The sequence below is a fragment of the Diadema antillarum genome, unplaced genomic scaffold, assembly GCF_040938485.1.
Source record: "Diadema antillarum isolate AM-2024a unplaced genomic scaffold, OU_Dant_1.0 scf00000018, whole genome shotgun sequence".
Lineage (NCBI taxonomy): Eukaryota > Metazoa > Echinodermata > Echinoidea > Diadematoida > Diadematidae > Diadema > Diadema antillarum.
The window spans coordinates 1,762,832-1,823,779 of record NW_027270907.1 but is presented as its reverse complement, the minus strand read 5'-3'; the positions used below and the strand labels follow the sequence as shown (position 1 = coordinate 1,823,779).

At 37.6% G+C, this 60,948-nt stretch overlaps 3 protein-coding genes across 3 annotated transcripts; 1 reads left to right on the top strand and 2 right to left on the bottom strand.

Moving 5' to 3' along the window:
• Window positions 1–878: 878 nt before the first annotated feature.
• On the bottom strand, window positions 879–16,177 carry LOC139727612 (mesencephalic astrocyte-derived neurotrophic factor homolog). The gene is made up of 4 exons (XM_071638596.1): window positions 16,046–16,177; window positions 3,862–3,986; window positions 3,262–3,403; window positions 879–1,341 (listed from the first exon to the last, which is right to left on the bottom strand). The coding sequence occupies exons 1-4, from the start codon at window positions 16,155–16,157 to the stop codon at window positions 1,163–1,165; spliced, it is 558 nt and encodes a 185-aa protein (XP_071494697.1). The 5' UTR covers window positions 16,158–16,177; the 3' UTR covers window positions 879–1,162.
• A 369-nt stretch (window positions 16,178–16,546) lies between these two features.
• Window positions 16,547–34,668, top strand: LOC139727601 (heat shock 70 kDa protein 14-like). The gene is made up of 13 exons (XM_071638586.1): window positions 16,547–16,606; window positions 20,629–20,709; window positions 21,410–21,647; window positions 22,268–22,358; window positions 23,915–24,019; window positions 24,751–24,912; window positions 27,365–27,520; window positions 28,519–28,621; window positions 29,398–29,526; window positions 30,865–30,954; window positions 32,581–32,754; window positions 32,922–32,992; window positions 33,842–34,668. Exons 1-13 carry the CDS (start codon window positions 16,547–16,549, stop codon window positions 33,948–33,950), a joined length of 1,569 nt encoding a protein of 522 aa, XP_071494687.1. The 3' UTR covers window positions 33,951–34,668.
• Window positions 34,669–40,582: 5,914 nt separating this feature from the next.
• On the bottom strand, window positions 40,583–55,516 carry LOC139727980 (amidase-like). Its single transcript, XM_071638954.1, has 12 exons — window positions 55,400–55,516; window positions 52,660–52,757; window positions 50,925–51,061; window positions 50,249–50,421; window positions 47,625–47,764; window positions 46,700–46,900; window positions 46,118–46,192; window positions 45,001–45,166; window positions 44,340–44,399; window positions 41,760–41,860; window positions 41,307–41,493; window positions 40,583–40,785 (listed from the first exon to the last, which is right to left on the bottom strand). Exons 1-12 carry the CDS (start codon window positions 55,443–55,445, stop codon window positions 40,583–40,585), a joined length of 1,587 nt encoding a protein of 528 aa, XP_071495055.1. The 5' UTR covers window positions 55,446–55,516.
• Window positions 55,517–60,948: the final 5,432 nt, after the last annotated feature.

Sequence of the window (60,948 nt, the reverse complement as noted above, 5' to 3'; positions counted from 1 at the left end):
ACATGTATTGTAAAATACAGTTGGACCACGTTATGAGGTCAGATATAGCAATACCTGTTGATAATGAGGTATTTGTGCAGTTCCCATTCCTTTTATGCTCCTGTTTTTATCCCACATATAAGCAAGATAAACCCAATGCCGATATATCAAGGAAATTTCAGTGGTTCGAAGCAGCTCATAATTATGAGGTTCCACTGTAATTTTTTCTTCAGTAACTGGAAGGTACAGCGGCTCTAAAGCAATTGGATAAATTTGCACAAGTGCCTATTAAAAAAAACCAGAATTTCTCCAATAAAGCACTTAACAACCCCTCCAACCTCTCCCACAAAAAAAAAAAAAAAACCTGGATTGAAATATATACATCTGAGTTCATTAAATGATCAGAATTCAGCACATTCAGTGTCACAGAAACAGACTGTCCACTGTACATTAAAGAAAGTATAACTGAAGAGTTCATATTTTCTCCCCTTGTGAGCATTCTTTCATTTCTGTGTCCAAACTATTTGATGGGTAGGTTCATCCACATCAAGATGCACTGTTCTTCCTGTCTACAGAGAGCATGCAGGCAAATGTAATTCATGTTTCAATTCAATGTACTTTCTTGTCAATTTGATGTGTATTACACAAACCCTTGAGCATGCATCTTCAACACTACTACACAGAGTACGTAAGAGAATTTTCCAAAAATTTGACATAAAATTGAATTTTGAAAATTTAAATGGATACAAAATATACAGATTTTCTAGGGTTTTTTGTACATTTTGAATGCCCTAATTTTTTTGTTCCACTACGCAAGTTTTTTAACAACAAAAAATGCTTGTTTGTCACTAAACACTTGTTACATTCAATTGCAAGTAACGTACAATTTGTGTATGTACTTACTGTATAGTACATGTATTTACACACATTCACATTTACAATGTACTGTAAGTATACATGTTGTAATAAATCAAGTATCAGAATCTTCTCCAACTATATTTCCAATGTAATAGCATCCCTCATTTATCAACTATCCAATTCTTTTCTTGCTGTTTGGGATTTGTGCATGTGTCTGCAATTATATCTTGAAAAACAAGGCTTGTCTTTCAACACACTGAATAATTAAATCAATATAAAAGTAAAAGTCTATCAATAAATAGCCTTCTCTACTTTTACTCAAAAGTTATAATTCCTGCTTTTGCTGCTTTTTGAAGTACTTTGGCTTCAGTTCTTCTATCTTTTCGATGAAATCGTTCTTCTCTAAGCAGGATTTGCAACTCTCTCCCCAGTCAGTCAAAATCTTCTTCAAGTCCTTTACTTTCAGTTTCTTCAGATCTACTGCATCCAAATCAATTTGTTTTTCTGTGACAGAGAGAGAGAGAGAGAGAAGACGAACAGAAGAAAACATGTTAGTATTGCTTTAAGTTATAGAACAAGTCAGAATGTATCAGCTATTCCAACCATTCAATGATGAATAGCAAATATAGCAAAAACACTGCACTACAGTAGTACAATCACCGGCTTGGAATATTTTGTTTGATAACACATTTTGCAGTGGCAGAAGCAATGTCAACAACAACAAATAAAGGAATAAATAAAATAACATTTTATTCAAATAAATAGATAATTACATATAGGAAGAAGAAATGTAAGAATGACATTGGAAAATCAGCTTTCTTGTACATGCATGAATGATTGTATAATTACTTGAATAGACATTGTCATATCATTTTGTCCTCAACTTCAAACTAAGCTTTCTTCCATTTTCTTTCATGGGTTGAATAAAAATGCAGCACACTCCTGTTTTAAAGGACAATTTCACCTTCATGTACATTTGGATTGAGTGAATGCAACAATATTAGCAGAACACATCACTGAAAGTTTGAGGAAAATCCGATAATCTGTTAAAAAGTTATTAGTTTTTTAAGTATCTGCGCAATTACTGCTGGATGAGAAGACTACTACAGTGTGTGATGTCACATGCGTACAACAATATAATGAAAACAAAAAGAGAATTTCACAAAATGTTACTTTTTGAATAAAGTGCACATTTCTTGGACTTGTTACTGATGTATGTTATGGATAATATTATTCCCCTTGTCTTCTGAAAGAGAGAAGTCAAGTGTTCTTTTGTTATGCGAGAAAAGTGAAAATAAGGTGAATTTTCATTATACTTTCTTTATACCGTTGTACTCATGTGACATCACAAGCTATAGTAGTCTTCTCATCCAGCCATGACTGAACAGAAACTTTAAAAATTCATAACTTTTGAACGGATTGTCGGATTTTCCTCAAACTCTCACTGATGTATTCTACTAATATTGCTGCATTCACTCGACCCACATGTCTATGAAGGTGAACTTGTCCTTTAACAAACATGGTTATAACAAAATTCTCAATGTCAGTCAGTTGCAACAAAATTCTCATGAAATGAAGTAACGTCTAAAAGAGCAGGTCCCACATTTATCATCTATATATTTATACAGTGTATACTTCACTGCCACTCCCAAGGACTTTGTTTTAATGGGAGTCACCTGCAGACATACAATGCACGAGGCACTGTCGTTGAAAACATCCATGAGGCACACTTTTAGTATCCATGTTGGTATATTCAATTTATATGGGTCTTCAGAATATTATCAAAATGCCATTTCAGTTTGCCACTCCATCATATCAATAATATGTCAAAAGATGCACATTCCATCATTCAGAACAAATCTCTTCACATCAATACATTTTGTGTGTTTTTGCACAAATACTTCATTGTAGCTTTTAAACCTGTGATATAGTGTTGTAAAACCACACAAGTAGTTTGATATTCTTTTACAATGATATTCATACTGATATGTAAAACAGCAGCAAAGTTATATGTCTGGATCTTTATATCTCAAGTGCTTAATCAATAATGTTCATATAATTTGGACGAGTGTTCTTATGTTTTTTTTTTCTTTGCTTTAGATTTACTTTGCTTTAAAATCTAAAATATCCTTGCAATTATTCTATTACAGCTGTTAACAAATACCATACTAAATAGCAAGGACAAAAGTAAGACCCTATGCATGTGTTTGTTTCTTTGTTTTGGATTTACTTTGCTTTAAGAATAACCTTTTAATTATTCTATTTCAGCTGTACATGTTAACAACTACCATACTAAATTGCAAGGACAAGAGTAAGGCCCTTTGAATTTTCCTCAAAGGGAAATACATCTGTAGCCTTACCTTATCATCATTGATACTAGGAATTACTACATTGATCTATTCCCATTTGGGAAGCAAAACTCACCATATTTCAGCTCACATATCTGGCTGTCTTTAGCATTGAGCTTCTTACATATCCTATCGGCAGGCAGAGGGACAGACAGAGGTTTTATCAGATCATTGAGCATCCCAGTTGCAGCATCTTCCGTGCCTCCCATGTAGTAACACTACAGAAATACAAAATGTACATGGAACAGGACATACAATTTTAGTCAAGTGAAAAATGACAACATTAAAACATATTCTCTGGTCATCTCAACTTACGATCATCAGTGCAGCAGGTAAATAATCTACATTGTATTCTTGTTGAGAAAAGAACAGAAAGAGAGGGAAAAAAGAGATCAATAAACACTTTTACAAGCCTGTTGTTTTTTCTGTTATGCCATCAAATTGTGAAGAGATAAAACTCAAATATTGAATGATTACATACATTGTACACATTTCCCCCTCAACAACTGCCTTTAACAATTTAGTAAGGGGTGATGTGCATGATGTTGTTATGCATACACCTGATGATCTGCATTTCTATACATTACCACTTATTTCATCACTTCAAGGCAATTTGAATGTGACAAAATGTACAGTATCTCAAACAATACTGAAGTCAAACCTGAGTGATACTTACAAATCTGTTCTCTTTCCCTTTGGCTCCCTTGCAGAATTTTCTGATCTTCTTTTCGATGACAGCTGTATCTTTTCTGTCCTCATCTGTGATCATGTTTTCCAACTGCTGCACTACACTCAGGCACACTAGAGACAAAACGAAAATACATGCAAGTATGAGGCATGCTTAGTTGTTATAATTTGAGGATTGAAATAAAACACACTAAAATAATCTATACTTTTTTGTTCTGATGGAGATAAAAAAAAAACGACAATATGAAAGTACACCTGAAGTCCTGTCTTGAAGATACAGTGTACTGGATGTCACATACTGGGGTATCTGTACTGCTTTTGCACAGATCTGTTGATACTTTTCTTGTTTTAGTTCAACATTATTTTACAAGACAAACAATTATCTTTAATGAATCAGTGATGACTAACAAAAAGTGAATTAAAAAAAATGGAAGCACAGTATTTGAAATGAAGATAAAATGTATATCAGTTGGCTTTGACACGGAAAAAAGAAATACCGGTACACGGGTTGACATGCTTGTGTCTCTTGAACAATCAAGAAACCTGAACATGAAACATTTAATGTCAGCCAATAAATGCTGTGTCAGTCAAAGGCCTGCCCCCCCCCCCCCCCCCCCCCCACTGTGACAAGTGCCAAACCATATTACAAATGCTTGAAACACTCCCTTTCAGAATGATAATTGGCTAGGATTTCAGATTTTTCTTTATATTTCTTTGTCATCTATAATTTAAAATTAAAAAAAAAAGTTTTTTACATGTGAGGTTGTTGCCAATCGAAATTTTGGATGGCGTTTAATATGGTTGCATTATAATTATGGGCGGACAACATTATATCCTCAGATTTTGCTGTAGACTTTATAGTCTTGTATTCTCAATTTAACAATTGTTTTAGGCTATACTCTTGTCTACTAACGCTGACTAATGTACAGTATCTGTCACAATAAAGTTTCACCTAACGTTTCACCTAACGTTGGTGTCGTGAAAATTGTCCTGGCTAACGTTAGCTAACGAAAGCTAACGTTAGCGATCGATACCTAACGTTAGCTATCGATACTGTAGCTAACGTTAGCTGCCAAGCTGGCAGCTAACGTTAGATGCCAGCTAACGTTAGCTAGCTGGCAGCTAACTCGTTTGTGTGTTGGCTCGATGGAAACTCGTGCACCGGACTCGAGTACTAACGTCAGAGTTTTCTCGGTTCCGAAAAGCGAATTCGCGATCGTGATTTTTTCTTCTTTGCTTTCGGAACGGAAAACTCGGAAGCGCGGCGGCGGTGCCGCACGCTTCCACCACCTGCAGGTCGCGTCACAGAGGTAACTTCTTCCAGATACTGCACTAGATCTAGGTCTCGTAAAATCTCAGACCTACGTTGCATCATGCATAACTATAAGAAATACAATTAATCTTCGATAAGCTCACTCGATATCTCGGTCCTGAAGGCATCGGGAATTCGTAGTGCTCGCTCGATTGAGCGTAACTTTGCTAGTGGACAGTTTATCATGTAAATTAACGCTCCTGTGGTGCATGGATCGAGCTGCGAGCATGATCGTGCCTCGTATCATTCCTAACGTTACAGGCAATACAGCGTACACTGTTACAGGCAGTCTGATTGATGCCTTCTCATTCACGTTCTTACTGTTACTATGTCACTGCATTCGACTGTGTAGCTGTAACTGTTAGTACATTCGGCCTTCCTAACATTAACGTTAGACTTCTTCGTTGGATAGCTGTGTACCGTGCGTTTTATATAGCGAGCTCGCGAGTTGAGTATGGACACAATACCACGCCACACAGCACATTAATGTCTCTGCATACAATAACTGGTAGCGAACACGTGTTGATGTCGATCATACAGTCCGTGAGCTGAGATTTCATTGCGCAATTGAGTAGCACGCGGCGCATGGCACTGCTGGGCCCGCGTAGCAACCTGTAGTGCAGGTGTGTGTACCTTGACCCAGGGAGGTGAGAGCAATAGAGTAAAAAGATAAATAAAATAATAATTATAATAAATGAAAAAAATAGAAAGAATTAATGGATAAATAAAGAAAAGAATACTCCGGACAGACGGATCTTTTTATTCCTATGATGCAATTACTTGGGCTGACGTTAGCTTTAGTCCTATTCAACTACAGCTTTACAAACGTTATTTGGTTTTTTTTTTATATACATTACATATTTTAACCACGCTCAAACACACACACACACACACACATACACACACACATCCATCCACAAATCTCATTTGGTGTGCATTGCAGAGAAATATCTTTCCTTTCTCCCGTCCCTACCTTTTGTCAGATAACAATATTAAATTACTAGCTAACGGCAGAATTGAGGAGACAGCATTGAACAGGACAGACCAACCCTCTCTTTTCAGTCCAATAATTAGTGTCAGTAAACGCATAAGTGATGAAAGCTAGGTCTATATTCAGTCAAAAATATTTTTTTTTTTTAATGAATTCGCAAAGAATTGTGTCTTGTGTAACTACAATGGAGCGTGAGTCGTATAACGTTAGCTAACGTTAGCTATCGTTAGTCTGTATAATTCTTTACAGACACGCTCTCTCTCTCTCTCTCTCACATTATGTACAGCCACCTAAAGCTCATTAGATGTACACTCTGAGAAATTTCTATCCCTCTCCTGCATCTAACGTTAGCTAACGGAAGTTTGTTGGTTACCCTGTGTCAGATATCAGCGAGCTCGCAGAAACGTGTTTTTTTTTTTTAATGAGTATATTGGACAAAGCACTTCTTTTTATCATTGTTCATTAAGTATTGTCAATAAAACGCTTTAGCGATGAAGACTAGGCCTATATTTAGTCAAAAAGGGGAACTTCTAATATGCATTCGCAAAGAAAAAAATAAGTAAAAAAAAAGGATTTTCCGATTTCACGTTTAATATTCAAGATCATGAATAATCGGAAAGAAAAAAAAATCGGCAATATCTCGCTAAATCAGTTCACAATCCTCGGTGTTACACTATCATAAATACTGTAATTATAAATTCACAAACCTATAAATATAACCCTATTATTATGTAACGTAATAATAGTAGCGTAGTACAATCACTCGGGTTAACGTTAGCTCAGACTAGTCCTCAGAATACGTTTGTGTATACAGTGGATCGTTAGCCCTAACAAAATACTTTGAACGAAGTTTTAGCCAGCTTGATCTTTGTAGCGTTTGTGTTGTTGTCGTGAAGGTTCTTGGTACTTTGTTACGTGATTTGTTTGCTTCGGTGTGTTTCTCGAGTGATGATGGTGGTCGTGTTTCTGAATGAAAAAAGGCTAAGGATCGAAGTGATGGTGATGATTGTGATGCTGGTGTACAACATACGTGGCATACTTATTTCATTTCTCCCTCTTTTACTCTTCTTTCCCCTCCCATGAATGATTAAAAGAAAATACAAACAACCCAACAAAAAGAAGCACACAAACACAACACAAAGAACCAAAGAATAAGGGGAAAACGCAAAGAGATTGTATGCGGTCTCTTCAGATAGAAGAAACTTGACACCCCTCCCCCAACCCTTGTGAAATTTTTTTTTTTCACAAAAGCAGGTGCCGGACCATCAGGTGCCAGACGAAAGAATGCACGCACTGGAGTTCTGGTAATATACAGCGTGTAATTAGCCTGGAAATGTCGATCCAAGAATTAGCTAAGTGAGTTGAGTTAAAAGAATCATTGCAAAAATCACAATTTTAAGCAACATAATGATTTTACTTTTAGAGCCTTTCTTTTGGCTCATAGTCGAAATATCAGTCGATTATTATAGTGTACTTAATCGAGTATGCCATAACCGTGATCTGCCATAACCATGATCGCTAAATGCCACGTTGTATTTATCGATCAGATTTATGGTAGACTTTCTGATTTCAGTGAGGTGGAGGGCGGGGGAGAGAACTGGAATACTTAAAGAAAACGATGTTTAAAATCCATGAAATTGAAAAATGAAACAGCCTGAAAATAACGCATGACTATAGCAAACAATTGAAAACAACCCCGCCCCAAAAAGTTTTGCATTCGCTTACACAAAAGCTCTCGTGAAAGATGAAAGCGTACTTTGGCATAAATTATGTCGTAATGTGTTTAGAGCATCTACGCCTTATACGTGGGTGAGTTTACTTTAAGTTTTGAAATGGTAAATATAAAGAAGATTGAAAGTAAGACAGTTGAAAGTAAGTTTCCGCGTCGACAGTAAACCTTTCTAACTTATACAGAATATACCTCAATGTACATGTTGTATACTTTTTTTAAGTGGAGACGTAGCAAATAATCAGATGGTGAATGGATATTTCGTATCTGTTAAATCACGCGAGCGTTGGTAAACGAATTGCAGTTACTTGAGCTAGTATAATTTCTGTCTCTTCATAATCCAGAAATGAGCTATCAAGTCATGTAACTCATGCCTTACTTTCGAAGCAAAATCTAGTTGTCAACGACCTGTGTGAGGATGTCTCTTTCAGTCCGACTTCTGCTGTTTTTTGTCTATGCTGGACCATTGTCCGATGTTGAAGCGATGCGTGAAAATTCTCCTTTGAAATCGGCAGACCTTTTTTGTGCAAGGGCTTTTGTTTTGTTTCTTTTAACGTCCGAACGTAATTAGCTGGCCCAGTTAATGCAGGTAGTTATGACTCTTTCGACTCTGAAATGTCTTTTTGGAGCGCAGAAAATTCTTTTTGTTCAGACAATAACTACTTTTGCGGATGTGCATCATCCGTCGTTCGTACGATGATTATTTTTTTTCCACACGTTGCGCCTGTGTAATACTAGTAAACTCAACGAGAAGTTGCCTATAGGCGGAGGATGCAGCTATTATTTGCTGCTACGCTATGTACATCTAATACGGCGAGACTTATCTTTGCTGAGCCACACGTCTGATGCGGCGAGACTACGAAGTACGAACAGTGAAAGTGGATCAGGATGCTTCGCTCGCGTCTACTGTTCGTAGTCTCGCCGCATCAGAATTATTGCTCTGCAAAGACAGTCTCGCCACATCAGCTGGTCAGAGTTATAAACAGCATAGACAATATAGCAGAGGTGGCCATGTCTTTAAAATGTAAAACGTTATATTTTGGGGTAACGTGTAAACAATGTGGACGTGTGAGTGTGTGTGTGTGTGGGGGGGGGGGTGGGTCAATAAATAACAGTGCAATCTTCTTTCTTCATCATGATAGGTATAACAAAAATATGCAGTGTAATGTACATTATGACTGTGATAACGCATTTCTTCGCTTCATCTCCGCAACGCTTGCAACAACACGAGATTGAACCATCAATGCTGTGCGTGTGATAAACGATGAAACTCTAAATCTTTTCGTGATATTCAAGGGGGGAGGGGGGGAACGACGCTTTTAGACATGTTCATCAGCGAGAATATAAGGCGCGCGGAATGTCAAAACAGGGAGGTAGTTTCAATATTAGTTTGGCAAAGTTGTATTGTCTTCATGTCTTTTCTTAAATTCATAAACATTTACATGTAGTTTGTCGTGATGTTCAATTACTTTTTAAATGAACAAGCACAGCAGAAATCAAACTTAAATGTACAATGTATTTCCGTATTGCCTTTCTTGTAATTCATTTAATTACTGCATGTAATGGCATGATTTGGCGAGATTCAAAGGTGTCTTTCCTTGTCAATCAACGCTGATATCGCGTACCAAGATCATCCAAAGTCAAAAATCTTAGTTGCGAGCCGTGATAAAGGCCTACCTCCTTGGATTTCCATTAAAAGAAGACGCTAAATCTTGCACATTGATTAAAGGTCTGCCGATTTCAAAAGAGTCACATATAGCTGGTAACTCCCTGCATCAACTGGGCCAGCTAATTACGTTCGGACTTTAACAGAAACAAAACCAAAGTCCTTGTATACAAGCAGTGATAAACAACAACAAAAGCCTGCCGGTTTCAAAGGAGAATTTTCTCGCATCGCCCGATCAACGATAATGGTTTAGCATTTTCGACAAAAACACACGACAAAAGACGGATTGAAAGCACATTCCTCACACAGGACCTTGACAACTATACGAACTAGATTTTGCTTCGAAAGTACAATTGTATAGGTATGGGTTACAGGACTTGATACCTCATTTCTGGAAATGAACTATGGACAGACAGAAATTATACTCGTTGTAAATTGTAATCTGTTCGCTCACGCTCGCGTTATTCAACAGATAAAGATGAAAATCCATCTCAGTATATTTTATTAGGCCTACTGTTATCATTAATTCCCATGAAATATCTTAGACTAATCCAATCAAAATTCTACCTACAAACATTATATAACCCTAACCCAAGTCCAAATCATCATATCAAAATTAAATCTAAAGCCCTACAGTCTTAACATAATCCGGCGCAACTGTTGCAGGAGCAAATGTTGTGTCACCAACATCTAGAATAAGCTGAAAAGGTTTACGTGTCGATGCGCCAACTTACTTATGACTGTCTTAATACATTGTAACTTTCTCTTGGTTTTCTAAACTGAAGAGTATTCATATTAGACCACGCAAGATTAATTATGAATATATATATATATAAAACATCCGAGTGAAAATATTTGCTCATTATATATATATATATATATATATATATATATACTGTTATATATCAACATGACTGTAGTCTCACTGATGTCTATCATTACCGATTACCGATAAAAACGGTAACGTTTCATTCTCTCTATAATGTGTATCTCACTTTGCTATATACTATAAGCATATATACGTTCTAAAAACTTACATCCCATGTTCATCATCCCTGGATCGTAACAGGTGGCATCCATTGTCACACTCTCTTCCTGCCATTGAGAAGCTCTATAGCAAGTCATTAAGACAATCCTTTGTTCGTTGCCCCTCCCGCTTGCCGAGGTTTTTATTGTTCGTCAACAAACGATCGCCGCGATTCAAATTGTCTTCATCGTGCATCTCGAAGTGGCATCATCATTGCGTGATCGGAGACAATGAGGTCTTAATCTTTTACAGGCGGATGGTTTCAAGGGACGCCTTGAATTCTTTCGTGGATAGGAGATTGGTCCTGAATAGAACCTTCTCTATCTCAACGTTTCGGTAAGCATGTCCTTATTAACCTTCTTTTAAATTTGCCGAAACAACCTGTAACCGGGACAGACACTCAGTTCTGTCTCTCTACTTTAACTTTAGCTACAAACGTTATCTATTGTGGTTTTTGTTTTCCATACATGTCATTATGCTTAAGAAAAAAAAAAGGCGTAATGAAATGAAAGTGATGCTAATATTATATAATTCTGTTAGTGTGAATGAACTTTTGAACGTGTCTAAGTTGTTGTTTTTTTTTTAATATGGTATACTCCAGACCAAAAAACCACAATGTTTACTCTTCATTTTCGTAACCAGCATGATACAGCGTATTCACGAGACCTCGCAAAAATTATAACGGCAACAGACCCCGTATATTCTCTCATGTCATATCCGTATAACATTGAAGCGTGTCAACTTCTTCTGAGCATGCACAGTAACAAAATGATTTTTACAAGTATCATCGTTGGCATTTTGCGATTTTGTCTACTTTTATGCCTTAAACCAAAACCTCGTAAAGCGAATGTAATTGCAGAATAAAACCAATATAACAACAAGACTCGCTGTATACCCGGTACAGACAATGCAGTTCTGTCTCTTTAACGTTAGCTAACGTTAGCTAATGTTGTTGTTTTTTTTTATACATGCCATTAACTATAAAAGGCCAAAGGAAATTAAAGTGATGCTAAACGTGTGTTGGTTACATGTGCATACAAAATCAGACCAAAGTTCACAATCTTTACGCTTCGTCTCGTATTCAACACGATATTCACGAAATCTTGTTTTGTCTACTTTTATGCATGATACCAAAATCTTGTGAAGCGAATGTAGTTACAGAATACAGACCATTGATAACACAGAGAAAATTCGCTGGGTACCCGGTAGACGTGCATGCAGTTCTGTCTCACTAATCTAACGTTTATAGCTATAACGTTAGCTATTGTGGTTTTTGTTTATCATACGTTTTTCTATGTTTAGGAGAAAAGGCAATATGAAATTAAAAGGGATGCTGATTATGTGTGTACAAATATAAGACCAAAGTTCACAATCTTTACGCTTCATTTTCGTGTCCAACACGATATTCATGGAACCTCGCAAAAATAATGGCAACTCACCTCGTATACTCTCTACTCTCAAGCACTAACGTTAGCTAATGTTAAACGCTATACTGATGCGTGTCAACTTGTTCTATAACAGCATGCATAAAAGTAAACAAAAATCGCAAAATGCCAATTTTGGTACTTGTAAAAATATTTCATTTTGCGTGCTCTCATAGAACAAGTTGGCACGCTTCAGTATAACGTTAACATTAGCTAACGTTAGTGCTTGAGAGTAGAGAATACGGATTGAGTTGCCATAATTTTTGCGAGGTTCCGTGAAAATCGTGTTGGACACGAAGATGAAGCGTAAAGATTGTGAACTTTGGTCTTATATTAATTTTGTACACAAATATAAATTACGCACGTTCAAACGTTCATTAAGAGAATATTACGATCCCTTTAATTTCATTTTGCCTTTTCTCTTAAACATAGTTAATTGCATGTATGAAAAACAAAAACCACAATGGCTAACGTTAGTTAGCTAACGTTAGATTAGTGGGACCAGAACTGCACGTCTCTACCGGATACCCAGCGAATTTTCTCTTTGGTATCAATGGTCTGTATTCTGCAATTACATTTGCTTCAAAATGTTTTGGTATCATGCATAGAAGTAGACAAAATCGCAAAATGCGAATGTTGATACTTGTAAGAATATTTCATTATGTATATGCTCTAGAACGAATTGACATGCTTCAGTATCAAAATTAACGTTTGCTAACGTTAGTGCAGAACTGCCTGAGAGTAGAGAATAACGTTAGCTAACGTTAGCTAACGTTAGTTTTTGCTTTTCTTACATGGCATTGCCATTAACTGAGTTTAAGAGAAGAAGACAAAATGAAATTAAAGTGATGCTATAATGAATCATTATGTCGATGAAGGTGTGAACGTGTGGAGTTATAAGTAAGTACAAATATCAATCTAAGACCAATGTTCACAATCTTTGCACTTCATCCGCGTATCGAACGCGATGTGCACGGAACTTATAGAATCGAAAATAATGGCAACACAACCGTACTCCAGTCTCAAGCACGATGAAGCGTGTCAATTGCATGTAGCATGCATAATGAAATATTTTACAACTATCAACATTTGAATTTTGTTATTTTTCTACTTTAATGTATGATACCAAAACCTCGTAGCGAATGCAATTGCAGAATAAAACCCACTGAATTCGGCCTACACAGAGAAAAACTCGCTGGCTACCTGGTAGACATGTAGTTTTGTCTCTCTAACGTTAGCTGATTTGGTTTTTGTATTTCATACATGCCGTTTACTGTTTAATAGAAAAAGGAAAATGAAATTTTTTTTTTCTCGGTATAGGTATAAACATAACTATTTGCAATTAAAAGTGAGTCTTTATAATATTCAGTCATTCTACCGTAGCATATAAATAAACTGCAAGATTAACAGCGTATTGAACATGCTAGGCACGTTTACTGTCAAGTTACACCCGGTACCCGCGCGCATAAATAAATGTCATACTGTTATAATTATATTTCTTCGGAAAACGTGCAAATAATGTCCTGTAAATACTCAGTATAAACACTTTTAATAGCTTGGCGATCGTAAAGAGAGAAAAAAATAAAGTGTTGGTGCACATTGAGAGGTATAGAATTCATTTCAAAATTACGGGACCGACGCTCATCCACGCTTCGATATCTTCTCAGCAGAGAGAGAGAGAGAAAAAATGCCTTGCCGATCTCACAATGAAGATCGGAAACGACATCGAAATAAAAAAAAGACAGGGAAATGTCCAAAAAAAAAATTTGAATACTCGGATCACCTAATAAAATGGCGATACACTCGATCGGTCTGCCCGGCGAACCGCCGCTTTTCACCCCAAGTATCGGTTAGGCCTCACATTAGTTCTAACATTAGGCCTAACATTGTACTGTCATGCTGAAAGTACAGTTCGATTTGATTTTAACGAAAGTAAGTAAGCAGTGTATGATGTTTTCTTTCTCTGGTGCATTGTACATTCTTTACGAATGTACTGTTTCTGCTGAAAGTACAGCTTGGTTTGATTTCATTATAATTATGTCATGCTAAATCGTGGATTTTGTAATACATGTGATTTGATTTGTTGTGAAATTGTTTTGAATATGGAATCAATAACAGATTATGGGGAAAAAAATAGTCCTATACAAACGTTGATAATGTTTTTCAGTACACGGAACGCTACTTTATATCACGGAGGTCGCTGGGCTACCGAAATACATTGACATTGTATCAGTATTATTATCGTTGGGGATATTTTCCGTGGCGTGGGCATCACTGGTACGTCTGGCTTCACGGAACCCCCTCCAAATTACATAATGATACAAACTGAAGGCTAAGTACATTGTACAACAGGTGGGATGCTCTAGCACGGAAACCGATTCGCCCGTAATCAGTTACTAGTTCAGAAGCGCCGCACGTGCGCGTGACTACACGACACACACATGCTGTTGGCAGAGCTAAGTACTTGGTACAGGCAGGGAGGTGCAGCACCTCCCTGGTACAGGTAGGTGGAAGTATGTGGGAAGGGGATTTCCTGCACTCAAGACGTTATACATTATGAACATTTCACTGTCAAGATAGATCGTTGAGTGTACGATTTATTGTACTGTATCTGTATGCATCGTGAGTTTGCAAACAGTGTCGACGAGCGCGAGCTGGTAGCTGTGTTTTCCATGAAAACTACACCCAAATCTTCGCTTTTTCGAACAGTCGGTGAGCGTGATTGCCGATGTGTTTATGACATAATACATACAATGTAATACGATTAATTTTGCCAATCTATCACGTCCGTATAGTCAGTGTAGGGACAGTGGTGCATCCCGCTACGCAGCGTTGTAAATTATGTCGGCCTTCCGTGTGTCTCGATCTCCGGAGCTCGGAGGAGGACCGTAATACTGAACAGTAAAATAAAACTCCGAACAGACGAAATTCTCCGTCTAACGTTAGCCCTCACTACTCCTACATTATGAGCAAACGTTAGTTGATATCGATAGCTAACGTTAGCTATCGATAGCTAACGTTAGTCAGCTAACGTTAGTTATCGATAGCTAACGTTAGCTGACTTCCCGGCGGCTCCGTTAGCTAACGTTAGCTAACGATAATCTCCGTTAGCTAACGTTAGAAGTGAAACTTTATTGTGACGGATACTGTACGTAGGGGCTAGGGCCTACATTACTAGAAGAGATAGTTTGGGTCTGTGAGTTTTGAGACAGCGATGAACTTCTAACTTCTAACGTTAGTCAGGTGCCTTTGTCACGCTTTGAGATCGACATGGATAAAAAACTTTAAATAAACTTTAAACTTCTACGAACTGTTAGTTCAATATAGCACCAACCTTGCCAACCAAACTTAAAAGAAGAGGAAATTCTCCCTATCGCATATAGCCGAAATCAAGTGATATCACCATGCGATACCGATATCTGACCGATTGCTCTTGGGACGTAAACTTCCGGTTTTGCGGTTTACCCACGTCACGTCCTTCATCTATAACCTGTTAGATATTTTCCATAATTTCGTTGTTTTGCATCATCGGCCCAGCATTCATGGGGGATGGGGCCACTTTGCGGAAGAATCCCATTCAGAGTAAAGTTACAGATTACAAAATAACTCTATTTTTATTCGACAGAATTTAAAACGAACTGTGAATACTAGTACTTCGGCGTTCAATGTGCATAAAAGCGTACATTTACACATCGCGCCTTCATAACCGGAAGTTTATATCCCAAGAATTAAAGCCAAAAGGTTAAAAAATTAGAGCGCCACACGTGTTCAGATTCGGAGAGCTATATGCGATAGGGAGAACTGATCATTCATACAATTGCATCAATGTCATTGAACATAATAATTTAGTATCATACTACTAGTATTTCCCCTGGACCTAATTGGCCAGCAACTAAAGTACTCGCACAGAGATCAGATATCAGAGATTAGCATGATTAACGTGTTACACTGTTAGGAATTTAGCTAATTTACTATACACCCCACTGCACTGCCACTCTCGTTATAAATACTCTAATAGTCTTACCTTCACATTCACCTTCCTTTAGCTTTGCTTCTGTCAGTGTCAAACATTGTATCACGACTGATAGGAGCAGAATTAGCGCCGGGCACATGAATAAATTTGATGAAATCTGCATCTTTTCTCACTTTGTTTTGAGTGGTGGCTAACGTTTATAACGAATACACTATAAACAAAATGATTGAAGTCGGCAAGTCAGCAAATCTACAGCAGCAGCAGCACGAGTCGGTTCATAACAGACGTGGAGAGTAAATTTTGGTCTCCAACTCATACTCATCCACAGATTTCAATGTGATGTGTACATCGTCAGTCACTCAGCTAAAAGGCAACCAAGCGGATTTACACACACCAATCTATAGTAGTACATGTAGTAGTAGGCTACCTACCGGTTTCTAGTGTGTACGATCTCAAACTACTACACGTGGACAACTTTGTCATACATTTGTCGCTAACTGATTGGGCAAATTTGCATGACGTAATCGTAGCGTAGGTCATTAGGCCAACAAAATGGCAGCCTCCATCGGAGTATACTTTGGTGGTACAACGTCTTGTGTAGCAATAAACAAAGTAAGTGATTTATCAAATACTGGCTTTATTAGTCATTTATAAACATGGAGATTCTAGCTAGTTTGCGTTATTTTCGTATGGACTGGAAAAAATAGAACCGAGCTAGTCATGCAATGCTTCGCACGTGTTTAGTAAATTGTTAGTCCCACGTATCTAATTTTGTGTACTTGTAATATTTACAACCGGTACAGCTGGTATTGCACTGGTAACACTGTAAAATGTACTTCATTAAATTGTAAAGTGTGCAATGTGTAGATTCCAGACACTAGTTTAAATCGTACATGACATGTAGTTGGGTGTTCAACAAATCGACACTCTAATGTTTTGTTTGTTTTGTTTTTGTTTGTTGGGGTAGACTACAGACCTATGAATGATAATTTGGGCATCTTAATTTTTATTCAAATCCACAACAAGTGAAGAATGCAAGAACACTGCTGCGTGTGGTCTCATGTGTGAAAGTTCGTTCTTTTACACCCAATGATATAAATAGAGCTTAGAGGGGTGTTGGTTTTAAAAATGTACAGTGTCACAGGACTGCCAACACTGGAAACTAGTTGAGAGTGAGACTTCAGTAGGCCAATGCTATAATTTAGGGTTTAGGAGTCAAAATGAGTGAGATCAATAGAAATGCATGCAAATGAAATAAAAGTGTACTTTTAGAGTGAGAAAGGACCAAAAATGAGTCTCACGCTCAATGCGTGAGAGTTGGCAGCCCTGGTGTCGATGTGTTTGACACCTAGACTAGACCTACTATACATGCCGCTTAATAGTAGTTAGGTCGTGGGCGTGGCACAGCGCAGCTTGCTGAAGCGAAATTAGCCCAAAAAGCTGTTTGGTGCATGGTGCATGGTGTCTTCATCTAATGGGACACATCAAAAAGGAGTATTGATATCACAGAATGAAACCAATCAAAGTATAAATTTACAATGAGAAATAAATGAGAGGATATATCACACATAACATGACAAATAATTTGACAGAAATAAGAGAGAACATGATAGAAATTAGAATAATGTGAAGAAAAACAAGAATTGACAGGGAGAGAGGATAGAGATAATGTTAGATTTATAGAACTGAAGGGGAACTGAAATCAGAATCAAAATCAGATAAGAATGACGAAGAATGATGGACAAGTAGAGATTAACAGCTAGAAAAGAAAAAGAAAAAAGAGCTGAAGAGCTATACATCCACACAGTCACACTACAAGATTGTGGATGCCAAGTGATTGAAAATGAATTCGAAGAATGACTTTTTGTGTTCAATGATTCATTTTCTGACATTAAAACTCATGTTCAATATCAGATGATAACAAAGAATAGAGGCAGCTTATAGCACAAGGGCAAGAGAGACATTACAGCAATTTAGTGTTGGTTATTTCCCAAGACATTTACTTGGATTGGATACTTGGATACTTGGTTGATTAGCCCTCTATTCCTGTGGGAAGGGCTCTCATCAGTCTACTCTTGAAGGATGCCACAGTAGATGCAGACACAACATGCTCTAATCTGGGAGGGAGTTCCATGGCTTGAGCACTCTATTGGAGTAGAAGTGGCCAGCAAGTTGGGTTTTGTAGCGTCTGTGATACAGCTTGTAAGAGTCGCCTCTTAGTGTTTTGGGTGGGTTAGAGAAGAAAATATCTGGCTTGGTTTTATAATGGCCATTTAGAAGCTTGTAGGTATCTGTAAGATCGGTCTTGATTCTTCTCAACTGAAGAGGTTCCAGTCTGAGTTTGATGCTACATAAACGTAGGCATCTTGTCTGCACCTTCTCCAAAGCTACTATGTCTTTCTTTGTAAATGGACTCCAAACTGTGGATGCATATTCCAATGCTGGTTTCACTACACTATACAGTAACACCCAAATCTTTTTGGCTCGTCACTTCTTGTAGGTAATTGCCATTAAGGGAGTACTGGCAATCTAAAGATGCACGTATGCGTAAACAACACATATCTCAGCATTAAAGTCAAGCAGCCAGCGTTTGGACCATGCTGCCAGTTCATTTAGGTCATTTTGAAGAGAGTCACAATCTGATTTGGTGAGAATCTTGAACTGAGTGTAAACTTAAGTGTGATCAGCGAACACTGTATAATTTACTATGTTGTACAAAATTGCACGCCGGTGCTTCATTGACTGGAGCATGCATAAAAATGCTAAACTAATGCTAAGTTCCATAGCAAAAGAAATATTTGAGTTGCCAAAAAACCTATAAGGAAGTGAATGGAGAGACTATATTGAGTACGAGCATACGAATAGAAAAGCAGAAAAGTCATTGAAGCCAAAAAATAAAAATTAAGAATGTCAGAAAATAAAGATTATGAATAAGTATAAGGAATCAACATTTTTGGATGCAATGTGTATAATGAATAGCCCCTCTGTCCGCTTTGAATCATGATTTTTACATGTAGACCTATCTAACCTGAGGGTAAAAACATAATATCTCCATAACAGATAGGCCTAGAGTCATTCATTAATTGTAATGGAGCTTGGATCTTCATTTGTGACACAACACATCTTTGTGGCATTGCTTAAACAAGGATCCCCATTTTATTTGTGATCTTTACCTTAATCTAAATGCCAATAAATGCATTATTCGTGAATTCGGCACTTGTGTACTTTTGCGCCATTCCTTTCTAATCTCCGATTCTTTGAAAGGCTTAAATCATCTTTCACCAAAAGCATTTTGCCCAAGCAATGTTTTGATGCATGGCGTACATTCGTTGCAAGCCGGTAATGAATATGGGCTGTTTTCAATGTGTCTTCCTGAAGACACCATACAGCATTTTGGAGCTAAATTAGCCCCAGTGAGCCGCGCTGCGCCACACCTGCGACTCGACTGTTTAGCAAAAGCCGCCGTAGACTGTAGACGACTGGGTACCGTGTCTAGATAGATCCAGAATTTCTGAGGGGCCTGTTGCATAAAACTTACCATTGAATTTCAATGGTAACTACCGTCAAAATTAGGCATCACAGCCAATCAGCATCAAGGATTATAAAATTTACCGCTAATTTGAAGACTTACCGCTAGAAAGGAGCAGTAAGTCCAGCGGTAAGGGTTTTATGCAACAGGGCACAGTGCCCTGTTGATAGAGACACATGGTGCACTTTTAAGTTCCTGAATTTATGAAATTCTTTTTTTTTTTTTTTCCTTTCTCTCTCTCTCTCTCTCATTGTACAAAGATACATGTACAATGTAGCATGCTGTTCACTCTCAGGGTGCTCCCTCAGTACAACTCCACAACTGTAGGAATAGAGCACCCCAGGGTCGTGTATGACTGTGTAGATGTAGCCATTGCTGGAAAGAAAGGTTGACTGCATAGATCTATACAGTACATGCATACAGCTACATGATCTACATGTATGATGAAAATCACTAAATTGACCATACATTTTAGACCACTTTTTCTTTCAGTGCTTTTCACTTTGCTTTAATTGTCTTTTCTCATTTTTTATATGATTTTTTATTTCAGATATATATATATATATATATATATATTTTTTTTTTTTTTTTTTTTGGGGGGGGGGGTGGTCTTGTCTCAAACTTTTGTCTCTTTAACTGTGAGTTTCTCAGAGAAAATCTTACTAAGTACATTCTATCCAAAGGGCAGAAGTTTGGTTCTGCTTTCACGATCAATGGCCAGCAGCCACGCCCGCACAGAGGTGGCAAGAATAAGATGTATATGTATGACATCTTATTGCTTAGTGTGATGGCCAGTGGTGTGGGTACATTTTAGTGCTGTAGCTGTGTAGGACATTGGACCGATGATATTTTGGGACCAAATAAGAACGAAGATACAGTGGTACACACCACCAAACAAACTATCTGCATCATGGAGTTGGAGGGGTGTCATTCCCCTTCACAGTGTTAAGGTGTGGTTTTATTTTTCTTTCTTCTCTATTCCTCTATGAGTACATCATGTATGTGCCAGGTTACACATAACTGATGACACTATACTGAGGAAGTAGCCACCATACTTTCGATTATCATTTCGGCTCCTAATGTGTTTTGCACTTTGTTATGGCAGGATGAAAAAACTGAAGTTTTGGCCAATGATGCAGGTGACAGAACTACTCCAAACGTGGTAGCCTTCAGTGACAATGACAAGGTATGTTGTGTCGATCTGCTACCGGAGTTTTAATGGTTTGATATGCTGTGCACTGACATACAGTACATGTATACTGCATGGATTGATCATTGTCCGAAAAGCAAAAATGCAAAGAAACCAATTTGGATATTTTTTTTTTCAAATACATTCCCTCTACTTATCCACTCTTCTTCACTCTGCTCATTGGGAACAATGAATGACCTTTGCTGACCCCAGGGACTAACGACAGATACCGGGTACCTCAAGGCACCTTGTCTGTGGTGCAACATGTTATGAATTGGCTGATATTTGACTTGCACTGTAGTTTGATTTTCTGACTTAATGTTTGATTGCATCTTTTGTGCAATGGGGTCCTGATAAATTTTGGGATTTAGATAAGCACTTGTCCTTGCTGGTGCTGGTGGTAGTGTCAGTCCTTGAATAACTGTGCGATATCTGGCAATATGAAGACCACTAAATTGAAAATAGTAAGTAAATCACAAAGCTGAAATGCAGTTGTAAGAATCTTTGACTTTCACTTCCTGAATAAGGAGTAACCTTTTGAAACTAACCCACATGTGAAAGATGGAGAGACATGATTACAATACTTTTTGACTGCATCTCTGGGATCATCAAGATGGAAATCTCTTTGCTTGAGGCACTACAAAAATGATTCCAAGATTTTTGCATTGGTGATTATTTCTTGGACTTTGTTTGACAGGTTGTAGGGCTAGCTGCAAAGCAAGGAAGACTGCGCAACCCGGTAAACACTGTGATGCATGTCAAACACCTGTTAGGAAGGTCTTTTGAAGATCAAGTGGTCCTAGCTGTGAAGAAGAGATCTGCATTCAGAGTGGTAGACAAACAGGGCCTGGCAGGCTTTGAGGTGGAACTTAACAACAAGAAGATACTCATCTCTTCTCTGGAAGTTGCTGTCCTCATCTTTAAGAAATTGAAAGGTTCATTCTTGTTTGCATTTGCATGTCAATAGAATAATCTTGATTGTATTAAAGTACATGTACACTGGGTCCACAACCAATATAATCCTATAGTTAAAAACAAAACAAAAACAAAACTTGTTTTTCCATGACTTAATTATACATGTATAACAGTAATTTCTAAAGTGATTAACATCCTATTCTTTCTTTGCAACGTTTGTTTTGTATTTTGTATCAGATTTCCAACTGTGAATTCTGTCTATATTACCAATGCAAACAAACTTCAAATTTCAATTCAGCCAAGCAGCTGATCGTTCAAAGACAAAATGTACAGTTTTCTGTATTGCATTTTTTTTCACATTTATAATGAGATTCTGTTCACACTAGTCATATTTCAAACTTGTTTTAAACTGTGAAATTTCTGAATCTGAGCCACAAAGCTATTTTTTAGCTACCCACAGATGTAAGATTATTATGCAATGCTACTGCAAAAACAAAGAGCTGATTAAACTTAAGAAAAATCAGACAGTTTAGTTATTGCTACATGTGATGGGAACTCAGTCACGTTTTCCTTAAAACTTTTTATATTCTTTTTTAATTAGATGGCATTAACAGTGTATTGTCATATCTATCATGAACAGAAATTGCAGAGCATGGGGGAGGCAAAAGTGTAAAGAGTGCGGTCCTAACAGTACCAGCTGATTTCTCAGGCCAACAAAGGGATGCAGTAAGGTGGGTATCAATGATTAGTTGACCTAAAGAAGATATCCACTCCAAAATTGTATCAATTTCATAAGAAAGCGAAAAAAAAAATCCCTGCAGAACAGTGCAACATGATCAAAATTGAATAAGAAATAAGACATTTTGAATTTTTTGTAAATTTCTTTGGAAAACCCTTCTTGAGCAGTCGTTATGAATATTTAAATCAGCAAGTTGATGCTGTCATGTACTCACATTTTCCTATTCATTTCATTATATGAAATTACAAAAAATCTCATATTTCAGCCTTATAAATACCACCCAAATTAAAAAGAAATGTTCACTCCGATATATTTTGGTATGGGAATATGTTTGTACCTGTATTAGATGGAAATGAAAATTTGTCAGAATTTCATGTATGATGTACATGAAAAATTGTGACGGTGTGACATCATCAACTCACTCATTTGAATATGGACTGGTCAAGAAATGTTTTCTTAAGAAATGTGAAATTTCAAAATGTCATATCTTCCTTACTTCTTATCTGATTTTTGTCATTTTTGGAACACTTTGTAGGGAATTTTTTTTCTTTTTTTTTTAAGTTTATTTATTTTGGGGGTGGATTTCCTCTTTAATAAGGATATCTCCTGTTTACCTGCTGTAGTTGTGTGCACTGTAGTGAAGCTGCCTTTCTTTACCATGCCCCTTTCTGTGTACGAATGTCTGCTTCTAAGCTTATCTTTTTTGTTGATAAATTCCCATATATGTAGAAATTATGACAAAATCCCAACTGATAGCAGAGGATATATTATTAAACTAAATACAGCTTTCTAAAAAATCATTAGAGCCTAAATACCAGCTGTTCTTTCTGTCCAGTTATAGCAGTATTGTTCATTATTGTTCATACACGCTATGACACATGTCCAGTGTAGTCCACAACTTGCAAATTTAAGCACGATGACTGGAAAGAGATCTTGAAATTGTATTCACCACAGGCATCACAAGTATGAATTGCAAAGTCTCGTGCAGCTGGGGTCCAGCACCCTCTCAAGGACCTAGGATTCTCTTGAGTTTGAGATGGACCTTATCCTTAATGGAATATTCTTGAATGGTTATCAGTAAAGGAGCTATGATCTAAGAATAGATCTTGAGCTACATGTATGTTTTCTAGAATTTAATGGACACATTTGGCTCTTTGGCAAGTTTTCTATTGTCTATGTGATGTCATTTTTTTTTTTTTTCCGGTGACACCACGTTAATGTTCAACGAAATCGTTGGCAAGGCATTACGATATTATGCATAACTCCCTCATATACCACCCTGCACATCAATGTTGATATAAATCTGCAGTGCCAAATGAAACAGTGAAACAACAGATATCTCATGCTTTTGTGTGAAACTGGCATGACAGCTGCAGACAATATATTCTTTTGTTTCAGTTTCATTGAGAGTGATAGAAATGAGCACAAGAAATCATCCAATTTGCTAATGTTCCTGGAAGTTCTTATCATTGTGGGTAGTTGAGAAATACATGTAAAGAAATGTAGCAATATTTGATAATTATGTGGTATTTTTTCTTTGTTTGGCAGGAAAGCAGCAGAAGTGGCAGGATTTGATGTCTTACGCTTAATCAGTGAGCCTTCTGCAGCAGCTCTAGCTTACAGCATCGGGGTTACAAAGCTTCATGATCCATGGTATGCCTATATCACCTGTCATTAACAGAAGTACAGTCCAACCTCTCTTATCTGGCCTCCCTTTATCCGGATCTCTCTATTATCCGGATGCAATCTTACCATGATTGTTTGTTTGTTTGCTTCTTTTTTTTTTCAATCTAATAATTACAGGAAAAGGGGGGATTTTAAACTTTAAAAAAATTCCTACACAAGCTCTCATGAATTACATATTATTTGACAACAAATTTATTTTCATTTTATTAAAAAAAAAAAAAGAGAAATGCCTATAATTTTGCACTTGTAGCAAAGAAAGAGTATGAGTATATGCTACCTGCAATAAGTAACATGTAGCTACCATTGGGTAGGCAGCTGCATGTATCAAACATTAAGTCTCCCATATCCCACCAAATCCCTCATGCAGATGAGCCCCGGTCCCCACATGTCCGGATTAGAGAGTTTGGACTGTAGTGCCATCAATTATTCTAGATGAAGGAGTGATTTAGTTCACTCATCTTCAGAAACACAAGTGTTTGTAAATGTTCAATGATGATATATGTCAGTGGTGTTCTATTTGTTTGAAATCTGGATGCATAGTCATGATTACATAGTTATAGTTTGGAGGTTAAAAATATTATTGTGGTTGACATAATGCATGTCGTTGTGAGCTGGGCCATACCTTTTTTTGACCTTTTAGATGTGCTGTTACAGCATTTGTCAGCTTACCCAGATGTTGGTTTTGTGGTTCTTTCCAGTAATGTGCTAGTGTACAGACTTGGAGGCAGCACAGTGAGTGTGTCAGTTGTCAATGTGACAAATGGCCTCTACAGGATTGAGGCCTCAAAGACACATCATGAGTGTGGAGGAGATGACATTACCAGCGCCCTTTCAAACTTGTGTGTTCAGGAATTCAAGAGGTATGGAATGATATACATCACATTTTTCATGTTAACTAGGAGCACAAATTTGATATTGCTTGTATTGCTACTAGGGAAATTGTTCTGATGTAGTTGAGAATAATGATTCTGATTCAAAAGCCAAACAGGAATTATTAGAAGCTTTACTGTTCATATAATGACGACTGCATTTGATAAAATGAAAGATCATAAACAAAAACCATCATGGTTGTGATAATCAGTATGTGCCAATATGTAATTCCTATATCAATGCACATGCAACACTTTAACTTTTTTGGTGGAGGGGGATCCTCTTACTAATATGTCATCATGCAGCACAACATTTTCTGGGAAATAAAATAGATCCTTGCACACAGTTATGATACATGTACCATCTCTCACACTTGATCATAATCCCCACCTTTTGATCTATGGAGGAAATGCATCTAAACATCAACATTCACATGAACAGCATGGTTGATGCTTTTGTTCATGCTTACCATCATATGCACACAGTGATGCGCTGTTCTTTAGTCTGTGTGCATTTTTCTTGTACCTTTAACCCTATTCTAACTGGGCTATTTGAGACCAAGTTTTTACTGAGGGGGGGTCAGTCAATTTGACCCCCCCTTCAGATCTCGGCCGCCGATCGCGCGATTGCCGCGAAATTTTGCCTGAAGATAGAGCTGGATGTCAACTACAAGATTACATTGTCACACAATAGAAAAATATTGCCTTTCTATTTTTGATAAATTAATTATGCAGATTTGTGCATGAAATCATATTTTCACCTATAACTCCATTAAAGAGACTGGAGGATTGCTAAATTTTTGTACCAGAATTCCTCAAGACACATCAAACAATTTTTGTGTAAAAAAATAGCTCAATTGATATTAATTTCTTTTGTTTTTTATTGTTTTGTTAATTTCTTATGTATTTTATTGTTTTTTCAACCTTTTTTTTTTCTACTTTTTTTTTGCCAAAACTTGTTGCAGGCACTTTTTCAGGCTTATCTACACTAGAATTGATTAAATTCAATGGTTAAAAGTTGAAATAATCTAATTTATATCAATTTAACCAAAAAACGCAATTTGCGTTGGATTTGCACACGATATCAAGAATTTGAGCTGTTTTTTGGTTGACATGCATATGCAAAACATTACGTAACTTCAAAACGGTGTACCCGGACGCCGCAAATTTGGTCTCAAAATATGCGGAAGATTTCAATGAAAAAAGTCGTGAAACGACGCGGCAGAAGCTTTGCGCGTTGCGAAATCGTGGCGCGAAACGTCAAGGGGGGGGTCAATTTGACCCCCCCCCCCCCCCCCGTTAGAATAGGGTTAACCCTAAAAAGACTGAGCTATTTTGGAGGTTTTGAGGATGGGGGTGGGGCAATGATTACCTCCCCAGATCTCAGCCATGGACCATATTTGGCATGCACCTAGTTTATGATGTACCCTACAAGAAGGCATACTCGGTAGTTAATTATACAAAAATTCCAATAAATTTCTAATTAAGGCTGATTACTTATGCAAATATGCTAATTTGTATGGATTTTATATATATATATATATATATATATATATTTTGTTTATTGTGTGCCAGTAATGGTCGTCTAGTGATCCCTTAATTGTGAAATATGTGAAAGGAAGTTGTTTAACATGTATTTGTAAGAAAACTGATTGTCTAAGAGTAAAAATTACGTAATTAGTTTAACAATTATACTTGTTATATGTACCAGACTATTATGTTAATTATTTTTTTATTTTATATGTTTTCTATTGTTTTATGTTTTTTGTACTCAGAACAATTAATTTCAACTTCAGATCAGATTTTAATAGCTGAAAAACAGACTGTGCAAGAAAAACAAATGTAACACATTAGAATCTTGCAAAACCTCATTCATTTTACACATAAACATATACAAATATGCCATTTTTGACGGACATGTGACCATAAAATGTTACGTAACACCATAACCGCTGCAGGTATATATGCAAATTAGGTGTCAAAAGATGTGTAAGACTCTAAAGAAAAAAGTCATGATGTGTCAGGGTTAGATCTTATGCATTCTGGACATTATAGCAAAATTTCCGGAGGGTCATGATCCCCCCCCCCCCCCCCCCCGTCTTTTTAGGGTTGATTAGTTTAACAAGAAAGATTCCAATATGTTTGTCTGAGTGACCAATGTGGTATTTATGATAAATTTGAATTTATATAAATTTGGTTTTAAAAAATTTTCTATGAAGGTGTGAGTTACTAGTAGTCTACCAGTACTTCATGATCCCAAATTTATAAAACGTACACATAATTGCCACATGGTCGGTCCAATGAAATTGCCCCATGTATAGAAGAATCAGAGTAAAGTTCCAGCAGAAATGATTTCTTTCAACAGACCTAACCTTGCCTACATCAAATGCTGTGACAAATATACCATGACCTATTTTTGTCTTGTCCTTGTATTCAATTCTAGACAGTATAAAATGGATGTCAGTGAAAACAAGAGAGCCATGGGGAAGCTGTACAATGCATGTGAGACGTGCAAGCATGTACTCTCCACCATCAATACTTCACACATCTCAGTGGACTCACTGTACGAGGGCATTGATTTCCATAGCAACATAACTAGGTAAGATGGATACCCAATAAGCGTATGTATCATCGATTGTACTTTCACCAGGAAATTCATTTTTTACTAAACTCTTATTCCCATTCCATGTATATGGGATTTTTACAACAAGAAAAGATTATGTTCCCTCCAAACTGATGCTCTGAATCATTATATGCACTGCTCCAGGCCATTTTTAGTGACACGATGTATAACCAACCGTTAATCTGTGAGTACTTTTCTGTGACGGCCATAGATTAATGAAGCAAGTGTGTGAAATTGTATACTGTCATTTATGAGCCTCTTGAATACTAGCATCAAACTGCATGAAGACTTTCAGTGCCTAAATTCCTCTATATGATTGTATGTTGACTATTATGTACCCCATTTGATGAGTCCTCGATTCTGATTGGTCCAAGGTGCAGTAAATAGTTTCGGCTTTACTGCCCAGTAGTCAGCTAGTAGTTTTTCAAGATGTGCATAAGTATATCTTGCAAACGTATAAGTATCATACACATGTATCTAACTGCCCATTGTGAAATGATGCTGTGTGTAATTTCTCTAACTGGTAGCACGACAACTTCATTTCAATGCCTTCACGTAGCATTATTTTGCTAAGTATCTCAAATTAAGAGGGATGCGGTATATGAAACAAATATTAACTGCTTTTTCTCAGGTCACGATTAAAACTATTTGTCCTCGATGATTTCTCTGCAGTGTTATTTCTTGACAGTGTTACTTTCTTGGGGCATAGCACTATTTAGAAGTTACCACTGGGCAGATAGTTTTAACCATGTCCATCAAAGCAGTCAATATTTGTTTCCTATATAACCTTTGAAAGAGAGAGCTTAGATTTTAGTAATGGGTGATTTATACAATGTATACTGAAACACCAAATCTGCCCATCAGTCTGCCAGTAGGAATTGGTCCATGAATCACCCATCAGTCAATATTTTTGAAAAGTGTAAATATGTAACAATCTTTCAGAAATACCTTTGTACCTATCTGATTCCTTGCAGGGCTAAATTTGAATCGGTGGTTAATGTACCTCTCCAGAGATGTCTACACTTAATACTAGCTACTCTTCAAGAAACTGGCTTATCTTCAAGTGATATACACAAGGTAACATGACCAATCATATTTACCTTAGTTTGGTCCAAACAATAATACACTGTAACTATTTAGATCAGCAATCTCTTGGAAGTTGAATTCCAGTTATTACATTTCAGTAAAGATGGCAATGCTGAATCACATAAGGGTTGTTCCAAGGCAATCACATGTATTTATCTAAATGTGTAGATTTTATTTCTGCATTTGCCATCGAACACAGTGTATACAGCTCCCAGATATGGCAGCTTCTTGATTTGCAGAGTCTTCTTTAATACAGGGTGATGACTAGTACTGTAATCCAAGGAAATAATGGTAGGACTGTATATGAGGAAATGATATTCAAATTGTTATTATGCACAGTTGTTTACAAGACAATAAGTCCCTAGGCCGTGTAAAACCCAAGCATTCAGCAAATGATACAGCATTTGTTGTTCTAAATATGACTTTTGGCAGGTATGAAGTATCTTGAGCTGCACATTTCTGTACATACTTCTCTTTTCCCATTTACACATGTCTCTGTAAGTGTAATGAACACTATTATGACAATGAAAAACAATATCTGCAATCCTGGCCAAAACTATTCTCTCTTCTTCTTTTTTTTTTTTAATTATGTCTTGCATTTCATTGAGGTGCAGGTATTCTGAATGATGACAATCAGTGAGGCTTGAAATCACAGAAGGTGTCATCCTAAATATCATTGATCAGATAGGGGTATTATGTCGTGTACATGTAATTATATATAATTTTTTTTTACTTTGTGTTTTTTGCCTATCTACTGACAATGATAGGTAATTATTACAGGAGGCTCAACTCGCATTCCAAAACTTCAAAGTCAGCTAAGAGATATGTTTCCTGACGCTGAGCTGCTCAACTCAATATCACCGGAAGAGGTCATTGCAACAGGGGCTGCAGTGCAGGTACAGTGCTACATCCTAGCACTTAGGAATCATCTTAGACTGTAACTGTAATTAGAAAGGCTTGAACAGATGTTGGAATGGGTTTGAAGTCTGATTTTCTAATTGCTGGACTATATACCAGTTAGTTTCATTTTATTTCATTTATTTCCAAATTCTCATCAAAATGCAAAGAACAAGGTGAAAAACAATAAAATTTCATTAGATTACAGTATACATTAGATTACAGTATACAATATATGCACATGGCTGGCGGAACCAAAAGGGGGGGGGGGGGGCACCCCCCCCCCCCCCACTTTTTGGGCACCATACAAAGAAATACATAAGGTGTCATCACTTCGGGCCCCCCACTTTTTTTAACCCGAAAGTACACATTTTTTTGCTTGTTAGCTCATGAAACCCGGAAGTGGGCCCCCCACTTTTGAAAACGCTCCGCCGGCCCTGATGCATATTCCATCATATCAAGTTATTGGTATATTGCAGAGAACAAACCTCTTATATGGTAGTCAATGTCCATGACCAGTTCGTGGAATTGGGAGGTGGGATGAGCTTTACAGATTTGTGAACTTCAAATGATATCACATGATATTAAGTGAAGAACTTAGCAGGATGCTGCTAGTAAGATAGTTGACTGGTCATTCTTTGGACTGTTGGTATCTTAAGGAATGGGTCACAGTCCACAAGATTAATGTTTCAAAGGTCCATGGTAGAGGTGTAATGTTCTGGTGGATGCACACTGACCTTCAACAGAAACATTGAGGATTTGAGCCTTACTGCAACACTTCATGTACAATGTTCCTCTATACCTAAATGTACAATTGGGTACCTGATATAAAACTGAATGACAAGGTAGTTTGCTGTTATGTGTGTGCTGTAAACTGATGCCTAGCTGGAATACTCCCCATCAAGTAGAATAAGTGCTAAGTAAATGTTGGTTTTATATTCCAGGGACTCGTATAATGATACGCTGTAAAGCAGTTTACATGCCACAGTGTGGTGGAAAGCTACTAAGAAACAAGAGCTACATGACTGCAAAACCAGAAATGTTTGTCTGCACGAAAGTTTTGCAAATTTCGCGTGGAGCCAAGATTCGCAAAATTGAAATATACATGAAAGTTCTTGTCTACACTTCAGGCATTGAACGCAAGTGGCAATTTGTGCAAAATTCATTGAGCAAAAAAAGTTGTCGGCTGTTATTCACAAAAACTTCTGGTTTTATAGCATTATAATTCTCAGTCACTTTTGTCATTACCACATTCATGTTCATCAAAGTCTTATCTGGATTTATGCAAAGATAGTGTTTGAACTTTATCTCACAAACTGTTCTTTCATCTCCTCTAGGCTGCCCTTTTAATGAGCAGAGACGACAGTGTTTCTTGCAGCAGTAATGAGATACAGACACCATCTACTAGCAAGTCCATTTATGTCAAGGTAAGCTTTACGGTTAAGCCCCCGTTCCACTATGCCGTTCTCGGTACGATTTGACAATTTTCTCAGGTCGGGAAGGATCGGGTAAAACCTGAGCCGATCTGGACACAGTACGATGTTAGAACGCTCTAAGTACGCTGCAGTTACGACTACCAAGTGCTTGCTACGCTCTTACTACGATGATCGGGAATGAGACATTACGATCTCTGCCGCTGCCGGTATGCTTTAGAACAATGTAGCTACGCTGTTAGTGCGATGTTGCCGATGTTATCCGATCGATGCACGCTGTATCTACGCTCTGAACGATCTATACGATCTTATCACGCTGTTACTCCGTTCAGAGAGCTGAAAAGTGCCCGATGTGCCCCGATGTACCCCGATTCGACTGTCGGTCTGCAGTCAGTCAACTTATTAGCATGCAGAACTGAAGAAATATACTATGGACCTCGAAGAGGCTCCTCAACTCACAGTTCTTTTGCAGCAATGCATTGTATAAACAAAGACGTGCTGATTTTTCCAAGGCTTTTTCTTGATGTCCTTGCTTTTATAGTCCGTCTTCCTCCAGTTGTAGATGATTCCATATTCTTCAAAATTCTGCTATGTCCTCTTCCTCCTCTTTCAGCATCACGTGCAGTCTCTCTTTCTTCGCCTTTTGGGTAGCTGCTTCGCTGCTTTCTTCTCTTCTTTTTCTTCATCTCTTCTTCTTCTTCTTCGAAAATTACAGCTAAAATTACTTCCCGTTCTTGTGCCGATGTTATTACGCTCAGAAAGACCTTGTTACGCTCATCCCGCTGCGTTTACGCCGTCACTACGCTCTCCCCGCTACGTTTACGCTGTCACTACGCTCTCCCCGCTTGCCGTACGATTAAAAATATGTCAATTTTGATCGGGAAGATCGGGAAGAAATTTTGAACCGGTTCAAAATTTCTTCCCGATCTGAAAAAATGCCCGCTTTAACCCCGACCTCCACACGCCGCTGCTACGATGCTTCCGATCCCCGTACGCTTTTGCCGCTCTCTCCCGATCTGCTAGATCGGGACAGATCGGGATCCAGATTGTGAAAGTGGAACGGGGGCTTTAGGTTTTTTATAAAGTTGCTAACTGTTACATTTTGCTGTATTGAAAAGCAATGTTTTGTTTGCGTATGTGTTGTTGGTTTTTTTTAGCTAAATATACTACAGGTTTCGCGAAAAATACTGTTTTTCCCAAAGTGTATTACTACACAGGAGAGGGTATAAAAATACTGTTTTTACACACACATACAAAATACACCTTTTCAGTCCTCATAGTACTCCATTGCTGTTTACTAGTTTGACATCCTTGTTTTTGTTCCTTCACACCAAAGAATGCACTCATTGCTTTCCACACAAGTCATGATCTTGGCTAGAAGGCTAGTAAGCGATTTATTTAGTGAATAGTTGTGCAGGTATGGATAAGTAGGGCCTACATTGAACTAAGTTCTTTGTTTTGTATGCAATGATCACAATTTAAATTTTCATTTTGTTGCTATTTTTTGTCTTGTTTATTTTTGAACATGCAACTGTAGAAGAATAGTGAACCAGTGTAGTATTCATATAATCTGCTAGCTACTGTTTGTCATTGAACAACTTGTAACATGTTTTATGGCAGGTTGTAGATGAAAGTGGGTCCCCATCTCTGCATACCATCGTGCCAAAGCTGAGCTACATCCCGTTGCGACAGCAGCATTACTTCACCATTCCCAAGGAGCAGGATTCCCTCTGCCTACAGCTTGTGGAAGGAGAGCCAGGGTGTGCACCAGCTGCCACCACCAGTCTAGGACAGGTATGACCCCAGAAACACCTGTCATACCTGATTTCAGTGTATCGATTTTTAAAAAAAATGTGAATTGGAGATGTGCAGTGCACCCTCTAAATTGATATATCAAATTGCCTTTGTGTTAGCATCTTACCACATCTAATTCATCTCTTATCTTGCTTCTCTTTTTGCAGATTGTTCTCAGAGACTTAGCCACAGAGGAGCCACAGGAGGGTAAAGTCACCCTAGATGTCCATCTGAAAAGGTGAATGAACCACTCTTTTAACAAGTCATGTATAATTAGCTTTCTTATCAAGTCATCTCAATGCTTTGGCAGAGCTCTTGAAATCCCTCTGAAGTGATACATTTTATCTATGCTGTAGTTCCTTCAAGACATAGGGATAGGGTTTGTGTCCGTTGATGTCCAAATACAGTCAACCTTGCATTAGTCAAATTCAAAGGGATCAAAGAAAATGCTATGACTCAAGTGGATTTTTTTTTTCTTCTTCTTTTTACCTACACAATAGAATGAACACATTTTTATTTCCATCCAGGGCAGAATTTTTCCTTGACCTATATAGCCAAGTTTGTGCCTTGTGCAAGGTCGACTAAGGTGAGGTTGGCTGTCTATATTTGACTAGCTGTCCACACATGATACAAGGGAAAACGTATAGTAAGCAGGTACAGATGGTGTGCATATACCGGTACTTTGTATTATGCAGAGGCTTAGCAGTTGGTCTGGTGATGTCAATTGCTGATGAGCAATCCTGTTTTTAGAAAGCTCTCAATCAAGCATGCAATAAATGCAGATTTATACACAGTGTGTTATTACCATCCCATTTTTACATGATGCACTTTGCTTTACTAATGTTTCAGTACAGGGCGCTCCTGTTATAACAAACACAGTTAAAAGAAGATTTCATTACTGCAAAGCAAAAATTTAGGCCTCAAAATCACTATCATTAAAGTGTATGGTGCAACATTCCCTTTGGATATCACAAAATTTGGGTATTATAAAAGAAAACTGCCCTGGGGGCTTTGTTATAACAGGAGTTGCCCGTACCTGTTTGCTTGTTACCTGTGTAACTGTTGTCATTTGCTGCTTATACTGCAGGGATGGCAGCTTGGAAGTGACATGCAGTGAGAGCCTGTCGGGAAGCATGGACAGTATTCTTGTGCCTTTGTCCTCCAGACCAGGAGATGACCAGGTCAAGAAGGAGTGAAAACAATGGCCAGAGGAAGTAATGGACAGCATGCTCATCAGTCATATCGTGCCTTGGGCCGTTGAACTTTTACGATGCCCTGCTGCAGTCAGGGGTCAGCTTTGATTACCGTCCCTTTCTTTTGTCAGTGCATCTTTTGCACACTGCAGCAAACATCAGGAAGTCTGACCGTGGGAAGATGAAAAGTTTTGCTGAAGCAAGGTCAAAGGTCACTCACAGACCACCTCATTCTACCAAGCTATGTATTTGTATTTATTCAGGACAGAAAGTGCATGGTAGTGCATTCATTTTGCTCTGAGGTCTTCCTTCCGTCCTGAGTTGAACATGCAAATTTCGATAAAGCAAATCTCTTGTCATCATAATTCACAGATGGAAAAAGGAATGAGAAATTGTGGAATGGGATGACATAAATTGATATTTACCCACCTGGTTGTTAATGCTTGTACTATGCTATGCAGAGTTGGGAGTTGAGTAAACTTTTAATGTGAGAACAGCGTGTGGACAGCATGCTGCACGTCAGTTTCATAAGGTCGTTGCTGACATATGATTGAGGAACATATTTACTGGATTCATGCAGGATTATGTGTGTGCAGAGTGTTCTAATTAATTGATAATCCCCCTAGGTGTCTTTTTTTATAGAATGGCAGAGTTTAAACTGATTTCTTTTTCAATGTCAAAGCCAATAAAAAAATATATGACAAGTTTAGGCACATAAATTTGCCAGAAGAGATACCCCAAGTAGATACTTATATTTTATAGGAACAATTGACTTAAGAAATCTTAAGTGTCTGATGAAAGTAGGAAAATGTGAATTCTGAACCAGAAAAAGTTTGTGTGATACGAAAGAGTAAATTGTATTAGCACAAAAGCAAAAATTTAATCAAAATCACATAAATTAAGGAACTTATGAAGTTAGGAAGGTTAGTTAATATGCGTATGTGCAAAACATTTCATGAACAGTCACATTGTGTCATTTTCTCACAACTACAGTTTGTACACAAAATCTTGATTTTTTTTTTTTTTAATTTGCGATTTTGCCCCAGTCTCAAATCGGTATACACTGTATATCAGAGTGATCACTATTTGAAGGTATTCATCCATAAATAGCATTAATGTTTGACACTTTTACAGCAAAAAAAATAATAATAATAACAATAATTTTTGACAGTGTTTTGTACATGATCATTTGAAGATTGTGAAGTGATAACAGCAAAAATGCACTCACTTGTAAACTCCTGAAAACAAAATAAAGTGAAAGTCTGAGTTCAATCAATTATTGTTCTCTTTATCTTAGGAAAAATTGACACATGCTTGGTAACCAGGGACAGATAGCTCAATTTTGTGTAAAATGATACCCTACTTGTTATATTCATGGCTTACATGGAGGTGCAGTGCTTTGAAATGTGGAGTAAGTTCAAAATTGAAAAACTGCACATGACCCAAGTTTGGTAAGTCACCCGATTGTTTTCCTTGTTGATGAGTAAGTTTCCCATTGTCTTATTGGTTGTTATGCATTCTAACATCAACATTAACATTGATTCTAACAAATGTGTGCAGGAGCAGACAAACATGTATGGACATTGAAAAACAGGACTCAAACCACTGAATCTCACAAAAACCTTCACCACATTCACACAACAGAGTCTTCTCTTGAATATTGCTTACATGTGGCATGAAGAGCAGCCAAATACAAAATGAGCTATCATGATTACCCGACATGGCACCAATATGAGTTTGATTGTTAAATACAGAAGTCTATTGAGATTGACGTTTTAGGCTAACCAGCTTAGAACAAGAGCCATAACACCATACAAAAGATGTTCTTTATTGACTCATCATGACTGCTGGTGTTCAGTTTCCAACTTTTCAATTTAGATCTTATCCCCATATTTTAAAATTTTGCCCTTTCCTCAATGGCATAGTCATGAATTGTAAGGTATCCTTTTAAAGAGAATTAAATGATCATTCTGATGGTATCAAGCATGTGTTGATTAATAGTAAAATGAGAGAGAAATAATTTATGAAACTTACAGATATCCGATATTTTTTGAGGAATCCATATTCGTATCAACCGTTTTGAAAAAAAAAAATAATATCATTTCATAACTTCCCTGATTTTTATCTGATTTTGATCAAATTTGCACTCTTGTGCTTATAAAATTTTACTCTTTCTTTTTAGGCTACCTATTCAACTGGTAAGCTATGCAGACCTCGTCATCTATCAATGTGTCTTGTGAGCTTGTACAATGCAAATCAATGAGCTCACTTTTTATGAAGCACTACAAGGGAAATGACAGTTTTGAACCTTTTAAGTAAGTAGAAGTCTACATTGCATCAGCTAGGCGTTGATTGCAATAATACAGAAAATTACTCGGCATATGGTTTGCAAAGGTAACATTGAAACACCAGTATAGTGACTAAGTGTACTGTCAGAAGCTATAATGTAATCTGTGATAAAGTTTATTTCATGTGGATGTGGATGTGGATGAACAGAATAAGATTCTTTTGTAGTTCATACGGGTGTTGCACAGTGCAAGTCCAATTCACAGCATGCAAAATTGCATGAGCGTCCATGCCTCAGTTTGATGGTAAGGTACTGAAGGAAAATAATGGTCTGACAATGTGTCAGTTGTATTCAGTGAGATATGATCTCTTACTATGATGTCTTGACCAGTGAAATAACCTTTTTTCTTGGGCATGTTTTTGTCCATTTACCTGATAGTGGAGTTGTATAATGTTTCATTTAAGTCCTCTAAATGATGTAAAATATTGTTACAGCCATGTCATGTGTTTCCACATGAAGGCAAGACCACTCTTTGTAATATTTATGTCATACTTAATGATGTTTCCATTTTCCCACTGGAAAGAAAAAAAAAATGCTGACAAACCGTATTATGAGAGATACAGAAATACACATATCAGTCGTTTCCAAATGCATTGGGATACACAGTGTACAGTGATTTGTGTTATGTATCAGTGACAGTGTATGAAATGGAATATGGACTTGCATTATTTTGAAGAGGAAGTGATTGGAGGGAGTGCTATCATGGTGTGCGGTATGATGATTTGAGATGTCTTATTCTTCTACAGGGCCATAATGAAAAGCAGAAACAAAATACATGTACATGTACCTTTCTTGAGTAAAATCAACAGTGGATACATATTCAACAGAAGACACTCAACAGACACCTTCATTTGATTTACATGCAAAAGATGTTCTCCAGTGTTGAATTTGTCTTCTGCATTAAAGTACAATTTCACACCATTTTCAAGTTGATATAGACATGGTAAAAATCAGGTGCACCAAATGGTGGTAATTTCAGCATGATCTGACAGGATATTTATGGGGATTTAAAGTTTGTTTGTTTTTTTCTCATGTATTTGGTCACAACCACATCTCAAAAATAACTGAGGTAATAATGTCATGAACTCGCAACTTTCCTAGTGCTTCCTGTACAAAAATATGAACATCATAAAAATTTTGAGTAAGCCCCGGTATACACTACAAAAATTTACACTGATACAACAAGATTTTCTAAGGTACAACTCACTACATGAAGAGCGAGGTAATTTCGGAGGTAACCCATCAAAATGTCATTTCATTCCATAATAATGTATTTGCTTTGTCCATTACAAGATTTCATTTATGTGAAATTTCCTGTGGTACATGAACAACTTACTATACATAGCGAAGTAATTTCAGAAGTTTCATCAGTGCGATATGAACACATCAAAATGTCATTATTATTCAATATTCATTTTGATTGTCTGATACAAGATTTAATTTATGTTACATTTTCTATGGCACAACTTTCTACACAGAGCGAGGTAATTTGGAGGTTTCATCAGTGTGAGTAATTTACAGGTCGAACTCATGTATGTATCTCATACATGTATTTGTTTCATCTGTTACAGGATTGAACAAAAAACAATTTAAAAAAAAATGGGGAAGGGGGTACGCTCGACTTCCCAAAACACGCTTCGAGGATATGCAACCAGACACACATTTTGTAAATACGTTACACGTACACAAACCTGTGGCGCACATAGCACCTCATCAAATGTAACACCAAAGGTAGGACCTATACTGGCATATAAACTCTTCGGGTAAGACTGCACAGCGTGTTACAGTGTGTGTACCAATTTATGTAACTGGACTTGATTATCATGTTTCATTATTTGCAAATAAATCGCAGAATGCCAGCATTATGCACGCAATATCATCACTCTCTTGGAAAATGTAAAAGCTCATAAATTCATACGGATATTTTTTACAATTGTGTATTTACTTGCCGATCCATTACTGTTGTACTTGTTCTAAAAAGCAAATGTCATCATTATACACATAAACGTGACAAAGACCTGTTAATGATGTGCTTGTGGGGTCAGCCAGATCAAAGTAATGTTGAGTTTCGATATTGATTTCAATGTCGGCATAATCCTCAGTCTTGAGATTCCAAGTTATACCAATTTTGGCTGCCATATTCCCCCTCTGTGTTCCGTGTTCACATTTGTGATACCGTGTATGTATAAAGTAAGCACGTTATTCCTACGGATAGCGTCATCTGATTTTTGATACATGGTGCTATCTGTGAACTTCAGACAGATCAGTATCAAGTCCAATGTAGGCCATATATCTAGGTTCATCATGTTTTAGGAATGAGGACCTCTGAATACCAAAGTAGCGATGTAAACATTTTGGATATTTACCGAGTCTACATGGACTGAGGTCAATATCGTCCGTTCTAATTCAGAGGATGTCCTCGGTTTGAAAGGTCCAAAGCAGTATATCAGATGTACGCAGTGAGGTCCATTTCTATATCTGTATGAATAGTGGTGAATAGGTCTACTGGTAGTTTGCCAGTCGTTAACATTCTCATTTCTGCACAATTACGAACAAAGATGGCGCATGTTTTATAAGTAAATGTCACCATTGTATGCTTCTCATGACCGAATTTGATGTCAACTTAGTGTATTTTACGAGTGGTGTGCTCCTTACACAGCGAGGAGGAAGTTTACAATGATTGTACATTTAGATTATTGCAAAACTTGTAAATCCCTTTAATTCTTAATACTACCAGACCAAAACAGGCGATAACCGCTCTGTCGAAAGATATTATAAAACGCTCCCCAAATCCTTCATCGTCTTGAAATGGCAGACAATTAGGATGGCAGACGTCGACATGTGATAGGGCCTATGTCATAAAACGTCTTTAAGGTTCAAGGTTTGTCAGTGGTGGGCTGGAAACGTTACTCACACTCTGTATCAAAGGAAGTAAGCATTAAAGCTCCTACATAAAGATAATGGCTACTAGCCATAGAAAACAGGTTCATAAAAGTTTGCTCGAAAAGGATCTTGGGACATGTTTGTTAAATTATAGGTCAGCAGTTGCGATCTTACAAATTTAATTTGTAAAGGGAGACAAATTGAAGAAAACTCACACCTCAACCTTCTGCTCTCTGCTCAATAATCTCTTGCTTTCACGTTTACAACTTTTTACTGCAGTAGCAGTCATCTACCCACTTCTGAGACATCGACATAACTGCCTTGGTGGTTACGTAATTATCAGTGTTATCGAATGTGAAGAAGAGCGTGTTTGTTGTGTGAATAAAGACCGTACCATTATTCTTGTATTTGCAGACAGGGAATCAATGTCCTTTTATATGTATTGGAGGACGTACTGTGACATAATGTTCCTGGATACGGACTGAAGAGCGAGCCAGGAAATAAATACAGAAGTCCTAAGTAAACAGTTCAGAAGTAAACACGTCTGGACTATCTTAAAACGGCCAGTCGTGCTATCAACATGCACGGAGGTGGAAAAGACCTCCCTGCAACATGTAAGAAATCAGTACCTGACAGTCGATCTATAATAATCTCCAGTGATCTTCTTGCTCTGCTTTAGTGCGTTATAGTGTAATATCATTTTTTTTTAAAATTGGGGGTGGGAGCAGGAGAGAGAGACATGGGCCTATTCTGTTTGTTTGTTTGTTTGTTTGTTGTTGTGTGTGGGTGTTGTTTTGTTTTGTTTTTTGGAGGGGGGGGGGGGTGACGCCAAGACGTGTACAAAGTACTAGAATTAGGAAAGCCCGACAAATCTTAGATGGTGCAAATAATATATGACCATGATGGAAACAGTAATACATGTATGCTAAATATACTTTATGAAGCCACCACACACAAGAAAAGAAAGCGATACAAAGTCTGTACGAAAATAATATACATTTCAAACGGCTAAAAATTCAGGAATATATTGACTATAAGACATGCAATTAGTACAGATTGCTGTTTTCTGACACCAAGGCGTAATTCTGATCACCGACTGTCCCAAAACAATGACTATTAACATTAAATTTTCATACATCGAGGTATAATTATAATCACCGATTGTCTAAAAATAATGAATATAAACATAGAATGCCCGGATAGAATGCCAAATTTAGAGGAGGGCCTAATTTCAAGTCGATCAGTACAGAGCGCATATACGTCCTCATGGACACACCTGAGGCACTGATTTCTGAGGATCAAATTTTGTCTGCACCTTCAATACATATAAACTTCCTATGACTGATACAAAAATAACTGGAGAGGAAACGATATCGATTATTCCCTTCCTCATCAAGAGGTTCATTCACTTGGCGATAGCAGCTTCTCTCAATGTCTCGACAGCCTGAGCGGCTCTGAGGACGGTGGTCTCTTCGAAGTGCCTTCCTACCAGCATGAGTCCCACGGGTAAGCCGTCCAGGAATCCGGCGTTAACGCTGATGGCGGGGTGACCAGTTAAGTTGGCGGCCATGGTATTACTTGTCATCTCCATGCATTTTGTGAAGTAGCCTAGAGGCAAAATCACGGTTTACGTCATTCAAGTTGACACTCAATTCGGTTAACAAATAACATCTCAAGATTTTCGAGTGTTCAATCGTACAGACAATGGAAACGGTCGCTTGATTTTTGTTAACATTCTTTATTGTCTTGTGATTATGACGTGTGACAATCGTATAAGGTCAATGTTTTTTTGCAATTCTTCAAAATAATTTTATTAACGTCACATTTCTCGACTACTATATAGAGATGTCGTGTTTTAAGCCAAATGCTTAGTGAAAAACCATTTGTTGGCATCACTTCTTCAATTATTTTTTTTCCTTGTTTTTTTTTTTCCGATAGAGTCTTCATGTAGTCAAGATTCGGCGCAATATTGCACTATACTTAGCTCTTTACTATCCTGGTTAACCTGTGTAATTTAATATGACTGTATGAGTGAAAGCGAAAAGTATTGACTGAAGTGTTGTGACATGCAAGATGAAATGAAAAATTAAACAACTTAAGCTTCAAACAGCAATGGCCTCCAAATATACCTGACAACGAGTCGTCCTTATGAATGAGCTCAGATGCTGTAAACGGAATGGTGGGCATGGCTAAGACATCTACTTCCTCTAGCGCCCGATCATAGGCCTGGCGAAGGTTGAAGACGAGGTTACGGGCCCTGGCATACACTTGATTGCCGTAATACCTGTGTAGGTACTCCCCTTCCACAGAGAACATCTGAAAGACACGGACGGTAACAAAATGATGTTTGCACAAGAAATGAACTAAAATATGATTAGAAATTTGCACTTATCACCGATTTTCTTCAAGTATTTCGATGTCGAGGAATAATGGACAACGTTCACGTCACTTGTCGCTTGTGCTAATAAGTTTATATCTTTAAAAACAAACAGATCAGAAAACCACAACAGCAACATAGAATACTAGTAAGGTTAGATTAACTTCGATCACTGAGTTGTTTTCGTATTTCGCTTCTGTCTTACCTTCAATGCCTCTGATAGATCGTTGGGTCTGCTTGCAATCATTTTCTTGGATGCAATTCCGAAGCTCGTGGGATAATAGCCAATATGTCCCATACCAATTCCTTTCATTGCAGGACGAAATTCAAAATATACCACATCATTATGACTGAACTCACGAAATATCTACAAAGCAATGAAACAAAATAGAAGATAATTCGTAATCTTAATAATTCATGATAGCCTCAAAACATAGGTTGGGAATAGGATATGGTCATCTAAACTTCATTCTTGTTACAGTTTGCACATATCAACGCTAAGCCAACAGTTTCATTTCCGATCTTTATTGTTACTAATCCGTACGTATTGATAGAATTACTCTAAACCCATTAGTTTATTCCCCACATGTTTTTCTCTTGCATTCAATATGTAAGGACTTCATCCTATCGTAACTTCATAATTGAATTCTACTTTTGCTAGATTTGTTTTTCCCACTAAATTAGTATATAGTTATATAATATTGATAGGCCTTGAGGGAGATACCAGGAAATATTCTTTCAGTGCTGGCAATATTTATCTGGCATCTCCCTCAAGGCCAGTCAATATCATAATCATTACCTATCCCCTAGGAAAATTAGGAAAATATGTGAATACGGCTATACACTATGATATAAATTAAGCCACATTTGACTACCTGTAGATCATCACCACCATGTCGAACAATTGCAAAATTTTTCATCAATGTATAACATTCAACTCCAACTTCTAAGATACATATGTACCGGTAGTTGTAACAGGCGAACTTTAAACATCTGAACGTATTTACACTTTTTTTTTTGCTTGTTTCAATTTGGAGAGTTGTAATAACTGATGGTCACTGTGCAGTTATTGAGCACAAATGGAGTAGTCATTGTTTGGCCATTGAGGTCTAGTGCTGCTGGAACTGGTCGACCTTGTATGAGTTGATTTATTGACGTTTGTCCCGCGGATTTGTGAATGTCTCCTCTGTGTGATTGACCGGAATGTTTACACGTAAAGTGAATGGCGAGACCCGGATGTAGGGTGATACCACTAATATCGCCGACTGACCTCGACGACCGATCAAAATACCAACCCTAATTGCCCGGCAAAACTACCTCATATAGGTAATAATAGAATATAACATGACATGCTCTGTATTTCCAGAAGAGCTAGTGAAATTGAGGATGATGAACAAACAGCTGAGAGTAAAAACATTCAGTCTCTGATTGATATTTCTGAATCTCCAACTCTCGGTCTCACAATCAGAAAAGTATTTCGAAAATTCCCATATGACCGTCGTCACCTCTTCTGAGACATTAACGAGCTTTAGATTTGCTAAGCGAAAGTAAAGACGAAGGTTGCTTTGACAGTTCTTCTCTTTTCCTGCGTCGAGTTGCAAAGTATAGCTTTATAGATTTTGCCAAGATGCAGCCTAGCGCCCCCGGTTAGCGTTCGTCATAATGGCATCCATCAAGTATCTTCTCTGCGTCGTGAATTTGAGCGGACACTAAAACGGCTCAGAGCCGTTGTAAAAACTCAAGACGACGCGAAATCAATTTTGATTATCGATTTTCCGCTTAGTCAGAACATTTCTTTTTGTTTCCCTCTTAACGTCGGCGTCGCAAATCTTAAGCTCCCTAGTAAATGCGTTTCCTCATATACACACAGTCTTTGCTATCATTATTGTTGTGTTGGTGCTGGTGGTGATGATGAAGTGGCAGTCATTGTTCGGTTAATCATGATATTTTTCCTACCCCGTAACCACCCTAGTTAACCCCCTCCAGAATGTGGCAGGAAGAAAGATGCAATGCACCAAGTTATTGGTTGCGATCGGCGCACGGGTTGGTGCTTTCATATTCATTTAGACTGAAGAAATAGTTTGCACATATTTAGCGACACTACGCTTGAGCTGCTATCGTTTCACTGAGTTTGATCTAATGAACCATACAGGCTATATTGCTGACGTGACTTTAGGTTAAATATAAATAAATAAATATATATATATATATATATATATATATATATATATATATATATATATAATGTGAGAGATAGTTCCCTGGGTCCCGAACGTGCGCGGTGCCGCATTGTTGGTTGCATATAATTGAAAGAAATTGGACTGGGAGGCGGGACGTTGCTCTCGATCTTAGTCTCCCTTTTATTTGTCAAGCTTTCGGCCCGTCATTGGGCCTTCGTCAGGATTGGATATTTGTATTGAATTGAATGATTGATTTGTGTATATAAAGGAAATGACTTAGAAGATTGGTAATATGTGAAATTGCATTATATATTATATGTCACATCAGGTTATTCATATAATAATCGTTCTGTTGGTAGGTCCTGACGAAGGCCCAATGACGGGCCGAAAGCTTTACAAATAAAAGGGAGACTAAGATCGAGAGCAACGTCCCGCCTCAGTCCAATTTCTTTTTATTGTATATATATATATATATATATATATATATATATATGATTTGTTTCATAACGTCGACACTGCACCATTAACCCAACCCATCACCAGTTACCCTTCTTCTGTGAAATATTTGATATGTTACCCAGAATAGATATGAAACGATAACTTACCTCCGAAGCGAACCATGTTTTCATAGCAACCCTGCGCAGTTGCGCCCCAGATCAATGGAGCTGTGCCATAATAACAGAAACATTTATGGTAAAACTCTTAATAAACACACGTTTGTATACTGGTATACAATAAATGTGTGTGTGTGCGAGAGCGTATGCTTACTGGATTCATCAGTATCCATAAATCATTTCTATGGCTATTTCGGCCCAGAATTTCATTTCAGAGAAAAGCATCAAATAACAATAGCTTATTAAATGTGTATAGGCACAGGACTAACGTCACTTGGACGAAAATGTCATCGTTAAAGTCCCCAAACGCATATTGATAAGATGTTATAGTTGTCAATGAATATGAAACAGACAGGAGTAAAAAAAAAGAAGACAAAGAAAATCAAATTATTGTCAATGATAATAATGCAATACATTTACCAACAGTCCCAGAATAACTTGCAAAAATGGAAAGCACAAAATATGCCGCTTTATAAAGTCATGATGGGACTTCTTTCTGATTCAATAATTCTAACGTACATGTATTACCAACTTTCTGTCTAACACCGAATGCCCCACAATGCTGTTTTAGCCATAATGGCTGCTGACCTCAGAAGTACAATAAAAATCTACATGACGCATTGTCCGACCGTGAGAAATGAGATCAGCTTACACTGTACGTGAATCGGTATCGACACGTCTCTCACGATGCAACCCATGCCTGTCAGAGCTTCGATACTCTTCCTCACCAGAGAATCAACAGCTGGATTTGCTTTCGGCGATGCAAAACCCTCTTTCAGAATCCCGATCTTCATGCCCTGGGCGCTGCCAATTAGCAGCTGAGAGATTAATAGAGGGAAACATGGTGTACTGATTTGAAAAAAAAGACATTCTTAACTTGGCGAAAGGGCACCATTTTAGTGTCTCTATATAAAAACAGCTTTATACATCTAGATTAACATTATACGGTGATTTCTAACATTGTGATCACACCATAGTTTGAGAGGTACAGGTCTTGTGGAATTCATCACAAAGATCATGCATTCTGCCTTATAGGATTACACGGTACTCAACCAACAGCATATCTCTCTATAGTATAGATGAGCATATCTCTCTTGCATAGATATCAACTAATATCACAAAGGATAATATATAGGTTGTTTCGATATGTTTATCCCGAATTGAGATAAAAATGGAAAGGAGACACAAAATATTCATGAAAGCCACAACTTCACCTGAAATCACATATTACCGTCGCCATATTTTTGTCTTGTGAAGACTGGATTTTGTTTTGTTTTTGCTTTCGTTTTTGTTTTGTTTTTTGCTTGTCAGCTGAAGAAACCAAGAATTGGAATGAGAAAGATGCGCATCATTCTTTTTTTTTTTTTTTTTTTTTGCTTGTTAGCTCATGAAACCCGAAAGTGCTCCCCCCCCCCCCCCCCCAACACACACACTTTTGAAAACGTGGCGCCGGCCATGCTGTGGATTGAGTGAATGCAGAAATACTTGTAAAAGTCATCTGTGAATTTTGAGAAAGATCGGGCAATCCTATAAAACTCATCGGACATCATTGGAGAAGATGAGAACAAAAATTCGTGATGTTACACTGTGTACGAAAACAGAGAAAATATGAAGAGAATTTGAAATATTTTCACTTTTCCATAAATAGCATAGGAACCCTACATTTTTTCCACTTGTTCAAAAAATATGTTGAGGGTAATAGATTTGGGTCTCACTTCCTTCATCAATTTGGAAAACTCAAAAAGAAAAATGAAATTCCCCTTTCTCACCTCCTGTGTATATTCAGGAACTTTGATATGTGGGTGCTGTCGTGGGTCCATCCCGTTGTCGTAGCCAGCTAGAACCTTTGCAAGGCAACAAAAGTTTGATCAACGAAAAAAAAAGTGAAAGAAAGACAGGTACATAATCATTTATCCAGATTCCATGTTCTTCTGGCCAACACGAAAAAGCCTATTGTGTACCTCTGGCGTAAAGACCATATTTCTTGCAACCACGTACGACAGCATTTCCTTGTTAAGGTAGTAAAATCGGATGTCTCAGTTTACAATACGCGAGTTCACGAACATTTTCCCTTCAATTTATATCATCTTTTGCGTTCATCTGAATAAACGCAACTAAAAATAACTTTACTGAGTGATAGTTGTGACTGACTGACACAGAATAGAAAACCACTGTGGCAGGAAAATTTGCAGTCCATTACAAAGAAAAGAAAATACACGATGTATACGTGCTTGTCGACACTATTGTGTATACTGCTCCCAAAACTAGCCGTCTATATATTGGACGACAAATAGAAACAAACCAAAAGAAAAGCACCCCGAGAAGAATTAACAAGAAGAGGAAAAGTTTACCTCCATAAAGAGAGCACAGTCATGAACAGTCCTAGTCATGGGCCCGAGGTGGTCCACTGCCATCTCAATCCCCATCGCGCCAGTGTAAGGCACGAGACCATACGTCGGCTTCAGCCCTACGATGCCGGTCCAGCTGGCTGGTAGACGGACCGACCCACCCTGATCACCTCCGATAGCCATGTCCGCTTCGCCAACACTCACCTGTTGTTGGTCGAAGTCAAAGTCACACGACGAGTTGACAGTGATTAATGTCTGGTATGTGAGAATGCTACAGAGGGGAACTTACTTCAGGTTTTTTTGAAAGAAATCCATCAACAATCTAAAAAAGAATCAATAGCTAATGGTAAATCAACATCTTGAAGGTTGTTTCTCTTCCAATCTTTGTGTAAACGTTAAATTTAACAATGAATGAAAGTTTAAATCTAACACTCAAATTGTTACCATTTGCAAAATTGTTGTTCAATGTTTTGGTGCTAAACTGAACATTTTGAGTATTAGATTTAACATTTAACGAAAGGCATGGAGGAGTAATAACATTTTAAATGTTGCCGTACCGTTTCCTTTTTTTTTTCAGAGTGAACCAAAATAATTGACAAACCTGACAGCAAGATGACTCCGTAAAACTGTCCAGAGACATCAAAAAACCAAAGCAAAACGAAAACACGAGCAGGCTGCAAACGCCATAAAAGATACTATATTACTTGAACATCAAGGATACAGAGATCCTTTAGTAATGCACTTCCTGGACTCAAAGTGAACGTCAACACAGTCATGTTCATTCAACTTACAGAAAATGTCCATCATCAGCCCTCTCCCTTTAAACAGGCAAACACAAGAGATATTTCACTTCGACAAACGCCTACAACGGTGCATTTCCCATGGGCACATCATGACTTGTGTTCTGTGGCTCATTCCATCAACTTACCACCACAGCACTACCAGAACTTGATCCTCCGGTACTACGACCGGTATCATGAGGGTTCTTGACAGGACCTTTAGCCGCGGTGGAACTTCCTCCGGAGAAACACAAGTTCTCACATACTGTCTTTCCAACGATAGTACCACCTATAGATTAAAATGGAATTTCGTTCAAGTGACTCACATACTGTCTTTCCAACGATAGTACCACCTATAGATAAAAATGAAATTTCGTCCAAGTGACACCAACGACCTACTGCACTGACATTTTCATATTTATCTTTTGCAGAACATTCAACTAACTCATCTAATTTTTTCTCTTTCCTTTACCAATGATAGACAAAGTTACACTTTTTATTTACATGGGGAGTTTCTCCCTTACATGCGAAGTTTCTTGTCGGTCTAGGTTTTGATTTTTCTTGAGAGACGGTCCTAATAGGCCTATGATATGAATACAAACGTGCGTTGCCAAGTAATCGATACAGAAGTTCTTTTGAACAAAATAGCTCAAATACAAACTCACGTAGGCCTCAAGAATCCAACGCTCTAAATTCGTTCGATTAAAAAGTAATCTAATAAGACCACGGGGAGGGACAAATCCACATGAGATAATAATTTTTAGTCTAATTGATTTAGAAATTAGATCCATTAGATTTGAAATTAATAATATTTTTTTTATTGGATTTGTCCCTCCTCATGGTCTATTAGATTACTTTTTAAGCTAACGAATTTAGAGTGAACAAGAAGCTTAATGAAGTAATTTATAAACAAAGTTGAAGACACACAAGATTGCAGTGGCTGAAATTCAGCGTATTTCTAGATGCTTTCACTTTTGCCCTTGATGTTTATATGCAAAAGGTTAACATGATTATAATGTTGTTACGCATATAACTGATCATCAGATAGAAATTTCTGTATTATTTTTTACTTTTCTCAATAGTTGAGCAAATTAGTCTTATTATACATGACTTTGTCTTGTCTTGGGCTTGACTTCTCTGGACTTATCAGGAATTAATTTTCCCTTTATCAGTCAACTATTCAGCATATTTGCTGAATGTTGGCCTCGAAAAGTTCATTTTTTCCCCTCCAGTTTGGGTCCGTATTGGAAGGTATACCTGCCTTGCTTTATTGTCTGTGTAGCAATTAGTAGGTCTATACAAACCTATATTGGGGGTTCTTCCGTCGTTATTAACGAATCACGAATCACTATCCAAATCACTGTAATTTTCTTTGTCTGCTCTCATTCTTGTCCTCACCGTCCAGTCAACTGGTGTCCTTGAAAAGGTCCCCCCCCCCCCCTCATCCTCTCGCTCTGTGTTTATTTTGTGAACGATAGTACAGTGAACCCGCTTCGAACTGCCGTGGCATTGTTAGCATATCCTCTCTTTTTTTTTTTCCTGATGGCACTTCCTCTGACTTTAAATCAGTACTTCAAAATCAATGATAATACTTTTTCAGTCCAATCAATGACTTATCATTAAAGGTATTGTTTGTCATTGGGAGCAGTGATCTAAAAAAAATCTTCAATTTATCACATTTGATGCAAATCTGTTGGTCAGTTGTATCACAAAACATCCTATACCACATTACGATTTTGCTGAGAAGCCTAAAATATATGGAGATATTTCTATTTTCCTCATTAAACCATAACCGCAGATTACAACGATTGGTCGTATCACTAACTCACATTTTAGAACCATTTTGAAGCACTGTAGCTGGGTTTTTGTTTCATCTGTAAATGGTAAATAATGCCTTTAACTTCTATAAATGCCGAGGAAACATTTCGACAGGGCAAATACCCTGATCACACGTAAAACATGCCTATTACGAATCTTAACTATATAGGATTCACGTTTTGACGGCATCAAACAGACTCAGTTCTACAGCTATCGAGATGATTACAAGCTCCAGTTGTAAGTTGTACTCTCTGTTTCCCTATAGGAACTACTGACCATCAAAATCACCATTGCATCTAAATAGCATCAGTAAGTATTTTCAGCCTCATAATGTTTGAGACTTTGCTATAAAATCGAATGATAATTTCATCCTTAAGATCATCAGACACAACCGAAAGGTCCGCTTCATAATTGGCAATTATTATTACAATTATCGTTATTAATACAATACTGCTGATCATCGTTATCAAAACAAGGGATCTCACAAAAAACACAATATATGTCTTTCATGTTGGGTCAAATAAATTCCATTTATAGCCTTTATGTAGATTGCTTTCGGGGCACTTTCATTTACAATAAATTGAATTTCATTTACAGCTCACACAATTGACGAATTGAAATGATAAAATGGAGAATTTAAAGGGGATGGCTAGTAACTGATCAGTGGGAATCAGTGGGAATGCCGTGGGAATTCCCGTACAGTGACGGGGCGATCGTTGAGGGGCCGTTAACGATCGCCCCATCACTGTACAGGCATGCTAACCTGGAAACATTAAACTGCACATTAATTGAATATGAGACTATTCTGAAACAAATAATATTTTCACACAACAGTCAATAGATATATAATGTACTCTTAAATAAATCTCACAAGGATTAGAACAATCATTCCCCAGCATTCCCACTGATTCCCACTGATCAGTTACTGGCCATCCCCTTTAACAATCGAACGTACCTGCATCCAAAACTCTTGTGACTACTGTTGCGTCAAAATCGGGCGTGTAACCCTCGAGAGCATGACAGCCGTTCATCATTGGGACACCCGCTACAGCTACGTTGTCCTTGACCGCAACTCTCTTACCGGACAGTTTTCCGTTGTCTGCGCCTTTGATATCACATCGCCAATACCTGCATGGTTCAGCACGTGATAAAACAAGCTTGTCTGTAGACGATATAGATAATATATATCGGATACTTTGTTGCATGAGGATGACGCGTTTGTATTCTTCACACGATGAAGCTTTTAGTATTCATTTCTATTACTTCAAATACGTTATTATATCATAAACTGAAACGATCATTAGATCATTAGTTGGTCTGGGGAGATTAGACAAAGTAATAAACGTAATCATGTACGACAGTGACATAGGGTGAAAGTGTCAAACGACTTTCTATTTAGGTGTACTTTTATAAGAAAGAGAAAAACGTACCAATGCAACACAAATTAAATTTGACTGGTAATGACACAATTCTCAGTCGGATTTTAGGAAATAAAAATAATATGGTGATAAATATAGTTGCCCTAATTTTTCATGATATTTAACATCACATCCCCTTATACCTCTCATCTAAAAAGGTGAGATTAAGTCAATCAGTAATTATTCAAATTATCAAATAAGAAATGTGATGACCATGCGTTAAGTGGGTTGTCCTTCTGTTCAGGCCTATAGCCAGGGAGACGTGGGTACTTCGTCGGCAACCTCGGCTCCACGAGGCACTCGATGGCGTTTATGGCATCAACGTGCTCTGTTATGGTCTTCTTGAAAGTCTGTCATATCAGAAAAACCAAATCATGTGTTCCATCTTAGAAGTACTAAACATTTCGTACATGGAATTTCGATAGAAAAAGCACACAGTGGTCAATAATCGTTTTCTTTTAATGCACTTCGGTCTTGAGCATCACCTTCTTTACACTTAGTGCTGTATAACTTGTATGAGAACATTACTACAATGTACTTCTAATGTCATAATCCCCTCCAAGCATCTGCTTACGATGATAGATGGTCTACAGTATACAATTTGTCTTTTGAACTGCATGCAATTAAGTAGGCCTACATACGATTAAGTTTGCATATATATATATGTCTATATATATACATATATATATATCAGGTTTCATTTAAAACAGCAGCAGTTGTAGTTTAATATTCACTGTATTGTATGTCATGTTGTATCATATCAATATATCATAAAGTTTCCTATTCTTTTAAGCGAGAGTATTATTGATATTATTTGTTTTATGTCAATGTTTGTATATTTTTGATGTGCTGTTGTAGATATATTTTTTCTTATTTTTAATCATTATATGCTGAATTTACTGAATCTATGTTTTTGTTCTGTTATATTGCATACATGCGCGAACTTGCAGAATAACAGCCGATGGCTGGGCAATTGGTAAGTTCCCTGTTATTACCGTGTTGAAATAAAATTAAAATGAAATATATGCATAAAATAATACCCACTCGTTTTCAATTTGTATCATCATGGAATAATGTCGAATATTTTAGTTACTCATTTACCCGTTACAACTGTATATTTGTGTATGTGTGCGTGTGTGTGTGTGTGTGTGTGTGTGTGCGTGCGTGTGGGTGTGTGGCTGTTATGTGAGCAAACCGTAATATAAGGACACACACATTGGAGCGTAAAGATACTGAGCTATTAATAGCTGATGTGAACTTGTTGGTGAGGCTGCTGGTAGAAAGGCTATGGTAGTTGGGTATATATACCTTTCATTTAGGCGAGCTCGCCTTTTACCTTGTTGGTATACCTATACCACAGAAAGTTGGATGTCGAAGGTTTGTGTTACTCTCAAAAGACTTAGACTTACCAATACAACTAACGACCTTCATGTTATTGGGGACACACTCCAGTATTCAACTTGATATTGGAGAGGCTATTGGAGAGGCTGTAGGTCTCGATAATAGTAATATAATACTATGTATAGGATTATTGCTTATCCCAATTATTTCAATGATCATCCATATCAGTGTGTTGTAAGTAATGAAAAATAAATATCCCGACGGAATCCCATTTTCTTTGCTCAATTTCCCACTATTAAAAAATATATGAACTTTAGATATTTGCAATCCAGTCTCATATAAAACCAGAATAATCAACACTTGAGCCAAATGGACTCTGTTTCATAAAAGCTGTTCGTAAAGTTACGAACAACTTACGAGCGACTGGTGATCAGTTCTTGTGCTGAATTATTGAAATTATGATAGGTAGGGCACATCGGAACTGATCACAGTCGCTCGTAAGTTGTTCGTAACTTTACGAACAGCTTTATGAAACAGGGCCCTGCTTATGGACAGTTTTAAAAATATCATTTTAGACAGTTAGAGGGCGACAATCTTCGTTTCTTACCTGAAGACTTTCTTCTTCCAAGTCGAAGCCGAGATCATTGGCTATTTCCTTGATCTGCTTATGAGTAGGAGGCCTCACAGATGGACAGACGAAGACTTCTATTTTGTGAAAACAATGAAAAAGATAAAAATACAAAGAAAACAATGACACGTGACAATAATGTATATATATATATATATATATATATGTATATATATTTTTTTTTTCAAATTAAAATGTTTTTATTTCTATATAAAGTAATACAAAGCAATATACATAACGCTTACATGAGTATAGGGAACATTGAATCACAATATGAAAAATTCAACAAAACATGAATACAATATAGGTTTTCCCATCCATTTTCGCACTCTTGTCGTTCAATTTCAAAGATTTATTATTCAATTTCATCCCGAGAAGCACGTGGAACGCAAATCCTAACTTCAGTTTCGTCAATTGTCATTGTAATTCGTTTATTGTCAAACATTTTCGAAGACATTCGTCAATTGTCTTTCAAATTCATCCCTCCCGCTGCCGGATCGCAGAATGTGAAGATCAAATTCGTTTTTGTTCACACAATTTCATGAATTCACAAAATTTCATCAAATTAGTCACATGTTGTCGATTCTTCATTTTGATGGTGAACCAACTTTAAGCCGATATATTTTTACTTTCTCTCGTAAATTGTATCGTTACACATTATTCCCTAACCATTTGCTAAGACAATACACACGAAAAACATGACTGCTAACCAAAATTGATTGAAGGATAAACGACAGTCAAAAGTCATAACCCAGGACAGTATGTCAGTGTCACCTTTTGAACTTTAACTCGTAATGTTCAGGTTTTAGCATCATAATGCATGGTTTACATTTTGTACCCTGGAAAGCAACAAACATAATTATGTTATCCATTCTTTGGCATTAAACAGGTTACAGTTCTACACTTAAATTTTGTCTTTAATCATGTTTGCCTGGAAATCGTTTGTCAGTGTTTTCGTTTGCGAGACGGTACGTCTGTTTGTATCAGTGTGTACTCGGGTTGCCTGTGTGTGTGTGTCTGTATCTGTGGTTATGTGTGTGTTTGTGTGTGTGTGTGTGTGTGTGTGTGTGTGTGTGTGTGTGTGTGTGTGTGTGTGTGTGTGTGTGTGTGTGTGTGTAGGTAGCCTGGTAGGTGGGGGGGGGGACACTTGTGTTTATGTCAACTCCTGAATGTAAAATGTGAACGGTTACAGACAAAAATACATGGATGACTGGAAAATCACACCGGATAGAGATATGAGACGAATATGAATGAAAATTTGACGAAAATGATTGACAAAAGACGAAATCGATCCTGCTGTTTTGAGTGCTGCGAGTGAGACTGACGAATTTGAACTGTAAATGACGAAAATGTATACCTAATGACTAAATTGAATGGACTTCATTTGAAAATGAACGACCAAAGACGAATTTGAAAGTAAGATTGACCTATTCCCGACATCCTGCGACGAAATTGAAGTAAAAATTTGTGAAATTGAATGAAAAAAGTTTTAAAATGAATGGGAAAACCTATAATAATAATAATAATAATAATAATAATAATAATAATAATAATAATAATAATGATAATAATATCAACTTTGGTTTTTAGATAAATAAACAAGTAAGCAATACGATCCCATTTTGTAACTCTATATGGAACAGAGCAATTCAGTAGAGAAGCATAGCTCGTAAATTTTGTGAATTAGTACTCTAGGAGATGAGGGCATCTCATTTAAAGAAAGTCGCAGGGGAGTGGAAACTGCATTTGTGGTTATGGAGACAGAGGACAGTTATGTGAAGTTTTTGACTGGAAAAAAATAAGGAAATAAAAAAAAATGTTGGATAGCAAAAGATCATTATTTTAGCCCTTCTCCTCCACTGAAACTCACAATATGATATGCAAATCTTAGTAGTAAGCTCACATATGTCTCACTAACATAAAGCAACGGATTCTTATGACATCATGGACCGCTGCCATATTAAACCACAACGACGCATCTCTACATTCTCCATCTCCGATCCAGACACACATATACACCCACACAGTCGTGATGCAGGTATGTATATAGGCCGGAGGAACGTGCATTGGCATACTAGTACTGTAATACAAAAACCATTTACTGTTCGTATATGACGCTTGCGAATTATTTCTACATGTTGGAGGCTTCTACATAAGTAAGCGATGTCCAATTTCTGATACATTTATGGGTGACTCGGATTTTCTACCTGAGTGGTTAATGTATTTCTACATTAGTCATGTGTTTGGCGTGCAGGCGTTTGTCCTCGATCTTTGCATGGATATTTCCTCTACGCCCAGCGATATCTACGCATGTCTGCACCCAACCAAAACAAGTCGACTTATTTTCTTACAACGTATTAATTAACGTAGTGTCATATCAGAATCTGTCATAAAATTGTTATAAGGCACAGTGCACGACAAGATGAGAAGTACCGAGGCAGCCGTTCAGGATTGTTGGATTTATTAGAAGGTCCAATAACATACAAATGCATTTGCTGTTCGGAAGGCAAGTGGGCGACTCTCTTATTGTGCGCACCATTCACGTGCTGGCATGAATGGGAGATTCTAATGTGAATACACACCGCGATGGGCAACACGTACTGACAACGTTCGCGCAGAAGCCGCTCTCACTATCGACTTTTTGAAGAGTACATTGTGACATAAACATATTATACACACGTGATGAATGTAAAAATGCACATGAGTACACAAACACTACCTTTCTCAGAGCTTTTAGCACCAGCGGAGTCAGATTTATTGGCCATTTCTGCAAAATATTCAATGCACCTAAACCATGACCAACGTGTGGACGTCTAGGCATTTACCTTGCTCAACAAGGGCCTTAGCCTGTTTGTATTTGCTCGCGTCTAGCGCATTATGCACATTTGGAATAATAAAGGTCAATGTGTCAAGGATCAGTATGCGTCACTGGATATTGCGAGGGGCTTCTTCTTTGCATGACTGACTGATATATTATGATGTATTATTACTCATATATACTCTCTAAAAAAAATCGAGTGAAAATTTTCACTCTAAAAAGAGTGAATAAAAAAAAGAGTGAATTTCGAGTGAAATTGGAGTGAATTTTGAGTGAAAATGCTCATTTTCACTCATTTTGGAGTGACGTCAGGGATCACTCGAAGATTTTGGAGTGATCCCTGACTGAAAATGAAACAAAAAGTCACCGTGATAGAAATACAAGTATAAATGTTCTCACCTTTTCAAAAAAGAAATAACATGATGTCAATTTGAATGAAAAATGTTTGGAATTTGACTGCCTATTCGCGAAATAAATGACTCAAATACCCTTTTATGCGAGTGGTGGCGAATTTGAATGAACGTAGACTACCAGCCAATTTAGATACTCTTATAACGAATTTGAAAGCCACATGTGCAAATTCAATTGATCGGAATGCTAAATTGAAAGCACAAGTTGCAATTTTGAATGACAGACTGTGCGATAACGAGGGTTTTTGCTAAATTGAAGAACCTTCTATCAAATGGACTGACAAAAGTGCGAAATTGGGCGGGAAGCGAATATTTTTTTCGCGGCAGGGAAGGCCTATATTGCCCTAGTGGTGACACGACATCTGCTCCTGCGAGAGTTGCTCCGGTCTTATTTTCTCCAAGGACGTAAACCTATATTACAGCCTTAACCCTAAAACCATAAATTATGATTTTAGGGTTAGGGTTGTGATTAGGTTTAAGCTTGATGTGAGGATTAGGATCAGGGTTAGGTTTGGGGTTTGTGGGTCGAGTTTATGTTTGCAGATATTTCACTGGAGCAATTGTCGGACGACCCGATCTCATGGAACCTGCCCGAGTACATTAATCACTGTTACCCGGACTGTGTAAGAGTTCTGTGACTGTTAACACCGCCGTTCCTAGCTGCCCTCTCCTTTCAATGCCTAGCACTATGCGCGCGTAATAATTTCTCGATATAATACTTGTGCGGGCCGCCGTTCGATCCATCATTTATAGCGTACTCTTGTGTCTTGTGGTATCTTATCATATCAGTCTTGTCTCATGTCGGTGTTCTCCTTATAAAACTCAACAGAACGTGGCCTATTTTTGCACTGATATTCTTCCTCAGATGGACCCGCTTAGAACTGACATGATTAAATCATAGAGTGATTCATGACAACGGAAATTTGTTTTTCACCGCGGTAGTCGCTACGAAACAAAAATACTTATTATACAAATAGAAGCATACAACAAATACTAGAAGCCTATATAGGTACTGTCTTTCAGTGGGTTCCTCCCTTTTTCATCAATTTAATGTTGACTCATTGGTGGATATTATTTTAATTGTTTAACTCACGATGTGTCATCTTCACATTTCCCTTTGTCATGAAACAAGTGTATTGTATAAATTATTAATGATTTTGTCGGAAAATAAGATGTGCAACCTCCCCACCCCACCCCCACCATGAGCATTTTCCCTGACAGCCCCCCCCCCCGCCACACACATACACACACACATAAACACGTTTTGCGGTCTCAAGTCTTACACCTGTATATAAAGCGGACCAATCCGAGTCCGTCATGAGTGTCTGAGAATTGTACTTACCGCATAACATATACTACAAAATATCGGGGTAGTGTTTACAAAATACAAGTATACATCTAATCTAGAAGCTAAACATGCTCTCTTTATAGCTTAATAATCTTTAAAAACACGTGAAAAAAACTAGTGAAGAAACTGTGTAGTCTTTCGTTTATGACCTTTGAGCGGAATTTCAGCAGGACTTGCACCCCTTGTACATTTCAGGACTGGAGTGTAATTAATTGGTCTGGACATACTGTAATAGAATAATAGATGAAACACGAAAGATGCTGGATATTTAGTGTATTTTATGTATGTACATGTGACAGAGCAAGTGGATCAATCCTGTGTCATACATGCACCACAAATTGATGATATTGAATATCAGCCATTTGAAAGGATGACATTTCATTTTACAGCATACAGCATATAGTTAGTGCATCAATACTGCAGCCGCCATATTGGCTCTATGGTATAAAAGGTGATCATTCAGCAGAAAACTGTCTTCTCCTTTGCAAACCATAATATTAAGGGATACAAAGAAATTGTTGAGTTCGCAAACCATAATATAAAGAAATACAAAGAAGATGTTGAGTCTTTGGAAATTTGTGGAAAGTTTCGGCTGTTTCCCAGTACAAACTGTTACAGTTAAATATATAAGAAATGTCGAGTCTGGGGAAACTTATGGAAAGTTTTGGGAAGGGTGCTAGTCCCAGAGAGGAGGGAGAAGCACCACACGTATATACATGGGATTTTCCATCATGACCAGCCAGGTGGTAGTGGACAGTCGCTAAGACAAAGAAGAGTGTAGTCTAGTGGTCAGCCTGATGGTCACTTTTGAACAGGCATGATCATGGCCTAAAGCATAAAGCCATGTAACCGACAACTGATTGGAGGATGGTTTGCATGAATTATTAAGGGGTGGAGCATGTAAATGCTATTATATTCATCATGTTGTTGCTAGGTGTTGCTAGGTGGTGCTAGACAAAATTTTCTGCAGCACCATGTGCTGCACCCTCAGAATCATTATAAATAGAATGATTTTTTTCTTTGAAGTTAGTTGATTCGAGCATTCATGTATTCATCGGTCACTCATTGAGTGGGAGATACCCACTCTCTTATACCGCACCGGAAGACTTGTGAACTTCATCTACAAGACAATAAACGACCATCTTTGTACATATTGTACATCACTGTCTGCTTTGAAGTTCTTCAAAGTGTCATCGTGTGGTTGTTGAGCGTGAAAGGTACGCCAGTGTGCTTAGAATGCGGCATTGCTGAAAACCATCCAGTTACAGTATATATATATATCCATTTTAATTCAACACGTGTGTCTTTGCTTTTTCAGGTTACTGTGGTGTAAATGGCATTAAATAATGTAGAGCACTCTTTGATCTGTGTGATAACTAACTTTTGATCGCAATAAAAACCATACTTTGTACTGTATCATCAGCTGATGTATGACACTCACCTTGCACAAAGCTCGTGCTATATACGTCTACGCCATTGATACTCAGGACAGGTATAATATTGGCCAATGTTGACACTTGGAACAATGTTTCTGAAGGTTGATAGAAATCATCATATTATCAAGTTGCTCTTATACTGTTTATATAATAATAATAATGATAATGATAATAATAATAATAATAATAATAATAATGATAATAATAACAATAATAATAATGATAATGATAATAATAATAATAATAATAATAATAATAATAATAATAATAAGGTCTAATTTATCCAGGGTAGTCTCTTCAGTGTTGCCACTGCTCTACCAGAGGGCCCTGCCATTATTATTACCCCAGCGTTGCCAGGTACCCATTTATACACCTGGGTCGAGAGGGACATTGTGGGTAAAAACATCTTATCCAAGGACGTAAGCACTGGGCGAGAATAGAACTCGGGTCCTCCGACTGGGAGTCGAGAGCCTTGCCACAGCGCCCCCATATTTGTTCTTCTCTTGGGATTGCGGGACAAGGGACTTTCGAATCTTTTGCAAAAAACAAAATAAGATATTAAGATGAATACGACTGTTCAGAAGAAGTAGAATTCCACACTCAGTGAGCTTTCGATGAGGCTTCATTATATGACCTTGCCCTGACCTGTTAAGATCATTTCTTTCTCAGAGGCCTTGTGACGGGGGGGGGGGGGGGCGTGGGGGCTGTAAAAATCGGAAGATATATCATGCCATGAAAAGGAAAAGTTTCATGAAACTGAACAGTCCAGATTGTTTTGTGTCAATACTATGATTATTGTTTTGTGGCCGTGTTTCACTTTTCTTTCCATTATAATTTGAATAGATCGACTTCTATAATCAAGAAGCGAGATACAAAATGGAAGATAGCATTGGACCCGAGACTGAATGTAGCTGTTTCTCTTCTCCACTTCGCAACTGAAAACATCTAAATACCATTGTCTAGCCTTTTGAATACATTCAGGGTCCCTCATAATACTACATAGGTGTTTCATCAGAGAGGGTTTTGAAACCACCGGCCAGATGTAGTCTATACCCATGCCGACCGCAGTAGATGACTTTCGACAAGTCAATGAAAAACTATACCATTTGTAGATGAAACAAACACCCAGCTTTTGTGCTTCACAATAGTTCTAAAATGTGAGTTAGGAAAAAAAAAACATGTAAAAAATAGAATCAGTGCTATCAACCTTATGTATTGTCAATACAAAATATGAGCAATAGTTTTAATAAATTTGTTTCTATAGACTAAACCATCTACAGTTATGGTTTATTGAGAAATGTAGTTATATCTCCATATATTTTAGGCTTTACTGGGAAATAGGATGTTTTGTGATACAACTGACCTACACATAGGCCTATGCATCAAATGTGATAACTCGAACATTTTTTAAGTCGTTGTGCACAATGGTACACATGTACCTTTAATTTCCGCCATCTGTGCAATAGATGGAACAAATGGAGTCAGCAAGTGCACTGACAGATACCAGAAACTGCGTGTGGTGTCACAAGAAAAATGGTTCTTATTCAAATTAATGGTTCTTTTCCATCATTCTGCTGGGTGTCGTTCATACATCATTCTGTCATATGGCTGGTTGTCGGAGCGAATGGGTCGATCCGACAGTTGTGTTTTCAACTATACAGTATGCAGTCCGATTTCAACGCCGTCTAAAACAATGAAGTGTTCGATGATGGCACTGATCTCTACCAACACTCAACAGATATCAGGAGCACTCGTTAGCGTCGGCTGTCGGTTGGCAAATGCAGATGGTTGGTAGGCTGTAATAAGTCGACAATAAGTTGGAAATTGGTTGCCAGTCGAATCCAAAGTTTTCATGCCGTGGGCCAGAACTCACTGAAGAACAGTCCTATGAGGTTGTTTACCAGTCGACGACAGGTTACCGACCTTCCAAAGATAACAAAAAAGCTAAATAATGGTTGCAAGGTTTTCGACGCAGCTCATCCAAAACCCTCTGTAGTTGCCCAAACCCGGTCTTCGACAACAATTGTCAACCTCCACAAAACTTTCATGTCGACCTCTGACAACCAATTGACTGACAACCAATGATTTCAGAGGTCGTAGAATTATCAGCGACCCGTCTTCGCTAATGTGCGACTAGATAGAGCCTAACGCACACACTTCTGATTCTATGCTGATTGCTGTGTTGTATTGCTTTTACGACTCTCTGCGAAATGGATAGCAGAGTTTGTACCGCATTAATACTTAAATAATTGACAT

Excerpts from the sequence above, each read along its gene's own strand:
- LOC139727612 (XM_071638596.1), bottom strand. The coding sequence starts at position 16,157 with ATGCAGATTTCATCAAATTTATTCATGTGCCCGGCGCTAATTCTGCTC. Across the intron at positions 3,404-3,861 it reads AAGGGAAAGAGAACAGATTT|TGTTACTACATGGGAGGCAC; the intron begins GTAAGTATCACT and ends GTATTTCTGTAG. Across the intron at positions 1,342-3,261 it reads GATATGTGAGCTGAAATATG|AAAAACAAATTGATTTGGAT; the intron begins GTGAGTTTTGCT and ends TCTCTGTCACAG.
- LOC139727601 (XM_071638586.1), top strand. The coding sequence starts at position 16,547 with ATGGCAGCCTCCATCGGAGTATACTTTGGTGGTACAACGTCTTGTGTA. Across the intron at positions 24,020-24,750 it reads ACAAAGCTTCATGATCCATG|TAATGTGCTAGTGTACAGAC; the intron begins GTATGCCTATAT and ends GGTTCTTTCCAG. Across the intron at positions 28,622-29,397 it reads CTTCAAGTGATATACACAAG|GTAATTATTACAGGAGGCTC; the intron begins GTAACATGACCA and ends TGACAATGATAG.
- LOC139727980 (XM_071638954.1), bottom strand. The coding sequence starts at position 55,445 with ATGGCCAATAAATCTGACTCCGCTGGTGCTAAAAGCTCTGAGAAAG. Across the intron at positions 51,062-52,659 it reads TGGAAGAAGAAAGTCTTCAG|ACTTTCAAGAAGACCATAAC; the intron begins GTAAGAAACGAA and ends CTGATATGACAG. Across the intron at positions 40,786-41,306 it reads TAAGGACGACTCGTTGTCAG|GCTACTTCACAAAATGCATG; the intron begins GTATATTTGGAG and ends TTTTGCCTCTAG.